This window comes from Nothobranchius furzeri, chromosome 1 (genome assembly GCF_043380555.1).
Source record: "Nothobranchius furzeri strain GRZ-AD chromosome 1, NfurGRZ-RIMD1, whole genome shotgun sequence".
In the NCBI taxonomy this organism is placed as follows: domain Eukaryota; kingdom Metazoa; phylum Chordata; class Actinopteri; order Cyprinodontiformes; family Nothobranchiidae; genus Nothobranchius; species Nothobranchius furzeri.
The window spans coordinates 83,909,123-83,961,773 of NC_091741.1; the positions used below are offsets into that span (position 1 = coordinate 83,909,123).

Genomic DNA, 52,651 nt, shown 5'->3' on the forward strand with positions numbered 1-52,651 from the left:
TTTTAATACTTTTTTTTTCTTTTATCAGCAAACTCCCACACAGTGTGCAACAGGACATGTTCTGACATAATGAAAAGGGGAATGTGTAAAAAAGCAGAGTGAGACGCGGCCTGGCGATGCCACTGCTAGTCCCAAACTCTTCCTCGTGTGCCTCACAGATAGCAGCAAAATCCTCTGGGAATCTCCTGAATCCATGTTCTACAGGGCTATAATTAGGTTAGTTTTTGGAGAGGGGGTTAAACAAACAGGGGCTGTGAGGTCACCGGCAGATGGAAGTGGGATATGCCTGCACTTGCTGAGTGGGCACAGAGCTCCACATGACAGAGGAGAGAGGCCCTCTGGGCACTCAGCAGGGGGGGTGGGGCAAATTCAGATAAGATATTCAAACACAATCAATACATGTGGACGCTGGAGCCTCTCGATGTTTTAATCCTGCAAGCTTCAGAGAAATACTCAGCAATTCATGCAGTGATTGGTTTGAATTGAAATTTCAACATTCTTGCAGAGAAACGAACCCTAAACCTGTGGTTTTTATGACAATGTTCCCTAAAACAAATACTTTTACTGCTGGTTTGTAAATAATGTCCAACTTCAGCTCAACACTTAGAAGCCAGGAAAGAAAAAAGCCGCTTCATTACAAAAAAGGAGCTGAAGAGTGTGATTAGGTGACGGGTGGCTGCTGGCACGCTAGAGTGACTTAAACCCTGTAACTGAATGCAGGGAGGTCTGGATAATCTGTCCCTCCACAAAGGTGCATGGGGCTAATCCAGGGTGCTGCACCCAGCTATGGATCCAGTCCTGCAGGGAGTGTGGGAAGGCCAGCGGGTCCACGCCACTTTGTGTCCGGAGATTAATCATCCTTATTGGACTCTGAAGCAGCAGGACGAGCCATTCTTCCACACACACCTGTGTGTTGTCAGCAAGATTACTGCTAAATTTAAATGTGCAGTGAAACGATAGCAGTTAATTAAAAAACATTTTTTACATTTTTTTTCACGTTTAGTCTTAAAATGTTTACCTTAAAATGGACAATTCACCACACTTGTTCTTTTTGCAAATTTTATACTAAGGTTTCTTATTTTTATGGAACTAGATCATTTAAGTATAAATATTTAAATGATTTTTAATATATTTGTTGTATACAATAAATATATTTTAAAAATTCCTGAAGTGAAGGCAAGATTTTCAGTTTAAACATTTCCGTTCCCAGATAATCAGCGTGTTGTTTTGGTGTAACAAGCAGAAAAATAAAGCTCTTTAATACGTTAGTGGCTTTTGTGTTTATTACAATAACATGGTTTAAAAACACCATCTGAGGTTCTTTTAACCACAAATCTATAGTTGAACCTGAATTGTTGTTAGATTTTTAAATGTATGTGGTTTTAGAACAGAGGAGTCATTTGTTGTCATTACACTCAGAGGCACATTTTGAGTTTTTGTAATTGTGGCGTGTTTAAAAGCTTGTTTATTCATTTAAGTCACAAAAGAAGCGACACAAACAAATTAAAATAGTGAACTTCTACCCTTAAATTTTTTAAAATACATTTAAACTGCCTGAATAGTATGAATATTCAAAAATGCTTTCATATTTTAAATATTTTAACGCTGTTTAAAATTGTTACACTAATTTTTAGAGTATAATAAAAATAATTTGCAGAAAACATTAAAGATATGAATTCACATTTTTCTGCTTAATCTGTTCAAACTTTGTGACATTTTATCAAATTAATTTAAGAGAAATTTACTTAATCAAGGAAACATTATGTGTTTAAATGCTATAAATGTAAACATAAACCTTGTTCCACACTCAAAACACAAGTCACAAATTCTACATTTCATGAAAATTTATTCAGCATTTGAGAGTTGATGATGCTTTAAACTATGTAGAAACGTCAGTTTAAATAAACCTTTTCGTTCGTGGCAATAGTAAAAACATGACACTGGCAAAAAAACAAAATAGAACAGAATCAGAACAATTTACAAAGGCAAACACGCGACTTTTTGAATATTTTTATCAATTTCACGAACTAAAAATAAAACAAATTACTATAAATAAAAGTTGTTTTTGACACCGGCTCAGTCCAAACATCTAAACTTTTATTGTGTGGGTGGGGAGGCAGGAACCAATCCGGACACCGTGGAGAATGACCGCCATCCTACAAATGAAGTGTAAACATTTATGAACAAACTGTCCTTCCAGCTTTTCTGAAATACACCAGCCCCTTCACGAGGCACCATGCCTTCTCAAAGAATGAAAATATGGCATCAATGGACCCGCAGAAGCCCATCTCTACAGCTTCGGTCCATTTAAAAGTTCATTTCAAACAGACAATTTCAGATAAAATAGTCTTGGAGCAAAACTTTTACTCTGTAACAACCAACTAAGTCCAAGAATCCTTTTTTATTTCGTTTTATTTTTTTCAGTTCAAAAGTTTTGTTTTGTTTAGATGTGGGTGAGAGGTAGCGTCGCGTTGACGCCAGTCCCTGAGCTCTGATAGTGTGGGTGGACGCTGTGCAACCGGCTGCTCTGCAGGGAGGAATGCTCCGCGCTGTCCCCTCCGGGGGGCAGGTACATGCTGATCATGTCCCTCAGGTCCCCCAAACACGCCCTCTGAGAGTGGGACGAGATGGCCGGTGGCGGTGAGCTCGGCTCGGTCTTGCACACGGACGCCGCCATGGAGGTCAGTCCCATGGCACTGGAGGTCTGCTGCGTGTACGCCGGGGACATGCTGTAGGTGGACGCCGCGTTCATGTAGGTCTGCGCCGAGGACATCATCGGGTACTGCAGACCCGCCATCTCGTATCGGTGCATCTGCTGGATCTGCGGGCTGTTCATGCTGTGGTGCTGAGGGTAGGCCAGCTGGTCCTGCATCAGGGAGTACGCACTGTTCGTCCAGCCGTTCATGTGCGCGTAACTGTCCATCCGCTGCCCCATCGACACCGAGTTGTTGACGGTGTTGGATCCTGGCGCCAACAGTCCCCCAGGCAAAGAATACTTGTCTTTCTTGAGCAAGGTCTTGGTCTTCCTGCGGGGCCGGTATTTATAATCCGGATGCTCCTTCATGTGCATCGCCCGGAGACGCTTGGCCTCGTCGATGAACGGCCTCTTCTCCGCGTCGGTCAGAAGTTTCCAGTCCGCGCCGAGCCGCTTGCTGATTTCAGAGTTGTGCATTTTGGGGTTTTCTTGCGCCATCTTCCGCCGCTGGCCTCGGGACCACACCATGAATGCATTCATCGGCCGCTTGACCCGCTCCTGGTCGCTGACGCTGCTGTTCTTTGCGCCCGGCGCCGAGCCCGAGTTGGACTGCGGGAGAGGGGTCTTGATCTCGGTTTCCATCATGTTATACATTCGGGCGACTTGAGGTGATCACTCACACGCACATAAAAAAAACTTTAGTAAATAGCACCAAGGTGTCCGAGAGATCACCTACTGACCGGTCTCATGAAGAGATGTGAAAAAAGTTGCGCCTGGAGCGGAAAACTGGTGTGCAGGTGCCGCGCTGGGTTCAGTCCGCTCCAATCCGCTCCGCTCCGCTCAGCTCTCAACCACAAGTCTGTAAACTTGTTCTCCAAGCTCACGTGTTAATAGGCCCAGAGGCCGGGCCATGTGATGTGGGCCGAGAGAACGTCAAGAGACCAATCAGAGCGCGCGTCCATTATTCCAATCAGAGCGCACACCTCTCTGTTTTGGCTCGAGGAGGAGGAAGAAGGTCCTGGTGAAGCTGAGGAGTAGGTATAGGTGATCATGGTGGTGCATGAGAAGGAGGAGGTGAAGTTTAAGCAGCACAGATCTGTGGATGGAGATTAGACAGTAAACAGACTTAAATATTTATGTCATCATAGTGTTTTGGTTTATTCCACCAAAACATTGATGGAGACACAGTTTCGTGTCATTTTCTTCCTGATTCTGATGGAAACATTCAAATAAAACTGAGTAGAACTAAGTTAAAGATCATTCCAGGGCGTATTTCTGGCATCCATAGGGTTGGAAAGAGAATTAAAAAAATGTATAAATATGAATCGTGTTCACAACAGCACGCGTATATATTAGTGTCTAATTAAACAACACATTTCTATGCTGTCAGCTTGTCACGCCTGTATATTTTTAAAGACGACTGAAACTTTCTGAGCAGGTTTGTGTACCTCACGATCACCGGGATGAAACTAAACTTTATTTCAAGTCGAACTTATTTTCCCTTTAATATAATTGTTTAAACATACATTTCTGCTGTTTAATTAGTGAAAATGATCGTTTTGTGGCGTTGAAAGTCGCTTTATGTGAAACTTTAATACATCAACGACCTCTTGTGGAGGCGACAGGCCATCTCTTTGGTCCCTGGGGAAAGTATAGTTTTAGGTCCCCACAAGGTCTCCAAACCCCATCCATCTGCAGTTTGCTGGCTGGTTTTTCTCCTCAGAGGCGTCAATGCTTATTAACATGTGGAGTGCCCTTTTCCATTTGCATGGCCTTACAAATGACTCTGACTGAAACCAAACAGGAATCTCACACCTGCAAATGACCGAACCATCGAAAGCCACCATTAGTTTCTGCACAGAAGAGTCTCTGGGAGCTTCTGGTATCTTCACCTCCTGGAGTTTTACAAGATAAGAGCTCAGCTACCGTAGAAACAAAAAAGATACCGAGCGCGCGCTCCTGAAAACACATCAAATTAGAATTTTAGTTTGAGATTGTAATAAAACCCTAAATAATCATAAAAAAGTTTATAATACATGATAATGTAATATTTGATCGTTTTTAAAATATAGTGATTAGGTTGTTTTCTCAACAAAGTTAGGTAGAAGTTGAGATGTGAGGGTTTTAATCTAATGGGACTTTCTTGGTTAAATAAAGAACAAATAATAAATAAATAAATAAAACAATAAACACAAACGGTAAAACGGAGGAGAAAAAAGCATCATTCAGAGAGGAAAACCTGCCCAGAGCCTTACAGAAAATAGACATCACTGCATTGATTTAATTTTCCCGTTCAATGGGGCGTGACCAACAGCGCGGGAGCAATAAAACTAACCTCCAATTAGTGCTCATCTAATTCTCAGGGACCAGTTATTTGTTTATCTGAGTAAATCTCAATACTGATCCGCTTGTAGCTAATCTGCTTATGGAAATTGACCGGTTTGGGGAAAAGGGGGTGGGCGAGGGGAGTGGGGGGGGGCACCTGGAGTAACCCGGAGTTTGATAATGAGGGCCTCTGTGCAGCTAATTTCCTAATTAAGGAACCGAGGACCACCAGCGCAGTCTGCTCTGATTCAGACTCACCGAGCCTGCAGCCCCGAGGGGCCGATGAATGCTGGGAAATATGTGGAAGCACCTGAAGCGCAGCCGGCTTGGTTCTAACCAGCGCGCGCGCTGCGTAAAAGTTCATTTACCACGATCCACCAGCGCCCTTTAAGGAAACGAGTTGCAATTTTGTTATATTTATGTCGATTTCCCAACTAAATGCCTAAATATTTTAATTTCATTATATATTATGTTTTGTTTACTTTTGATTTAAATGTTTGGTTGAAAAGACATAAATTCGAGTTTTGGATAATGGAAACAAAAGGCCTTTTGGCTTAAAGCACACAATAATAATGTGGATTTATTCACCCAGAGCTGCAGAGAAAATAAAATCTGATTAGATTAAAACGTTTAAAAAGAAAACAGTTTAACGTAAAAAGACAGTTGACATTATTAGTTTAGCTCCAGATTATTTACTGATTAGCTGGCTTTAATTTGTCATTTTTTGTTCATTAAAAGCGACACAATTACTATTTTTTCACGGTGTCGTCCTAATTTGCGCACATTCTTGTGACTGAAAAGTCGCATCAAATATCTAAAAATAAATGTGATTTAATCCGGTTTAAAACAGAATCAGTAACTTTTTTTGTTTCAGCGCAGTGACCGCGCAGCGGCCCTTTCAGCAACAGTAATTAACAAAGAAAAGCTTTTCAGTGACAAACACAATGGAGACAGTCTCATTAAGATTTGCACGATTTTTTTAAACCAGGAATGCAAATGAAGATGCAATTTACGCACGCTCTGCTGTTCCCTTTGTGTGCCATGAATGACTGCGTCCTCCCGGTTCAACACAGGTAAAATAATATTCACGGGTCATTTAGGGGAATAAAAGTGTCGCTTTTATCACCTCTCCGTTGCACGCAGCTTGAGCTATGGTCGTCCTAATAACTGGACTTATCTGAGGAGCTGATAGAAAAACGCATTCTGCTTTTAAAGCATCGGTGTGAGTCGCGGCTGTAGCATTATAACTGGTTTTATGAATCATTGTCACATATTTTGAATGATTTGAGTGGAAAATGCGACAGCAATGATAAAATCATACAACAGGATTTATCTCACACTCTCACTTCTGCAAGGAACAAAACAGCTATTCATTTTTTATTTAGATGTTTTTGTTACCAAAAAAAAGTCAAATAATTTATTATCAGCAATAAAAAATGTTAAATTTAAGGGGAAATCTGAATAAGAATATGACCAAAACAGAATATTTGCTGCATTTATCAAAGCTGGGGTTGGGGACACCCATGGACTGTTTGAAAAACGAAGAAATGTGGCTTGATCTTTTTTTTTTTTTTTTTTTTTTTTTTTTTTTGCATAAATCAAACTGGAATGTAAATTAATGATGAAAACATGCTTTGCAAGATCATTTTGAGCAACGGCAGACACAAACGATGTATTAAATCTGGCATAATTGGCCTAACAGTGACTTAATGGTTCTGTACATTAACCAGTGGTCATCATGTTAAGGCCACTGAGCTAAACTAATATATTTATAGGAATTAAAACAGCTTCACTTACTTTTAAAGTGTTATCAAGTTAAAGTAAGAAGTAGTTCTCAAGAAAATGCCTTCAGTGAAGGACAGAGACAGAAAAACTGTACTTAAGTACAGTAAGTACTTGTACTTTGTTACACTACATCACTGATTTTAGTGGCATCTGTTCAGAGTTTTTATTTATTTATTTATAAACTTATATTTCCATAGGATGAAACCGCTTGAGATGAGTCATCTATTGTTCCAGCAGGTCCTGTTACCTTACAACAAACCAAGATGACAGTCAATAAGCAAAGAGACAAACCTGAAACACTCATCACAAACTGAAATAAAAGAAATTAAACATCCAGCCATACATGTGCAAAAAGTCTAAGCATTAATGAAACACATTAAGTAGCACAGAGACATACAATGACGAAGTGGGGTTTGCTGTACTTGCATGAATTCTTATCCCTGAAGTAAATCAAGAACAGTTGCAGGTGGGTGTCACATTTTCACAAACCAAAGTTCTAAACAAGACCTTAAATGAGCAGGTAACGTGTTTTAGAGCATCCAGGCAGGTCAGCATCACAAATGGACATACTGCAAGGGCTCACCATACCTGTATGAAATCCAGTGCTGACAGATTCTCATCAACTGTTAATATTAGTATTAGTAGTAATACAGTATAAATAGTCTGATCTGTGAAGAGCAGCCAGAATAATCTCACAACTGTGCACACTTCCTTTTCCCCCACATGGCCACAACCCCAAACATCTAGAGCTTAACTCATCTGGTCTGACATACGCTTCTCTCTCCTTCAGTGTGTGCTTTAGTTTAGTCCACCTTAAGTCCTATACAGCTATAACTAAACTCTGTAGATTAATAATTTCCTCAACATAAACTCCCGAGTTCATCTCTGAACGCTACGCGTGTTCCACTGCATGCTGGGAAAAAACAAAACATCAAGACAACAAACAGCAGTAAAATAAATGAGGAGGGAATACTCTGAAGAGTGCATTGTAGGTGGATTAATTTAGCAAATATGTTCAAAAAAGAAAGGATTTTTTTTTTTAAGTTAGACTGACTGAGGCTGGTCTTGTTTCTCTGATTCGGTTAAAACTACTTAAATTTCCAGGGGTTGTTTGTGCTTTCTACTCCGCTACAATTTACCCTCCCAAGACACTTATTTGTATTTTTTTATTCGTTTTTCTAGCTGTTTCAAATTAGTCAACTCATAAATGTAAACAAACAAATAATTAGTTAGTTACAATTATAAATAAATAAAAATGTTGACAAGTTATGAAAAAAAAGAAAAAGAATAAAGGTAAAAATAAAGTCAATATCAGGTGTCTTTAAATAATAAAAAAGATGAAGAGAATGAAAATTTATAACACCGTCCCCCACCCCAACAGCATACTTCTACACACAGCACATAGTAAAATGTTACTTGATTACTTTATTTTTACTTTTAAGTACACGCATCCTATAAGTCAAACATTTCTATACTTCCACATTTACTCAAGTAGTTATTTTTACGCCTTTATCTGTACTTTTACTTAAGTAAAAACAAAAATCAAGTATTTCTTTACAACTTACGAAAGTAAACCTTATAAATCCTACAGGGAAGAGGAAGAACCTCCAACGGACTGAACCTAATCTGGTGGTGGTGTTGTGGGGGGGTCATCTAAAAATACACTCCTGGGCTTGACTTGTTAATTTGAGTAAACTTCAATATGTGCACATCTGAGTAAGTTATTTATTTTGAGCATTTCTGTAATTTTCCCCCATCATGTCAGCGTCGTCAGTGACACTTGTGATGACCAGAACTGGTGCAACATGTGCAAAACTTTAAGTCAAATCCTGTAATCTGACACACAAAAGCTGTTAGCTGCCTCTTTATTTTTCTCCCCAGCAGCCAAGCATGTCCTTGTTCATTATGTTCCCGTGTTGGAGGCCAAGGCTGCTGACACAGACTCGGTGTAATCTCTTTAACCCGCTGCTGTCGTGAGCAGACAAGGCGTGACCACCCAACGCTGCGCTCCATCTCACTTATAACCTAGGGAATGGGTTCTCACCTCATCACCTCTGGCTTGTTGCTGCTCATCACTCAGGGATGCACATTTCCAACATATTTAATCACACACACACACACACTTTGGGTTAATCGCCGCTACAAGCCCACTTTAGATAATCGTGTTCAACAGTGTGAAAACTCATCCTCACTGACTCTTCATTTTGACAAAAGCATAGCTTTTATTGGCTAATGAAGCTAAAAGTAAATGGAATTATGCCATTGGGGGGGGTTGGAAAGACCTTTTAATATGATGAGGGGTCATTTCTTGGTTTCAGGGGAAACACATTACAGCTTTTGGGATATGATGCGTTAAATGAAAAATAAAATAACTCTGAATTAAGCTTGTATCTACTGAAAGCTAATTCTAATTCAGGTGAAATTAAGCACATCATTTCAATAAATGTGCTTTTGCTTCTGGACCCACCAGCTGAGACTGTATTAAGTCATTTTGGTGCACAATGAAGATTTTGTGTTTTGTCTGATTTCCCTCAGCTCACACTCAAGACTCTAATCGGTGCACTTTCCATCCATCCATCCATTTTCTGAAACCGCTTGTCCATGTGGGGTCATGGAGGGGGTGGGGGGGCTGGTGCCTATCTCCAGCGGTCAATGGGCAATCAGGCGGGGTACACCCTGGACAGAGAGCCAGTCCATCGCAGGGCAACACAGAGACACACATGACAAATAACCACACACACACCTAAGGACAGTTAACTAAGGACCAATCAACCTAACAGTCATGTTTGTGGACTATGGGAGGAAGCCGGAGTACCCAGAGAGAACCCACGCATGCACAGGGAGAACATGCAAACTCCATGCAGAAAGATCCCAGGCCGGGAAGTGTACCTAGGACCTCCTCGCTGTAAGGCAACAGCTCTAACCACTGCACCACCCGCACTTTCCATTCATCATGCCATTTTAGATCTGATTTTCAGGAGTCGAAATAAAACCTGCAGCGAAGCGGCGTGCAGCAGAGGAGATGCTGCTCTTCTCTGGTGCTGATTTAAAACTGCCACATGTGAATGGCATTATCAAGCACCTCTGTCTTTGATGATCACTTTAAGCTCTGTTATTACCCCGTCCAGCTAATTACAGCGCTCATTACTTCCCATGTATCAGCTAAATCATTGCCATGTTTGGTTTTCTTCCAAAAACAATGGAAAACTTTCTTCTTCCTCTTTTCTTTTCTTTTTCTTTTTGTTTGGGAGAAAGGGCTGAATCGTCATGTTTTGCTTTGCAGCCCTCTTTTGTCTTAGCCATAATTAAGATCCCACCAATCTAGCCTCCTGGTTTTTTTTAAAGAAAGGAAAAACTCTCTTTGTCATGCCTTCATTAGTTTCAGATAATATTGTGAGAATCCACAATTAATTTGCAGTGTAACTGTAATTAATTAAACATGCCCAATTTTCTAATATGATTAATGTTATCTGTATTCTTCTCCAAAATGAATTTGTAACAGAAACACTGGTGTGAGCTTTAAATGAAAAACTGTTTTAAGGAGAAGAAAAAATCAACAACTAGGTGAGGGTAATTATAAAAGATTATTTATTAAATCCTAAATAAGAAACAAATAATCTCAAATGAATATATAAATCATGTAGAGCATAATGTGCAATCTGGAACAAAATGACTAATCTCTGTTGCACGCCAAAGTCTTGATAAAGCAGATAGTGGTCATAAATTTAGTCTCAGTCAAGGTCTCATTAGAAGAGACTTAATTTAATTAAGAGTTAGCCATCGCCCTCTAAATATATTAATTACCTTGAGCATGACGAGATAAGTGTGGTGATTGCTGCGTATTCCATTAAAGTGAGTCTTCTGGGAGAAAAGCAAACTAAGGCGGGAAGCTGACTGTGTTGACAAGATAATGGATGGGGCTGGTGGGAGATGAATTTGGTCACCTTGCTTTGGGTTAAGCTCAGGGAGGTGAGGCGGAGGACAACACAGCAGCGCAATGAACAGGCAATAAGTGCATTTTCATTTTTAAATCTAAAACTGGGCCCAAGATTTAAAAAAAATTGCTTTAATTAAGAGGAAACTATTTATATTTAAAATGTCATATGAAAAAAATGTATTTTAAGGACTGTTTTTGACTTTAAAAAAATTTTTGTCTTTTTTTCTCTATTTAATGAGTAAGAGCGCCAGGTAGATTAAAAAAAAGAAAATATCACAAATAATTCTAAATTGAGGTACAAATACAAAAATATTCTAAAACAACTGATTTCCTCTAATAACTGCATTTTCTTCATCAACACAGATACATGCTTCCTTTCCGTGTTTCCTACCTGCACACACACGCGCGCTCGCTCGCGCGCGCACACACACACACACAGAGAGAGAGAGAGAGAGAGAGAGAGAGAGAGAGAGAGAGAGAGAGAGAGAGAGAGAGAGAGAGAGAGAGAGAGAGAGAGAGAGAGAGAGAGAGAGAGAGAGAGAGAGAGAGAGAGAGAGAGAGAGAGAGAGAAGCGTACACAAACACAGTCCAGGAGTGTGCCGAGCGGTACAGAAGCAACGGCTCATTGCCCCACAGACTGATATGTCAATGAAACATACAAGACGCTGCTGGTGCATTGGAGAGATTTCCAGCCTCGCTGCTCTCCTGGCTGACAGCAGGACAAAGAGCCTAAGCTACTATTATCTGGAAGCAAGCTCTCATTCCTGCTTTCATCCTTTTCTTCTGGCGTACAAACACAGATACGGTGCTCTGCATATAGTCACTGATGCATCCAGTATGGATATCAGACGGAAACATTCTGAAGAGGTGGAATTTCAGACATTGTTGAAATGTCAGAATAGTTAGAAAAAATGTTAGTAAATAAAAGAAATAAAACTTAATTTTCTAATGTCCACAGATGTTTAGTTACGGCATCTCATCAGGGTGATTTCAGGACAGGTGATGCTCATGTTAAAACTTCACAAACGTGTGACCACAAAGCTTCCTGCACCATCTTCCTGAGTACCCCCACCCCATCCTCCCCCCGCTCTCCCCTCTTCTCGACAAACCTCCTCCCACTCTGACCAGAAATCTAAGCACACTCACCGAGCTCTCACTTGTCCCAGCGCTCCTGCTGCTCCTGTTTTTCAGTCTCCCTGTTGGACCCACCTTCCACAGCTGAGCGTCAGCAGGCCCAAAATATGGCGGGCACATCCGAGGCCCGTCGCCTCAGCCCAGATGACTTTCCCCTCACCCATCCGTGCAGCACTACTTCAACCAGAGCCACTCGGTGCAGCAGAGAGGTATGAACCGAACCGTGAGAGCACTGGGCAGTCTCTGCTACAGCGCGGCACACTGCAGCTGAGCTCTCCCTGCTCTGGGACCCATCTAATTCAGCCAAGATTGCTGCATACAAAAGTTGACAATGCACCAGTGAAAGCCATTGTTGATATTCAACATTTTTAAATAGCTGAGCAGAATAGACAACATGGCAAGCTGCAAAACTTGGCAAGGAAACTGACCTGGAGCTACACGTTTGAAAGGGTTGCCACACTGGGCGAGAGAAGAAGAGAGGGCTATTGTGTTTAAAAATAAAAAAAAGAAGGAAATCCGGTGTGAAAGAGCCTAAAAAACAAAACATCTCCCATCCCTGGAGACTAGAGGATAATACTTCCTGTGCAGCAGGAAGAAGACAATCACTTCACATGGTCACAAGCATTTACACATTACCAAGAAAGAGCGGAACAATGAAATCATTGCATTCACATCCATTTTAAAATGGGATATTATATTTCTGACTCTGGTATATAAAACGGAGGAAGCTCAGGCTTCGATAGAAATGTTAAAAGTACACCTGAGTGTCTGTGTGTTAAACCAAACCTAAGAAACAAATCTAAACGGCTCTTCTCTCAGAGTGCACCCTCTTGGCTTAGATCTAGAGGAACGTAATGCAGAGAGTCGTTTGTTTCTCTAGCGTTGCACATGAGGAGAATGATACAGCCCGACGCTGCTGATGGTGTTCTGTTTCCGTCTTTGTGGCACTGGCAGGTTTACAGATGATACGGACATTTAAGATGCCTTTAGCTGCACATATGTCAAAACGTCACAGCGCTGCTAATGCCCAGGGAGGTGTGTGTGTGTGTGTGTGTGTGTGTGTGTGTGTGTGTGTGTGTGTGTGTGTGTGTGTGCGCGCGCACCCCAGAGCAAATTCCACCCTTATGTTTAGTGTCGAGCTCAACCAATATGGTTTTTCTATCGCAGATTCCATCATGCCGAAGGCTGATATGTGCGGTTGAGTTTTTGGGCAGATTTTCATGGCCAACCTCTAAACGTTTCCTCAGTATTGGCATGCTAAAATGTCAATAATAACACCAGTGGATGCACAACATTTCTGATGCTGAATCTGTTTTTGAACTCTGAATTTAATCAACTAGTAAATCTTAATTTTGTGCCCTGCTCAGAAAAATCAGTAAAATCAGAGATCTAACTCAAATTAATCAAACAAATCAATTAACTCACCAAGTATCCAACATTTGAAACTGGTAAATAAAAATAAATTTTAGTTGAAAACGATGTCTGTCAGTACTCGGGGATGCTAGTAAGTGATTGTGTTCTTGGCAAGTACACCAGAAAGACTGTTCTACAGAGCACGAGAGGACACAAGCGGCATTTGGAACAGAACCATACTCCGTTGCATGATGGTAACAAGCACAAGCGCTGCTTGTTGCTACGTTTATTAAAATGACCTGATGTAAAAATAACAGTCTAGTTTATCCCTTAAAGAACAAAATAACAATAAATACAAATTATTTGTATAATATTTGGTCCACTTTTAATGAAAACTGATAAAATACCAACCTGTCCTGCTGATAAATGAAGAAAAAAAGCTGTTTAAGGCAATGCAGCATTTATTTTGTTAGTGAGTTAGCTATTTAGCATTTTGAGAGATCGCGAAGAGTCTGAAAATAAAAACCAAACACACACAGCACATTTTACAAATAACACACACAATTGTTTACAATAGACTACTTCATATTTCTGATATAAATCTACAGTTATGAGCTCTCTCCTCTGACATTTAAGTATGACGTAATGCATTGAGGGATACTTTGCTGTCCCAAATCCACAGAAGGATGCATTAATGCATCCTCGATGGAACGGGCGGAGCAAGAACACAGCCGGGAACTTTGAGCAGACCTGCCATGACACATACTTAGGATAGGAACAGTACTTGCACCACCGTTGATGACGTTTCACAAGGACACGAGTACACAAGCTCAGATGAGTATGCATACTGAGAAGCGGCCATTACTTTAGAGCATTTATTCTGCAGATGTTACTCTGCAACATAAATGAACGTTTGAAATAAATTCTGCTGCAGCAGCGGGCTGCTCGGGAATGTGCCTGAATTTAATTCAGCATCACTAAGGATGTAAATCTGCTGATGCTGATACATTAAAAAAAGATTAATATATATATATTGGCTGACCGATATGTAGATGTATCCCTAGTTCAGTGTATTTTTATGTTTTTGAGAGGAGCATAATATTTGTGATTAATGTGGATTTTGAATTGGGAAAAGCTGCACAAATTCCCCAAATCTTCTCAAAGATCTTCTCAAAATCTTTAAACAAAGTATAATGTTATCAGTTGCTTTGCATTTTGGGAGAGAAAAAGGCTTCAGAGTTTAGCCACATTGGCATATTTTTATGGGAAAAGCAGGAAAATGGTGTGAAATGTAAATAAAAACAACTAAGTGAAAATAGCACAAAGACAACAGATCAAGTTGTGTCATATTAACACATTGAGAGCCAACAACACAAGAGCATGCTGCTGGCATGGTTGCAGAGCCAGCCTGTTGTAATGTGAAGAGATTTATTACTGAAGAAAGCAAAACCTTCCAAGAAAAAAATGTGGGGATGGTAGCAAAGGCTGAAGAAATAATCATGTAATATTATTAGTGTTAATAGTGCTCTAGGGCACTATTGCACCCATATGTAATCCCAAAGGCTGCATTTGGAAACCTGCAGAAAGAGCAAAACTTGTAAAAGTGATGATTCAGAATGTCTTCTTCCATCGTACATGAGCTCAGAGTGAGTTGGTGGCTGAGTTTAGATCTAATTCATCATTTTTTTTTCTTTTACTTGTTGAGAAATTCAACCTGTTCCCCAAAACATTTTTATTCCAGAGGCCAAGCTGTGATTTCCTCTGCAGAATCAAAGCTTTTTGCAACAAACACATTTCTGCTTCAAGGCTGTCACAAAAATCCTCACCTAATTTTTAGCTTTTTTGTGGAAAACTTTCAATAACTATCCTGAATCATTTGAACCTTTGTGTGTGCTACAGATGATGCCAAATGCCAAAAATGGCATGTGGAATCCTCAGCCTAGTCTTTGGTTTGCATTCCTAAATTTATACAGTCTTTGGGAGGTGCTGGAATTAGGAATTTAGGAAATCCTTCCATTTTTTTTTTGTTTTGTTTTTGCTAAATTTATTTTTTCTGAAATACATTTCTCAGTCTGCATTTTTAAAAGAGCTGCAGAATCAACCTCGAACCTTCTGTTTCGTTTTAAAAAGATGTCCTCTACCAGTATCAATCACATGAATCCATGACCAACCCAAAGTTATGTAATGTTTCCTCAAACAGAAATCGCAAGCAGGTCAAACTTAGAGAACCAGGTGATAAACTTCAAATGTTAAAAAGTATTTTCCCACAGAAACACCTAACAGACCAGACATGAGCTGAAAATCATTTCAGCCCCATTCAATTGTCATAAAAGTGAAATGTCTGCTTCCTTGCCTCCACCTGGCTGTGAAACGAAATGCTGGAGTGTGTTTTTATGTTTAAGTGTATGGTGTAGAGAGAAACGGGACCTCTCGGGCCCTTTGACACAGGCAGGATGTATAATTACACTGATCAGGGTGAAATCGCAGCTCAGAGAGAGGAGGCAAGGCCTGAATAATCTCACAGGTGGGTCAGACCTGGAGAGGCTGAGGTACAGGGAACCCGTGGCATCTGTACTGGAAATCCACGTCAGCACCACCCATCTCACACTATTAGCTGCAATCAAAGCTCTAATTTTACTCTAACATTACACCCCACTCCCTGCAGCCCCCTCCCACCCCTGCTGGTCTGGATGGTGCAGCCTGGTGGGAAAACGACATTCAATCCGCTGTCCGCCCCATTCAGGCCAAATTGGCAAATGACAGCTCTCCGCCTCTCAGATTGCCGAGAGTGAAAGGTACCTCCATCACCGCTCGCCCAGCCTCAGAGGGCTGTTGGGGAGGGCAGGGATTAGAGGAAAGGGTGAGTGGGGAGGAAGAGTGAGAACCGGAGAGGCCCGGGAGTGGACTAAGGGTGGGTTAACAGCTTCCCTTGTCCTCCTCGGCAGTGACAGTGCAGGGCAGAGAACATGGATAAAAGAGAAAGATGAATGCCTACTCAGCAGATCAAAGGAACTTCCCTGAGACCGATGGGAAAAGTTGACCCAAGCCCACTAATCACCCATTTTACCAACGCAGGCCGAGCTGGATGAGAGAGCAGCATTTGGCCTCATGCAGGTCAACAGCTCTGAGGAGGAAGTTCTAAATCTTACAGGAGCAGGGACAGAGGTGTCCTTTGGTGAGGTAGGACTCGACATAATCAGGCAGCAAAAATAAGCCTCTGAGAAAACAAAAAAGGGTCATCTGTGGCCTGTGGAGCTGCAGGAACGTAATGCAAATGTACAGCATGTGGAAGTGAAACTCACATTCACCCAAACAACAAGAGCTTTCATCCATATTTCACTCACAGGGGAAACACAGAATGTTCAGCACTACTGGCTGCCCGGCTGAATGGTGCTCTTACTGCTAATTAAGTGCTAATGGCAGCTCCCCCTGCAGAGAATACTAATTAATGCTCCATTCTTCTGCAGGCTGAGCTGCTCTCCGGCGTGGTCTAATGAGGGGGAGGCAGGTATGTCTTCTCCCAGGCAGGGTTAATAAGCACAACACAGTGGGCTCCAAGTGGAGAGGGGCCATACCAGGAGGGCTGCTTCCTGTCCCCTAATACGAAGAGACCCCCCCCACCCCACCCCACCCCACCCCACCCTGAAACAGTCACAATGAAGCACGGAGGTAATGAAAGGATCGGTTCAACAATTGTAGAAAAGAGGCCAGCTCAAGTCTCTGCACAGATACCACCATCTAAGTTCTGCTATTTGTAGATCTGCAGCTTTGTTGACATGAAAGGAAATCGCTTAGCAGCAGCAGAGAGAGAGAGAGAGAGAGAGAGAGAGAGAGAGAGAGAGAGAGAGAGAGAGAGAGAGAGAGAGAGAGAGAGATTTATATTTAGTAGTAATTAATAATATCAACAATAATGCAAGCCTCAGATCTAGTTTGCTACACTGCGCAAACTTCTTCGTCCCTTGTTTCTTTGTATTTGTCAGGATTCTGGGATGTTCTCTTCCATTTGGTTCAAGGAGGTTCAGCAAAGGGAGATTTTGGTTTCTGAACAACAGAGTTTGTTTTAGTTTCTTTAGAAACATCCGGTGTTCTGCATTTTAGGAACACAACAACAACATTTGTTCACAAATCTCTACCCTGCAGCATCAGAGTCAAATGTAAAATGATAACAAACTTGGAGCAAGTAGACAGTTTTTTTTTTCAAAAGAATCCGTACTGACATTTGCTCTGAGTTTGTTCACTTCCTTAAGGATGAGAGTCAAAATATCAGAGAAGTGATTTAAAAAAGAAAATCTAAGTAAAAAAAAAATTCTTTTGATCTCTTTTTGCAATTTTTGTTTTTTATGAGCCAGTGCTAAAATAATTAATAGAAGGCTTTACTGATCTCACAATGGGGAGTTTCACTTGTTACAGCAACACAAACACTTAGAGAATAATTAGAATAAAAACAACAAAGGTGCATGTATATACAGGCAGTAAGCTAGTATAACCTTTGACCACTAAAAACCACGAATAAAAAGGAAACTTTGGGTTCCAGAACAATCCTGCATAGGGGACATAGACTGATATTGCATGAGTATTGAACACACACTGAGTGTTGCATTGATGTTATTGTGTACCAGGATAATTCCAGTACCAGTTAAACTAAGGAGTTATACACTCTAACGCATGGATGTAATTTGGGGGGGGGGGGGGGGGGGGGACAGGGGGGACATGTCCCCCCACTTTTTCCAAAGTCAAGTTTGGACCCCTGCACTTTTTACCATCCAAAAACAATATTATGCTATATACAACTGACACTGGTTGAATTCTAGGACCAAGCAGAAAACAACCGTTTGTGTTGAAGCCTGTTTACTATTGGAACATACTGTAAAGATTCCCCCCCACCCCCCACCCCCCACCCCTTGCCCCCCGTACTTCTAAAGTGAAATTTACGTCCATGCTCTAATGACCCACAGTAGCGTCCTGTTTTACATCTTGGATGTCTCAGTCTGCCTCTGAAGGAGCTGTCCATGGTCTCCACAGTGGAATTCAGTGAGTGTTTTTTTTTAAGATGGAGGTCATCTTCACCTCCATCCTCCTTTTCCACGTCTCCTCAGCTGAATCCAGTGGGCAGTCCAGAACCGAGCTAGCTTTGTTAACAAATTAGTTAAGACTTTTAGGACTGGTGCTATTGTCTGTGTTTGGATGTGTTCCCTTCTTCACTTTCATCAGCATCACCAGGATGAGGTGGATGCTCTCCTCTTCCTCAGTTTCACTGATGCTGTCACTGGAGAGGATGTCTGCCACCAATTTCTTTCATCCTCCTCTCATTGCCTTCTTGACATCCTTCATCATCATCATCATCATCATCATCATCATCATCATCATCATCATCATCATCATCATCATCATCATCTTTCTCACTGTGACCTATAGTTCTTAGAAGATTCTGAAGCGTCCTCATCACTGACAGTAGACTTGGGCACATCAGATGAAAACTCGTTTTCTGTCTCTGGTTCTCTGTTTAGAAGTAACAGTCTTAGTAAACATCATTCTTAAAAGAGGATGGAATAGATCAGGAATCAGTCCATTAGAAGGACTGCTCACGTTAGATGTTCTGGAGTTAAAGTCAGAGAGGCAAGAATGAGAATGATTGGACATGTCCAGAGGAGAAACAATCATTACATATAGATAGAAGGATGCTGAGGTTGGAGCCTGCAGTAACAGTGCAGAAGGAGCAGCATAAGAAACAGTAATTTAAAGACTGATGAATACATGAAGGTTTCTATTTTGATTTAAAATTTACTAGAGTTGGGGCACATTTGAGGTCATAATGAAGCTGATTCCATCTGTCAGCAGCAAAGTAGCTAAAAGCAGCTTCACCCTGTTTGGTTCTGACCTGAGGTTCTACTAGCTAACTATTTCCTAAGGATCTCAGTGCCCTGTTGGGCGTATATCCCTGAAGGCGATCTGACATGTTTTATGGGCCCAAGCCACTGAAAGGTTTATAAACTAGTAGAAGTACTTTGAAATTGATTCTGCAATTTACTGGTAACCAGTGTAGAAATTTAAGACCAGGAGTGATGTGTTCAGTTCCCTTGGTTCTTGTTAAAGTGGGAGTAAAGGTATGGGCGGAGACGTATTTCATCCACACTTCCTGTTAGGAAGACGCTTCTGAAAGAGGTGTCGCCTGGCGGACCGAGAGAGCGGCACTGAGGCAGTGATAGACCGCACCCCAGCTCCGGACAGAGAATTCTGCTGTTGTGCCCTTGGGCAACCCACCTTGCCTGCTGGTGGTCGGAGGGACCAGTGGCGCCTGTGCTTGGCAGCCTCGCCTCTGTCAGTGCACCCCAGGGCAGCTGTGGCTACATCGTAGCTCATCACCTTCAATGTGTGAATGTGCGTGTGTGTGAACGGATGAATGATCCACTGTAGTGTAAAGCGCTTTGGAGCCCTTACTCTGAGAGGCGCTATACAAGTGCGGGTCATTTACTTTTGACCACCCAAGCTGTCTTTACTTAGCCTGGCAAGCCAGACTAAATAAATGTATTATTTAGTCTGGCCACGCTCCATTGACGGCTCTCGGTTGTGGGGCGGGTTCTACCGTTGTCTTTCAAATGATCTCCGCATTCCACTGGACAATGAATGTGACATACTCTTGTTTCACTCTGTTGCATCATCCCACCCACCAGGCATATAGAGTGCCCTGATTGGCCCACAAAGCGGCTAAAGCTTGGGGCAGCAGTAGCTCAGGTGGTAGAGCGGGTTGCCTCATGATCGGAGGGTCATGGGTTCGATTCCAGCTCCCGCCAGGGGTATCCTGCTGTTGGGTCCTTGGGCAAGACACTTCACCCAACTTGCCTGTGTTAGTGGTGGTCAGAGGGGCCGACGGCGCCAAATGGCAGCCTCGCCTCTGTCAGACCTCCCCAGGGCGGCTGTGGCTACAAGTAGCTTACCATCACTAGCAGTGTGTGAATGTGAGAGCGTGCGAAAGCGTCTTTGGGGGTCTTGAAAAGCGCTATATAAGTTCAATGCTAAAAAAAAAAAAAAGCTCTGTGGTTTGTTCACTAAGCAGATAGAGCACTATGATTGGCCCACCATTATGGATCAATCACAGCTCTTTATGTGTTTGAAACCTCTCTAAAGAGCTGTGATTGGCCAGCCAGAGTCCTGGTAGGAGCTGCGGAGGTTCCAATGGAGCATGCCTAGACCAAACTTTGCAAAGCAAGAATTTGGTCTAGTTCACTAGGCTAGTCTTTACTCACAAACAACAAGAAAATGTTGGTTTGGATTCTTTGTCCCCTTTAATGTGACCAGTGAAGCTCAGGTCTGAATCAGTTATGACACCACGATTTCTAACCTGGCTCTTTGTCTTTTTTCCTCTGGAGTCAAGTTGAGCAATAACTTCCATCTTATCTTACTTATTTTCAAAGACAAGAACTTCAGCCTTGTCTTTGTTTAACTGGAGGAAGTTTGTCTGCATCAGTCATTGATTTGCTCCAAACACTAACAGAGTGGGTCTAGAGGACCACAGTCACTAGGTGATAGAGCTAGGTAGATCTGGGTGTCATCTGCATAACTATGATAGGTAATGTTGTTATAGCGGATGACCTGACGTCGTTTCAAAGTTCATTTTTTAGGACTTTGAACTCATTTGCCATCAGGCGAGAACCGGACCATCTCCTTAGGAATGTTTTTGGCCACTTGAATGAATGACTCTTTGAGTCATTCAGGTTTCAAAAGGTTCAGTTTTCTACATCAGAGACAACTTATCTAACATTTAAACCTGATAACTGAACTAAATTAAGGTTTTGAGGATTTTTCTTCTTCATTTGTACATTAACTTTGTAACATAACTCTTTAATTGGACGTTCATATAATAATACATCTTTGTCATTTACTGTTTTGACTCTACATCCCATCAGTGTGACAAATACTTTGCATTCTTAGATATTTCAGCCTATTTTTGCCCCTTTTAGTCATTTTTGGGGTGATTCTGCCTTTAATTGACTCCTCAGCTGGTTAAACATCTGCAGATTTACAAATAGAGACAGAGTTATCACCTTTTAACCCACGGGGAAACCTCGGTTGTTTTGTTTGAGTTAGCACAAAGCCCATAGATTAATCCTTTTTCCTACCCAGAAATGGGTGATTTTCCTCCAAAGGTGTTTATATTTTTACTTTTTACAGATTTAGATGTGAATAGAAATGCTGACTTTTTGCTCTGAAGTCGAATCCAAATGTTTTCAGCTAAAATAAAAGAGCTGGCCTAGTTGTTGCAGTACTTTTAAAGAGGACTGTGCATACAGCAAAAACTTTTCTGAGCACTGTTTCATATTAGGCGCGCGTTTGTGTGCTCCTGCTATCTGGAAACTGCTGATGTCTATAAGAAAACAACTTGTATTCCACATAGTTCCCAACCTGCTGAGAGTATGTGCGGCAGCAAAATAAACACATTTCCTGTTTGGATGCAAAAAGCCTGGGAATCAGATTCAAAGTGCTGAAGAATGAATGGATGTGCGAGTATGCGGGTGCGTGCATGCGAGAGCGAAAACATAGATTGAGGGTGGTATTGGAATTACCTGAGTGAGATAATGGTGGTGCATTAGATTAACTTTCAGGCCCTAAATGCAACACATTTAGGCAATCTTGTCCCCAAAAAACATGTCAATGTCTGAAAGGCCTCCCTCTCGCTATCAGGAGCCTCTGGTCCCCCACACTGATGCAGCTGGCAAGGCGCTGCCGTCGACTGTCAAAATGCAGCGCCAGATCTAGTTATAAAATAATTGAATTTTCATATCAGAGGGGACCAGAGTCCCAGCAGACAAAAGGACTGCTGAGTCCTCTCTGATATTGGCTCGGGCCCTTTGCCACGCGCATGAAATCAGTATGTTAATGTTCCAGGGTTTTCTTTTTTTAAGGGCACTTGTGCTCTCGCAATGTACTACCGATGCGGTTTAAAAAAAATTGCAACTATTGATAAGTAGGCAGCCAGTAACCCCCCCTCGACCCCTCCCCCCCACCCAACAGGCCCACCACCGCTGCCCCCTGCTTCAGTGAGGCTCTAGACGCTCTCGCACCCCTATCCTCCCCCATTATTAAAATTGTAATTTATTTTTCTAAATCAGAATGACAGCTCGCTTTCTTTTCTCCGCGGCAGGCGGTGAATCACCGAGCTTTAATTACTTTCGTAACTTCGCTGACCCTGTGGGCGCGCTGCTCTGCCGGGGAAAATAGGACCTCCAACAAAGGCCCTCCGAAGCCTCGGCCGCCTTCGCCTCATTCAAAATGCGAAAATTCATCAAACTACAGGATTTCATAAGATTTTTGTTAACATTTCACCTTTGCGTCTTTCTCCCTCAAAACACCGCTACACAGGGGTGGGTGGGGTGGGGGGGGGAGCTCTGCAGTCCCACTTTTGTGACCCACCTCACCAAAAAACTCACTAAATATCCCTAATTCCTGCTCCTCTTCTTCACTCCCCCGCTCTAGTTTTTGAGTGAGCACTTGTGTTGACTCAACAAGGTCAAAACAACCAGAGGTCACGCTAATATCAGCGACCTTTGCACATCCAGGCCGTGGCCTCAGCAGCACGGGTTGCTGCAGAGGCACGCTGGTTGCCAGGGTCATCTGTGACTTGTGAGATGTGAGGGTCAGTGTTTGCTCAGCAGAGGCCAATCAGACGGTTTAATAAACAGACGAAAACCCTGTGATTTTTATGAAGGCTGTAAACACAGCCTCCATTTTGGCCAAAGAGGATCCTGATTTGCTCCTCATCACTCCAGGCCTAACATATTAAAGTAGGTAATATGTTGTAATCCCTGCTATCGCTCTCACCTTCTCGCTGGCACATCTCTGTTTTTTGGGCCGTGCCACGGTGTGAACCGGGCCTGTGCAGACGCCGCTGGTCTTTTGCTGACTGCCTGATAATTGAATGAGCGATTATCCCTCCCATTAATAGACAATGATACAGAAAGCACTGCCATATGTACAGAATATTAATGAGTGGCTGCAGCCGCCTAGATAAGAGGAGTGCCATGCAGTTGCAGTAATAGGGGTTAAAACAATTTGCCCCACCACCCCTTCCTCACCCACACATTCTCTCTCTCTCTCTCTCTCTCTCTCTCTCTCTCTCTCTCTCTCTCTCTCTCTCTCTCTCTCTCTTTCACACACACACACACACACACACACACACACACACACACACACACACACACACACACACACACACACACACACACACACACACACACACACACACACACATCCGGCTGCTTCCTCTAATCCTCCATCCTCTCACTAACTGACACACCAGCACCTTGGGACCCAGGTTTCTGCTTGGTTCTGACCTCTGCTGACTCTGGGTTACAGCAAGTTTAGCATTTTAAAACAAGGATAGATATTTCTCATCACTTTTTTTAAAAAAAGGATAGAGTTCTATGTGACAGTTTCAGATCTATATCAATCTACTTGCCAGCAGATCTTTTTTCTTTTAATGAGTTCAGAAAGATAAAAAGATGGAGCAGCTGAAGACCCAAAAGCCCGCACCTACACCAACTCTCGTGTAGTTTTGCCAGATAGTTCTGGGTCATGGCTTCCCTCTGCCAATCAATATCTATCAGTAATGGAAAGCATGTTTTTGACCCCCCCTCCCTTTGCAATAATCACGTTTAATGCCGTGAAGTACTTTATCATGGGCCTGGAGGCAAAAGAAAGGCCCGTTACCATGGCGACCATGAAAGCCATTGGTCTCCTTTTCAGTGGAATAATGAACTTCTCTCCTCCGCGTGTCACTCTTCCGCCCCATTCTCAGCCTCTTCGATTAAACTCAAGTCCACGCGTCCTTGAAAATCCTCATAATGTGGCAAACAAGAGAAAATCACAGGAAGATAAGAGGAAAAAAGATGTTCGAGGCTCAACAAACACATCACTTCAGCCCGAGGCGCCTTAAAATCAATGTTGTGTATTTTTCTGAACAGGAATACCTCCCTCTTATTAAACAGGAGGACCGTATTTGCTGCTAAATTGCTACAATGATTTGGTCAGATGTGATGGAAAATTATAAAGTTTTGTGTGAAAACTGGCATTCACCCCTGGATTAAAAGCAATAAAACACTGACTTAAAACATCTTATATGCATTAAAAATATTTTGTATTCATTCCTAAGAGCTTCCATCCATCAGAGAGAGAAATATGTCTGCGCTTTGTGAATTTACTGCAGAAAATTGAAAGAAAAGTCAGAACCATAGGACTAACAATCGTTGGTTGGATCTGAATAGAACTTTTAAGGTACAAAGGTTATTTTTTCTGCATTTCAATAATAATAAAAGTACAGTTTTCTTCTCTACGGGCCTTGAATTGGGTCATTGATTTCTCTGCAGCGTCCTTGAGCCCTCAGACTCCATCTGTCCGAGGACATCCAGTGTTTTCTACAGCGGTGTTGGCTGCTTAAGGGTCGATTAAAGGGAAGAAAAGAGACGAGAAACTGGAAGGAAACTTGGAGAGTTGCAATGAATAATCAGGTCAAATAATGAGGAGAAGAGAAAGGGAGACACGGTTAAAGCGGCAAATTTACACATGTAGATGGTAAATTTCTTCAGTGCCAAAAGGTTTTATAGTGTTTTTATCAAGGCACAGAATCGATTTACTATAATAAGAAATTGATCAAAAAAGGGATTTTTAAACAACCTTTATGGGTTGCAATTAGATCTAGTATTATCCAGTATTTACCTAAATTAATCAGTTATTTTTTTAAATATAGCAACTTTTATGTTAAATTAACTATTAGCTTGTGAATCATGACATTTTCTTAGCTCCATGTTTATTGTCAGTGTTTGAAAAGTCATAAATGCGTAATCAAAATAATTTCCAAAATGATCTGAAACAGCTGAATTAATAGTTAACAGTAAAATCAGATCATTTTTAGTTTAAAAGCAACGTTTTGCACAACAGATCACAAGAAAACTTTCACTAAGGTTATAAATGTTGTTCTCACACGTGTCTGTAAACAAATAAAAGCTGTAAATCACATCAATAACAAGATCTTTCAGATTAAAGTACTTTTATAGTCAAAAGGACTGAGACTGAGTATTCTACAGTTTACTACCAAATGAGCTTCAAAAATTATTTATTAGAAGGGAGGAAATTTATAATTTAAGAGAAAATAATTGTTTTGCCTAATTTTTACACATAAGGCACACACAAAAACAAAAGGTTTCTGTTTCCATATGTGGAGTGATGCTGTGGAATTAAACCAATAAACAGCTAAAGCAATGTCCAAACATAAACAGGTTAAAGATAAATTAAGGAGCATGCTTCTTGACAGGAATTTACAAACACAAGACACAAATAAACAATAGGGGTACGTGTTTAAATGGTGTGTGTGTGTGTGTGTATATATATATATATATATATATATATATATATATATATATATATATATATATATATATATATATATGGGTGGGATTTGCTCTGGGGTGCACACACACACACACAAATAACATACATTCACAATAAAGGTCTGAATGAAATCTAATAAAGTTCCTTTATTTATTGTGTCATAATTTACTGATAGTACACAGATTTTTAATGTAAACAGCAAGCGTGAAATAAAGCTGACTATATTAATCAGTGATCAGGTTTCGGGTCATGATTTAATAAACTTTATCCCGACGTGAACATGTTGGATCTAGTTGTGCCTCATCATTTAGTCCTGCATGGATAGAAAAGAGATTAAAGGCTTCTCATTAACAGAATGTTATTAAATTTAATTGAGTCCAAATGAAATAGGGAGACATTTAAGAGAAGTTGTAATGTTCTCTAAATTAAGCATCAAGAGCAAAAACAGGAGAAACACTTTAATCGATGCAGATTACCCAGAGTTTCTCCTGGTGAAGACACAACTCTGAACCTGTCTGGATGAACACTCTCATAAATACGTTAACACAGCTAACAGGGTGCAGGTCCTGCAGGTCCAGGTTATGGTTTGTGTTGATGCTCAGGAATCTGGATCTACAGTCTCTGTGAGCCCAAACTACATTTAACATCAAATAAAAAAATGTTTTAACTTGTTTCTTGAAACACCTTTTAAACAATGATTATCTTGCCTGCTTCCATCTTTTTTAAAATACATCACAGAGAAATAAGTCAGACCACAAGAGGGCGCTGGTGAGCCTTTATTACCTGGTACAACAAGTTACTCAGAGAAAATAAATCAGAATAGACTCATGTCCCTGATCAGCAGTGTGAAACATTCTCTCCGAAGGTTACATCAGTTCATGAAAGTTACTTGTACTGGTTTAACTGGTTACAAAGACAATGGCAAAGTGACCAAAATAAAGATGTGATTCTAAACGATGCTCCTTGGTAGTTGGAAGTCATCCAAAAAAAAAAAGAAATTGACTGTAATCATATTTTTATGTATGCAGTTTCTCATTCTGAGTGAGACATTGTGTCTTGTCTGACCTCCTCTGACTATTTCCAGCTGCCTTTATTTGTGTGGCAGCTCTAACGTGTGTGTAGCAGTGTTTCACACAGAATAATTGTACGACACACCACTACATCATCCAATAATCAGAATAATCAAGATTTTTAATTACTGTCTGGCAAAATATAATCAATCTTGTTGATTTTGTTCTACGCAGTGTCACAGGGGAACAAGGTTCACCGTGTAACCTGAAGGTTGCTGGTTTAAACGCAGGCTCTGTCCGCGTCATTCATGTGCTTTGACAAGACACTCCACCCTCCTTGCCTGCTGATGATGGTCAGAGGGACCAGTGGTGCCTCTGTCAGTGAGCTCCAAGACTGCTGTGGCTACAGTGTTGCTCATCACCATCAGTGTGTGAATGAGTGAGTGAATGGGTGAATAATTGTTGTGTAAAGCACTTTGAAGTCCTCTAAGAGCAACATAAAATACAAGACTGCTGACAGTAAGTCTGGTTTTCCTTATTGACTCACATCCATCCTAGCATTTAAAACCTTCCAACAAATACAAAATATGTTTTTTTAGTAACTCTTTCATTGTTGAATCATAAACTCCAAAAGTCACATGTCATGTTTTTCAAATGTTCCTTTTGGTTCTTTTATTCTTGAATTTCTTTACAACAACGTGTGCTCCATTTTTAAGCCTACTGCATGTTGTCAGACAAGTTCTATTGAAGTGATTTCTTTATTCCATGCTGTAGTTCTTTTTTAAAACACAGAGCAGTTTTGTTTACCTGTTTTCCCGCTACGTTTCGTTTGCTGCTGCAAACATCCTCAGGCTGACGCTGATGGTGGCGCGTCACTTCCTTCTCTGTTTATCCGCGGGCAGCAGAGGACGTTGTCGCCCTCTGCTGCCCGCTCTCCTCTCTCCGATGATGCAGTCCCATGCGCGGTCTAACGTGTACACTCCATCCTCCCTGTTCATGGTCCCACATCCACGTCTCCTTATCTCGATTGCTTCTTTTATCCATCTTTTGTATTTCTGTTGTTCGGTGTTTATGATCCTTGTGTTGTCCCAGTCCATTATATGGTTTTCTCGTATGCAGTGATCTGTTACGGCTGACTTCTTTATTGTACTTTCTGCTTCTTGTTTTGCTGCTCTTGTGTGTTTTCGACTTGCCTCTTTCTCGCACTCCTTTCTTTGTTCTATTGTTCGTGTGTTGAGTTGGCGTCCAGTTTCTCCTATGTATGTTTTATTGCAGAGTTTGCATGGGATTTCGTAAATGACCCCACATGTGGAAGGGTGTCGTCCAGCTGATATTTTGTCTTTTGAGTGTACTAGTCTGTTTCTAACTGTTGTGTATGGTTTTGTTGGTGTGTTTATGTTGTGTTTTTTCATTGTTGCTCTTATTTTTTCTGTTATGCCTTTGATGTATGGTAGGGTTATCACTGGTTTTGGTTCTTGTCTTTCTGGGTTTCTGGTTCTTTGCTTTGGTTGTTCTTTTCTTTCTGTTGTTGTTTGTTGTTTTCCTTTGTTTATTGCCCATGTCGGGTACAACGTCCTCTGCTGCCCGCGGATAAACGGAGAAGGAAGCGACGCCACCATCAGCGTCAGCCTGAGGAAGTTTGCAGCCGCAAACGAAACGTAGCGGTAAAACAGGTAAACAAAACTGCTCTGTGTTTTAAAAAAGAACTACAGCATGGAATTAGAGATACGACACAGCAAGAACACACCGAAGATTATTCCTTTATTGTTCGGGTCACATTGAAAGCAGGCATGGGATGTAGCTTGTTCAACTGAACTCAGCTTTCCAAAGTAATGTGGTCTATCACGGTTAGTTCATTTTTTCACAACAGTGGTCGATGACATTTTCAGACAGGTTGGTTCTGATAGCTTTGTCACCTTTATACATTAAAGTGCCATTTACTGAATTTTGTATTTATTCAGATTATCATTGTCTGGTAGTTGATTTTTTCTTTTTCTTTTTTTTTTTTTTTTTTTTTTTGCTAATCTGTTGCAAATCTAAATTTTACATAAAAGCAAAAACAAAGGAACTTTAAATTTGAAGCAGATACTTTTTTACACATTTTAGGAGCAAAATAGAGAAGATATTCTTCTAGTTCTAATCCTCAACAAATACATGAAATAATTTAGAATCTTATTTCCATTTACAGTTCGTTATACTCAGACAGAAACCAAGGGAGTCTCAGTGTAGAGAGAATGAACACACTAGCATGTAAAGCTCTCGATATTCAGGCTCCATAATACATCAGTGATCTCATTGTTCCGTATGTTCCTAACAGAGCACTTTGCTCCCAGACTGCAGGTTTACTGGTGGTTGCTAGAATATTTAAAATTAGAATGGGAGGCAGATCTTTTAGCCATCAGGCTCCTCTCCCATGGAACCAGCTCCTAGCTTTAGTCTGTGAGGCAGACACTTTGTCTACTTTTAAAACTAGTTTTAAAACTTTATTTGATAGAGCCTATGGTTAAATTTTGATGTTAGCCCAGACAAGTGGGGGAGTAGAGGGAGGTGGAGTGTACAGTCGGTAAAGACGACTCTCCCTTGCCCTGCCTTCAATATGCCTCCATCTAAAAGGCTAGGTTATCCAGAGTTATCTCTGTAGTTATGCTGCTATAGGCTTAGACTGCTGGAGGACACACTGACCACTTTCCACACTCGACTATTTTCTTCTACAATCTGCTCTTTAACTGTATTTATTTCCTGCTGTTTCAGCTGCTAACTTAATTTTTTTCTCTAGGTGTTTTTCTCTTCAGAAGCTACATTGGTGTTTTTTCTGGTCTTCTGGAGGGGGCCATCAGCTTGCACACTGCTGACAACCACTAGAATTTTTCTCCCTCCAGATATTAACATTTTACTTTCTTTAACATAAAATGTGCTACTACTAGTTCAACTGTTTGTTTTTTTATCTGCTCTGACTACTCAAACCCCTGGTCGGTCTTAGCAGATAGCTGCTCATACTGAGCCAGATTATGTTGGAGGTTTCTTCCTGTTAAAGGGCAGTTTTCCTCTCAACTGTCGCTACATGCTTACTTAGTATGAGGGACTGCAGTAAACACAAGACAGTGACTCAATGCAATTAGCTGGATTTCTTCAGATAGAAGACTTTTAACTAACTGGCATAATGAACTGACATCAGTGCACTAGGTTCAGTTGTAATGTTTTCTTTTTGTAGTGCATTGAGATGACTCTTGTCATTGTGTGTTATAAAAAATGAATTGAAGTTACCTACCTCAAGTGGAGGAGTTTAAGTATCTCGGGGTCTTGTTCACGAGTGAGGGTAGGAGGGATCGAGAGATCGACAGGCAGATTGGTTCAGCATCTGCAGTGATGCGGACGCTGAGCCGATCTGTCGTGGTGAAGAGGGAGCTGAGCCAGAAAGCCAGGCTCTCGATTTACCGGTCGATCTACGTCCCAATCCTCACCTATGGTCATGAGCTTTGGGTAATGACCGAAAGAACGAGATCGCGGATACAAGCGGCCGAAATGAGTTTCCTCCGTAGGGTGGCCGGGCTCAGCCTTAGAGATAGGGTGAGGAGCTTGGACATTCAGGAGGGACTCGGAGTAGAACCGCTGCTCCTCCGGATTGAAAGGAGCCAGTTGAGGTGGTTTGGGCATCTGGTCAGGATGCCTCCTGGACGCCTCCCCAGGGAGGTGTTTCGGGCATGTCCTGCCGGCAGGAGGCCCCCGGGTCGACCCAGGACACGTTGGAGAGGCTACATCTCCAATTTAGTCCGGGAACGCCTTGGGGACCTGCCGGGGGAGCTGGTGGAGAAGGCTGGGGAGAGGACGGTCTGGAGCTCCCTAGTTGGGATGCTGCCCCCGCGACCCGGACCTGGATAAGCGGAGGAAGATGACGACGACGAATTGAAGTTAACCTGGACATCTGTACTTTACTCCAACTAGGTTCATTCAGAAGTGGCTTCTACCAAGAGCAGGTTAAATCTTCTTTCAGCAGAATAAATATCTTAACCAGTAACATGAATTTTATGAGAGCAAACCAAAAACTCTCCTGAGTTTAATGATCTGCAGTAAAAAACTTAACCAGCCTATAAAAAATCTCAGCCTTATTTTTTCTCAGTTATCTTTAAACTGTTACTAGCGATGCTTTCACTTCATCTCTTCAGCAGTGGTGAATTTCCAATGAAAAACTGCATCATCATTGTTGTGTTCACACAATCTGCTTTCTTGTCCCAAACATAACCTGTGTAGTCTTTTTGCGCCACAGGAAGCGTTTCAGTTTCTGCTATGTAAAAACTCATTGTTAGACCTGGGTTTGACCCCAGGGAGGCTTTAGATGACAACACAATGAGAATCTCCTGCATGATCAGTTGGAAAATACATTTATTTAGTTTGTGACACCAATGCTATCATGTGGTGAAATTTTATGAATCGTATAAAACTGTAACTATAAAAACATCTTCAGTGATACCACAAGAATACCACGTGACAGTACTTTGTACATCCACATAAAAAGAAGGGTGGAGGACTCCATCATTCAGTAACTTTGCAGCTCTGGTGTCAGCTTTTGTAAAGCTATCAAAATGTCTAAAAGACAATAATAGAAAAAAAAAACTATGTGCATTATTATTCATGTAAAGAGCAGAATAAAAAATCCATTCTCTCCCAGTGGGTGTGTGGGGGATTTTGAAAGCAGAGTCCAAAGTTGTCTCCATATTTGTGTCTGCTGAAGGACAAAAACAGCTGGTCTGGGATCAGGAGCTGCACTGGTTGCAGCTGTTGTTTCTGAGTAATGCACCAAAACACTGCTGATAGAACAGGAGGAGTTGCTTCATCTGAGTCTCATCTCCTGAGACAACAACCAGACTTTCTGACATATTTTGATCTCAACATCCGATCCATTCAAACCACGAGTTTGATCAAATGGAAATTCACAGATTTACCAGTTCACAGGCTGAATAATTTATGCATTAATGACCATCAGTGGTAAAACAAACACAAAAATAAGCACAATTTTCTGAGCAGAACAATATTTCTACACATCACTGAAAATATTATCTATTCATATAGATATGTGCAACTATACAACTATGGTTGGATGCTGCACACACAAAATAAGATACACATCCTTTTGCACATAAAATACTACAAGAATTGAGATTTTAAGCATGTAAATCACACCTCACAGTAACATTTATTATAAAAATATCCAAATGAGTCAGACTGAATGTTTATTTCTAAACACTAAAGTCTACCTTATGTTTCAACCTCTTCATTGGGTTTAGGTGAGTCCTTAAAGATGAGTCCTAGGCAATCACTTAATGTTGGGCTGAATTTCAACCAGTTCCGGTTTTGACTCGCTCGTTGTTGCTCTTTGTTTCCTGGTCAGAACAAACATGAGTTTGGAGCGGTAGTGATCGCCTGCCAGGAAATACAGAATGGGGTCGATGCAGCTGTTGACGCTCGCCAGCGGCCTTGTGATCTTGTAGGTGAAGTTTACGACGTTGAGGAATTCACAGTGGAGATTCAGCACGCGCGAGGTGTAGTAGAGCGTCCGCGTGATGTGGAACGGGACGAAGCTGACCGCGAACACCACCAGCACCACGATGATGAGCTTGATGGACTTCTGGCGGGAGTTGTTGCCCTGGGGGCTGGCTGATAATCCCTGCCTGGGTCGGCACAACGCCCGCGCCATTTGACAGTAACACACCAAAATGATCATGAACGGGATGCAAAACAGCAGCACCATGACGACGGAGCTATAGTCCACATACTGCTCGAAGGCCCCCTGGCTCGTCGTGTCATGACACAGAGTGTCATTGTCCCTCCTGGAGGTGGTGACGAAGACGATGTTGGGTATGAGACACACCGTCACGACAGCCCACATCAGGCCACACACCAGGTGGGCGTGTCGAGACTTCACCAGGTTCCGAGCCTTGATGGGGTGGCAGATACCGATATAACGATGTACGCTGATGCAGGTGAGGAAGAGGATGCTGCAGTACAGGTTGGCGTAGAAGAGGAAGCGCACAGTTTTGCAAGCAGCCACACCGAATGGCCAGTGGTTGCGGTTGGCATAGTAGTAGATGAGCGTAGGCAGGGAGAGCACGTACAGGAAGTCCGACAGAGCGAGGTGGAACATGAACACCATGCTCGGGTTCCACGGACGCATCTTGAAGAACACCCATAAGGCCATAGCGTTGAGCACGAAGCCGAGCACAAACACCAGACTGTAGGACACAGGGAGCAGGATGTATTTAAACTCCTCATTGAAGCGACAGCTGGAGTTGAAGACTGACGTGAAAACCTCTGTCTGGTTGAGAGCACTGAAGTTTCTGAGGGCCGGTTCCATGTGGGCCGTCTGAAACGGGCTGTACAGCCAGAAGATGATAAGTCCTGTGGAAGAAAATTAAAGATAAGTGACAGGCCCAGGTTGTTGGAGGTGTAACCACAGATGTTACACCACTTTAGTTATTCTTTCAAAAAGCAACTTTTAATTATATAAATGTTTTTTGTGATTTGTTGATTTTCAAACCAGTCTCTTACTTGACTGTTTCTATGTGTGTGTTGTTTTATTTGAACCTCTTATTGTAAGGGTTTTATCTTATGAAAGATTCTACATCAACATATTTTACTTATATTGAATATGAATATTCATCCCAGTAAGACCCGTGGTTTACAACGCTATCAACAATTAATATCTTAGCTGTAGTAAATAGATTTTTTAACAAATGTGTGGAGCGATAAGCTACCGTCTCATCCAAACGGTGGGTTTCAAGGTGGATTTTTGTTAGTTAAAATCACAAATAGCTCACTTCAAAAATAAACTTTCACACCTTTACACAGAATACTTCTCATAAAACAATACTTTACATGTTTGTCTGCCACAGTAGCTGAGCTAGCTAGCTGCAGCATATCAAATTGGAATTTTGTAGCCTTTCTGCTTGAATGTTTGTGAAATGCAAAGCTGGCGGCAATTTAAATGCCTAAAGGATCCTATTTGCAGGAATTGCTATGATTTTCTTAACTAGAGCCATTTTAAAACAGCAGCAAGCCATTTGGTTTTGACCTTACTGTGACTAGCCTTTAGCTTGTCAATCCAATCAGAAGCAGGTAAGATAAAGACTTTCCTCACATAACATTTCTCTCTAAACCAGTTTTGAGTCAGAGAGATGGGGGGGGGGGGGGGGTGAACTCTACTCTACTCTACCACAAGTTAACTCTAAGGAAACCAGTATTTTTTTCCTATGATTTCATGCTCTCACTCCGTTCTTCTCTTATTTCAGGCATAGAGTGGGTGTTTTGTAGAATTACATGTAGAGTATTATAGCTGACAGAATGCCAGCTCGCCAAAATTATTTTCCGCTCAGAGATTAGAGCACCCGGACTCTTTTTTTGTCCAACTTCCCAAAAATCTGCAGTGAGGTCAGCAGTAGATGTTTAGTATTGGGCGTAGCTTTTCATGCAAAAGCACTTTTCAAAAAATAGGATAAAATTATCGCTCACTGGAATTTCAGAAGCAAACTTTCAGCAACATGTCGACATTTTCAAGTTGAGCTTAGTTGTCTGGTTAGATTTAGCCATTTAGCCTTTGTTGTATACAAAATAGTTTTAACACAAAAGAATGCACACATTAAGATTGTGAACTACCCTAAAGCACCAAACGGGATTTCAGCTTGAACTTAAAAATGTTTTAAACATCTAGAATGTTTCCATTAATTTTTCCACCCTCCAAAGGGAAAGCGATATCAGCAACATGTCAGAAAAGCACATGAGGAATGTGGCCCAAACAAAAATATTCAGCTACAGAGGCCGCATGCCTCAGACACATCTAAAACAATCTCGTAAAAAGATCAGTTGGCAAAAATAGAGGAAAACATGAAGTTTTCACAGAATAAGAGTGCACTAGAACAAACTTTTAGTGTTTTTGACCAATTGGTTTTCCTTTTTATGTTTAGAAGTCTGCCGTCTAGAGAAAGTGTGAAGCTCACTCTTATAAAATGAATGTTTCTTAGGTGTTTTCCTCTCAAAATATTTTTAAAAGGCCCTTTTGTATCGCATTTATTTAATTAATGCACCAAATTATTGTAGTAAATTACAGGTTTGAGCAGCAGCCTAACCAGTTCAGCTGCTGGATTCATTACATCTGTGTAAAACGTGCAGAATGTGATTTACTGCTGGTGAACCGAGCCGGGCCTTCAGTGGAAATGAGTCATGTGACCAGCTGTAAACAGAGCTCTGAAACATCTGTATGTCGTTTAGCTTTAACAGTACCTTCAACTTACCATATGCACACACACGTCTGAGTTATGCTATGTGTTCTATGAACGGTCAACGAGATCCAAACAGAAAATCTTTTTTGATTCTTATTAGAAGATTCTCTGAATTTGTATTTAAAGGCCAACTTGATTTAACAGCACCTCGTTCAGTTAGACGTCCTAATCAGCAGGTAACATAAAAATAAATTATTTTCTATTAATGCTCAGGTGTTTTTCTGGGAGTTTTGATTTTAAAGATGGAGGTTTAATAATCAACATTTGTATTTGTTGCATCAGCTGTTTTGTACAAATACTACCCTGATGAGCATCACTATCTTGTTTTTAGCATCTGTTTACATCAATGTTTTGGATTTATATTTATATATTTTTTGCCTTATTAGTTTTGACAGTAGAAATGTAAGAAAATATCAATACACTGAAATATTGCGACATTTCATGTTATGGCACTGAATCGATGTTTAAAAGCAGTGTATCAAATTCATGAACGCAAACATTTACTGTATTTTATTTTTGTTGGTGGTGCAATTCAAACTCCGACTGCTAGGTGGCAGCAGTTTTTACTACCTTTACTCTGACAGAACTATGAGATCTGACTGTAACACTGAGTCTGGTCTGAATTTTCCAATCAAATTTAGTCAAAAAAAATTGCAAAATACTGTCTAGCATTTTTTTCATTTATCTGCCCTTTTTTCAGGAAGCACGTGAATAGGAAACATGTTAATATAAAGAATATATTTAAAGTGGCCTCGTCACTCATATTTCTAATTACTTCCTCAATAAGCAGCTGGGTCGAGTAGAATGGACTCTGCAACTGTACGCCGATGGGCCCAATATGGCTGCAGACCAGAGACCGATGTTGCTTTTAGCTTTGGTAAGATAAGCAGAAATTAGCATCCAGGCTAATTTTGTCATCGAAAACTCATGCACGTCTATCTCGTCCTGTTTTAGACACAAGAGCTACTTTTTAGCTGATCAGCCCCTTATTGTTGTTGTGAGAAAAGGGAGCATCAATGAAATCATTTAGTGATTGATGAAGAAAACAACTCTGCTGTAGATATATTCCTTAGTTTCTGCAGTGTTGTCCTCTCCATTGCTTGCTGGTGTTTTCAGTCTTTTACTTTTAAGTAATTTGTTGATTCAGTTCCTTTGAGTCCTGTCTGCATCTTGAGCTCATTCTCCACTTCCACCCATCCACTCTGTTGCAGACTGTGAGAACTTTCTGTCTTTCTTTGTGGACAAAGTCAGTAAGGTTAGATCTAGCATTTCTCCTTCAGCCTTATTGCTGCCTCTCCCGACTCCAACCAGGCACAGCCTGTTAACCAAACTAGTTAACTCTATGAAGACCTCTGCATGCCCCCTCGACATCTTACCCTCATCTTTGTTTAAAAGTGCTTTTCAGTCCATCGGTCCCAGCGTGCTCTCTATACAGTAATTAATGCTTCTCTGGTTTCTGGTCAGGTCCCTGCTTACTTTAAGAACGCTGTAATCCACCCGCTTCTTAAAAAACCGAGTCTCGACCCCTCTCTCCATAGCAGCTTCAGACCCATCTCTAAACTTCTGTTCATCTCCAAGATCTTGGAAAAGGTTGTGGCTAAACAACTCACAGCTGCTCTTGATGAACATAACATCTATGATAGCTTCCAGTCAGGTTTTCGTAGAGCTCATTCTACTGAAACAGCTCTTCTTAGGGTCTCTAATGACCTTCTGACTCACAGTGATGCAGGGGACTGTTCTGTTCTGGTCCTGCTGGACCTGACTGCAGCTTTTGACACTGTTGACCATCACCTGCTACTGGAGAGGCTGAGAGACTGAGTAGGCCTATCAGGATCTGCTCTGGAGTGGTTCTCCTCTTATCTCTCTGAGCGCTCCTTTTCTGTGGCCGTCTCCAAGTTTAGGTCCTCCACCACCTCTCTTACCCATGGTGTCCCACAAGGTTCTGTGCTGGGGCCTCTGCTCTTCCTCCTATATCTGCTTCCTCTTCAGCACATCCTGAGCTCCTTCAAAGGAATCTCCTACCATCTTTATGCAGATGACATCCAACTGTACATCTCCTTCAAGCCCCATGAGATGTCTAAGCTGCAGCTGTTACACACCTGCTTAGACTCTCTCAAAACCTGGATGGCTGGGAGCTTTCTACAGCTGAATGAAGATAAGACTGAGATCCTCATCTGTGCCCCAGACAAGCTGGTTCCCAAAGTCTGAGACTCTCTTGGTCAGCTTGCTTCTCACACCAAACCTTCCGTCAGGAATCTTGGCGTGACCTTTGAACCAGCTCTCACCCTGGATTCTCATGTCAGTTCTCTTGTTCGCTCTTCCTTCTTCCATCTCAGGAACATTGCTAAGCTGAGTCCCATTGTGTCCCGCTCTGAACTTGAGACAGTTCTCCACACCTTCATCTCCTCACGCTTAGACTACTGTAACTCTCTTTTCACGTGTCTGAGCAGAGCCTCCCTGAACCGTCTACAGGTGGTTCAGAATGCCTGTGCTCGGCTTCTGACCAAGTCCTCCAAACACACCCACATCACCCCGCTTCTCCTCCAGCTTTACTGGCTGCCAGTCAACTTCAGGGTTCATTTCAAGATCCCGGTTCTGGTCTACAGGGCCTTACATGGACAAGCACCATCATACATTGGTGATCTTCTTCCCTACACCCCCAGCAGGTCCCTGAGGTCCAGTGATCAAAGCCTACTGGTTGTGCAGCGCATCAGGCTAAAGACCAAAGGTGACAGATCATTTGCTGCTGTGGTCCCCAGACTCTGGACCTCTCTCCCCCTGAGCCTGAGATCAGTGGACTCACCCCGGGTTTCCACGGGAGCCGTCAGCAGCACGTTACTGCAGCAGCACGTCTTGCTCGCGTAAGCTGCTGCTTGGCCCTTCCCACGAGACGCGAAGCAGCAGGGGAGCAGCTGTCACCGACAGAGCACGAAGTCACACGAGTGACTTAGTCAGTAAACACAACAACAAGCAGGAGAAAACTACAACATGGTTTGTGTTTTATGTTCTGTCCGTTTTATAATCACCAATACAGACCTGAAAAACAAAGGAGACCGCTAGCTAGGTGATAACTTCTCACGAGGACGGACAGTTAGTAACATTTTTTAAAAGTAAAGCAACCGGAAGGCAGCACGTTCTTTATTCTGAAAATCTCGGTAGCTTCTCTCCATTTCCGCGTCCGATTTCCTGTCTTTCCTTCCCCAAAAATGTCGAACTTGACCCGTTTCAGAGGCGTCGCGCGTAGAAAATAGAACCGGCGCGTAAAGGCCGCGACATGCTGCTCCTGAGACGCGGCCGACTCGCGCTGCTGACGGCTGCCGACGGCTCCAGTGGAAAAGGTTCTGTTGACCACAGCGGTTCCTATCAGCAGCTATGACGTGCTGCTGCAGTAACGTGCTGCTGACGGCTCCCGTGGAAAGCCGGGGTCAGTGGTCTCCTTTAAAAAGCAGCTGAAGACTCACCTGTTCAAGCTGGCTTTTGTATGACCTTCTTCACCACTCTCTCTTTATTCTGCTCTCCCCACGTATTCCACCTTCCTCAGGATCCACTGATTTCCCTCTTTCCTATTCATTTTCTCTCTTTCTTAACATTTTTTAATCACAATTGTTTATTTTTTGCTCATTTTAAATATATTGTTAACCATTTTCTAAATTATTTTTTATATCTTTACATTTTTTGTTTTTGTGAAGCGCCTCATGATTTTTATCTTGAGAGGTGCTATAGAAATGATATTTTCTTCTTCATCTTATGACCTGTAGACCCATCTACTACACAAGAAACGTCCATTCACGGTCTGACTTTATCGTTTAATGCACAATTTGGACTTTATCTCAGCTTGAACTTACTATTCCCTGTTTGTCAGTAAACGTGAACTTGACTGATTCAGACGCGTATGTTGTAACTCGTCCAACAGTGGATGCATTCATGAGTTTAGGCGCTTATATAAACTTTTCTCTGCGACACAATGAGCCCAGTTCGGTTAAAACAACACTACTGCTGTTACTCACCCAAAGCCGCTGTTTGATCCACAAGACCCGCCTTCTCCGTATTCCTCTTAGTTTCACCTCCCAGAGATCTAAAGACAACTCGTTTAACCCCCTTCTCTGTTTTTCCACCCTAATCGTCCCGTTTTGGGATTATTTGGTGGTAGAAAGTCGTGCAGGAGTCCATCGCAGCGCAGCACACCGCAGAGGAAGGTGTGAAAGGGAAAAGGGAAGTGGCACGAGCCAGTGCGTAAAGTGCCGCCCAAAAAGTGCATTGGTCGGAGTAAAACTTTCCCTATTAGTCCAGAACTAAGTTGCTCCTCCACTCTATATTCACAGGATCTAGAGGCGGGTCTTCTGGGACAATTACGGTAAATGGATAAAGGCATTACTCTAAATAATTTAGTAATTTACCATTTCCTGTTTAAACTCGTTCCTATTAACAGGGTTCGACCTACACACAGGCTAGAGGGAGCTCCATGAGAGCCTTTAGAGACAACTGCTTCATTCACTCCACTCTACTGAAAATCAGCTGGTAAAGTCAAGTTGTGTATCTTTGGGTGGACAAGAAGAATCCGAAGTTCAATGTTTAGCAAACCAACTTCAATTTAGTGAATTCATTCTCAATAATAGATACGAAATTTTAAATACGTCAACAAAACACTAATTGTTCTTTATCATTTACATGTTTTTCCACCTTAAACCAAACATACATTTTTGTCAATCCATCCATCCATGGACATCATTTTTGTGTGGGTAGGGGGGGACATGTCCACACACACACACACACAAACCTCCTCCTTTTGAAATGAAAATTGCTCCATTGCATCCATCTGTTATCTTTCCCTTATCTGGTGTCAGGTCACAGGCAGTAGCCGGGAGCCCCAGACTTCCCTCTCCTCAGCTATTGGGACCAATACTTTTAAAGTTAAAGTCCCATTCGTCGTCACACACTGGTGAAATTCGTCTCCACATTTGACCCATCCCTGTGGGGAGCGATGAGCTGCAGTTGTGGCCGCATTCAGAAACCATTTGGTGGTTTAACCCACCAATCCAACCCCTTGAAAGCTGAGTGTCAAGCAGGGAGGCATTGAGTCCCATTTTTAAAGTCTTTGGTAGGACCCGACCAGGATTTGAACCCAGATCTCCCAGTGCCAGGGTGGACACTCTACCACCAGGCCACTGAGAATGTAAAACTTTTGGGGGAATCCCAAGGTGTTCCCTGGCTAGCTGAGAAACATAGTCCCTCCAGCGTGTCCTGGGTCTTCCCTTAGGTCATCTCCCGGTTAGACGTGCCTGGAAAACCTCACCAGGGAGGCATCCAGAACGCATCCTAACTAGATGCCCGAGCCAACTCAACTGGCTCCTCTCAACGTGGAGGAGCAGCAGGTCTACTCTGAGCCCCTCGCGGATGACCGAGCTTCTAACCCTAACTCTAAGGGAGAGCCCAGCCTCCCTGTAGAGAAAACTCGTTTCGGCCGCTTATATCCATGATCTTGTTCTTTCGGTCACTACCCAAAGCTCGTGACCATAGGTGAAATAGACTGAAATAGGCAAACTGTTAGATCAATATATCAACTTCTAACCTCTTTTTCACCAAGAAAATTATTTAAGAAATAAAACTTTCTCATTATATTAAACAAGCTCCCATTGACTTTCATGTTTAAAATGCCAATTTCACAGCAGAAATAAACGTGTTTACAGCCTGGTTAAAAAAAACATTTTCGGTTTAATTGGTTTATTTTACTATCATGACCACTCTGAGGGGGTGGGTTTTTGTAACTTACTCATTTAGATGTAATTAAAGCTTGAAATTAATTGATTACTGGTGTGTCCTTTTGAGCGGTGTGTGATTGGTGCTAGTTGCTAGCCACCTGCTTTCTCCAGGGAAGGCCTCAGCCTCTGCCTCATGTTAAAAGTGTTACAGCCAAAAAGTCACGGGGTAGCAGAGTCCCTCAGCTGTGGTTGTCTGGCTGTACCCGCCAACCTCCGTTAGCTCCAGTTCACGCAGATCATTCAGCTCAGAGTTTGATGGGTGCCAGTCATCTGCACCCACCTTCACAGCCCCGCTCTTAGCTCCTTTTTTGTGTTCTCTGGGAGTGACGAAACATGTGACGCGGCCAAGATGGTGGAAGTGGGAACTGCCCATTGGGCTTCAATTCAGCTCTTCAGAAACCTACAGGTGATGGTGTGGAGGGTTTGTCCATCATACAGTCAATGGGTGGTTCCCAGAAAGAAAGAGATAAAGAAAAAAACCATAACAGAACAGAATGAGGTCTAGCACATCCCAAGGTTTCCCCCCAGCACTTTTTAAGCCTGGTGGGCCACCAGGCCTTGCTTGGCCCCCGCCAGGCCAAGGGACCACTGCCCACCCGTCTTCCCCACAGTCACAGATGACGCACAAGAGTGAAACGAACCGCCCTCACTTTCACTGTCCGCCGGGCTTAGCGAGTTTTGTGGGGGAACCTTGCATCCACTGTGTCTTCCCACAGAAACTAGGATGAGCAAAGGCAGGTTTTATTATTCAATGTCGACTGTGTGGATGGGCTAGGCTGGTAGTTCAGGCTGGGGTTTGAGATGATGGATGATGCTGAGGCCCATTCATCTTTACTGGTCCATCTGACAATGAAAAAAACAAAGGTAAAATAACTGAATACATGTTTTACAATCTCTTTTCTTCAAAATAGTCACCCTTTGCTCTGATTACTGCTTTATAATGCATTGAACTTATATAGCGCTTTTTAGGACACTCAAAGACGCTTTCACACACTCTCACATTCACACACTGCCAGTGATGGTAAGCTACTTTGTAGCCACAGCTGCCCTGGGGCGGTCTGACAGAGGCGAGGCTGCCATTTGGCGACGTCGGCCCCTCTAACCACCACCAACACAGGCAAGTTGGGTGAAGTGTCTTGCCCAAGGACACAACAGCAGAATACTCCTGGCAGGAGCTGGAATCAAACCCATGAGGCAACCCGCTCTACCTCCTGAGCTACTGCTGCCCCACTCTTGGCACACTTTGCACACTCTTGGCATTCTCTTGATGAGCTTCAAGAGGTAGTCACGTGAAATGGCTCTCCAACAGTCTTGAAGGAGTTCCCATAGGTGTTAGCACTTGTTGGCCCCTTTGTAAGTGGTCATGGTCATGAAAATAAAGAAACACATTGAATGAGAAGGTGTGTCCATAACTTTGGCCTCAAATGTATTTATTCGAGTCTTCTAAAATAATTATTTATTTCCTTTCTAATCCCTTCCTTCATCAATGTATCATCAGTTTCATTATTATACATAACACATTTGTAGGGCATCTACTGACTGGTGCAAACTGTTAATACACCTGGATCGTTATTTTTATTGAATATCTGAATATCTTTTAGATACACCTCTACTGCCCTTTTCCTTATTTCATTTTCTTTTACAATTCAAATATAATATTGACTGATTTATGTCACGGTGCTTCAATAAATTTTAAATCAGACATAAAAAATCTTCTTAACTGAAATGATGAGGCCCTATATTTAAGTGGTGGTATCTAACCTTGGTTTGAGATTGATGTTCCTTCAAAAAACCCTTATTCCCATCAATAAACACGATAGATACTGAACAGGTGAGTCAGTCTTTGTATCAGGTCTTGTTGCATGGCTTTGTTCCTGTTTCTTAAAAACATAACTTTCAGATACATTTTAGTCTTCCATTTATTTACTTTCCTCATATGTTATCGAGTTTAAGAACATGACTTAAGAACTGTTAAAAAAACTACCAGAAAATGTGACAAAGCACCAGTTAAGACCATTTAAACCCTCCAGCAATCCTAATGGGGTCCAATGGACCCCACCATTTTTTCCGTCATTCTTTGAGCAGCAAGCACCACCTCACCCACGCCATGTGGACCCCAAGGCATAAACTAGCCACCCTGGTCAACCTGCCCCATCCTGGAGGGGTCACAGCGGGAGGGTTATATGACGTTCGTATTGGTTCCAGGTGTTCATCTTCAAATTCAAGAATTAATATTAAAATAATTTCAAGACATCAGGAGTGGGTTAGGTTTTGTACTGGGTTTGTACTCGTTTTAGTAGTCACTATACATTATTCCACATGCACTAAACAGAACAGCACATTGATGTTTCAATAGAATAAAATATAACATAATATAATATAATATGGTCATTGCTCTGTATTAGATATACTAGCACCCTCTAGAGTGCTAGAACCCCCCAAGGCGCTTTACAACACAGTAATTTAACCCTGAGTGCACACACCCTGGTGGGGATGAGCTATAATGTAGCCACAGCTGCCCTGGGGCGCACTGACAGAGGTGAGGCTGCCGAGCGTTGACGCAACCAGTCCCTCCGACCACCACCAGCAGGTAAGGTCTTGCCCAAGGATACAACAGCAGCATTCTCTGCAGGGAGCCAGGATCGATCCTCCTGGACAACTGGACAACCCGATCTACCTCCTGAGCTACTGCGGCCCTGAATAGAGTAGAATAATCCTTGACTGTCATCATAATATACTCTTAGCTATAATGAAATTCAAGGTGCGCCTTGTATCCCAAACAGAGTAAAACGTGATTCACATCTAAAGGTGCAAAAACACAGCAATATCAATAAGTTGAAAAACTTGTACACTCACTTGTGTGAGTGTGTGCTTGGTTGTTTGTCTTGTGTGTCTCTGTGTTGCCCTGCGATGGACTGGAAACCTGTCCAGGGTGTACCCCGCCTGTTTGCCCAGAGATAGGCATCAGCGACCCTGCGAGGATAAGCGGGTAAAGACAATGGGTGGATGGATGAAACTTGTACAAAAATTTTATATAGTGTAAAAAAGTAATAAAACCACATTTTAAAAAAGTACAAATAAAACCATTGCAGTGTAACGAGGTAGATGAGGTAATATGTGGATGCAAGAACAGATAAAGACAGGAAACAACACATTAGGAACAAATAAAATACAAGTAAACAAGGTGAAAATTGAATGAGTGGAGGTGCATGAAAATGTGCACCATTCACTTGTGTGTGTGTGTGTGTGTGTGTGTGTGTGTGTGTGTGTGTGAAAATGATGAATAATGAAGAGATTAGTAAAATATATATCATAATATGAATATTAAAATTGACTTATTGAAGAAAAAACTTCCTAAGACACATTTTCTCTTTTTTCAAAGTCGTCTAACAAGTCTGAGTGGTTAACAGTCACCATAGCTGTCTCTCACTAGTTCTGACATGTAACATCTTGTTTAGCACTATTAAGTTGTATGTGACTCTTACTGGAATAACAAACAAGTGTAAACCTCCCCAGGCAGGCCAGTTCATTAGAGGAAAGATGTTTGTAACCAATAATTACCAAAATCCTCATAGGCTGCACAAAAGTGAAGATAAACCCACTTCTGTCTTCATTTTTATAAATTCCAAAGAACAGCACAGATCCTGTCCTTTTAGTCGTTTTCAACAGGGATCACTGTCTCTTAGGACTTTAATATGATTGCAAATTTTAATAATAAAAGCTGAAACTTATTTTTAAACACTAATAAAAACACTTTCAAAGAACAAGCCAATGCCAACGTGTTAATAAAGTATTTGCACAGATGATTTTGGCCTGTATTACAGGTATGTATATAAATATTTGCTTTCTGGAGACACTCATTTGCCTGGCAGAGATCGCCTCAGTGCTTTCTTAGAGATTCAGATGACGAGGCGTGGAACGATAAGGTCTACTCATAAAGACATAAAATGAAATGCAGCAGGCAGGAGGTGCAGCGCCGGTGGCAACGGACTATAAACTAAGACGAGTTTTACTTAATAAGTTACTAAAGACTAAAGTTTGAGTCACCCATACTAGTTTAATGTCAACCAAATACTTTGAACAAGCTTGAATCTCCATCAAACCGGAGAAGGGGTTAATACTCAGTCAGCTTTAGTTAAGGTTAGTTTTTGTTGCATTGTGACTTTATTTTAAAGCTGAAGCTTATAACAGTCATAAGAAAGTATCCAGACCACTGTAGCACCCATGCATGAGCAAAGGAGGCCCAATAAGGGGGGTAAAATTAAAATCTGACAGCTGCAGAGAAGCTTACAACTCATGGATTCATCAGCAAGACAACAGCCGTGTAAAAATCAGAGTAACACGTTTTAAAACCATCACAGAAGCTTTAAGAGTGATTTCAAAGGCAAAAGGTGGCATTATATAAAATGATAAACTGAGAGTTTACCTCTGCTGAACCCTGACAATCCCAACAGAATTCCCCCATGTCCTGTAACCTAGTTACAGATCTGGCTTTGAGACATTTGATCTGTGACAAAACACTCGCCCCACAAAATCCACATAAAGTCAAATGAATCCTTGCTCTGTATGTTTCTATAGTTTACCCAGTGATGGTAGACAAGCTGATACATGATGGTGTTTCCGATCTTCCAAGGAACACAGAACAAAAGAGAAATGACTGCTCCTTCACACAAACTTGACATCAGACACCTTTCTCAGAAACGAATTGACACATTTTTCTTGCACATTAATTATACACACTTCCACTTTATTAGGTATGCCTTACAAGTCCTGGGTTGTCCTCCATTTATGCTTCCAGAACAATCTTAATTGGTTATGTCCTAGATCCAACAAGATGTTGAAAATGTCCTGCAGAGGTTCTGTTTTTTTTTCCACACAGTTCCATCCAAGATGGGAACCTCCCGTTTCCCCACATCCCACAGGTTCTGGACTGGACACAGATCTGGTGATAGTTGAGGTTGTTGCAGTCCAGTGAACTCAATCTCATGGTCTAGAAACCAGTTAGAGATTATCTGAGTGTTGTGACATGTTGCATCATCCTGCTGGAAGTAGCCTTCAGATGATGGTCAATGTGGTCATAAAGGGATGGACATGGTCAGCAGCAATGCTATGGTAGGCTGTGGTGTTTAGACCAGGCTCAGGTGGTACTGAAGAGTCCAAAGTTGGACCAGAACATCTCCCACCAGCAGCCTGAAGCATTGACACAAGGCAGGATGGATTCATGCTTTCATGTTGGTGACACTAAGTTCTGACCCGACCATCTGAATGTTGCAGATGACATCCAGACTCACCAGATCAGGAAACAATTTCCAGTCTCTTCTGGTCCAGTTCTGTGTAAACTGTAGCCTCAGTTCTGTGTTCTTAGCTGACAGGAGAGACATCTTTTTTTTTTATGATCTGTTTTTATCGGTTTGAGGTATTTGCCCTGATTTTACTCATGTTGTACAGCGCTTTGTGATTCATATCTGCGAAAGGCGCTTTATAAATAAACTTTTACTTACTTACTTACACCTGGTGTGGTCTTCCGCTGCTTTTGCTTCTGCAGGACGATGGTTGGCTGTGGGCCTCAGGTTGTGACGAGTGGTTATTCCAGCTACCGTTACTGTTGTCGGGTCTGCCCCTTCTCCTCTGGCACCAAGGAACTTTCATCTATTCATTTGCTAACTGGATATTTTCTGTTTTAGGTCTCTGTGTAAACTCTGGAGGTAATGGGTAAAGGTTGCAGTAAAACAGCAGTCTCTGAAATACAGTGGAAACTAAGTCCCTTAGACCTTCTCTTTGCCTCCATCTGATGCTTGGTTTGGACTTAAGCAGCATGCCTTTGCCAGAAACCTGAATGTGTTCTCTCACTGTGCTGTTTATGTTCACAAGCAATGGAACAGGTGTACTTAATAAAGTGGCCCAAAAATGTGAGGAAAAAAAGATCTGAATCATGCAGCAGTTAGTGTCCTATATGTATATGGCACATCCTACAAAATCATTTTAATACAATGTGCATGTGAAACCACCAAAGTGCCCATGTCACTACTATGTTTGAGAGTGAGGTAGACTAAGTTATCAGCTAACCTTGCTCTAGTAGTCTGTGTTTTAAAGAAAACTTTAAACTTTATGACATTTTTGAGGTAACTGGACCTCAATAAGCACGGGCAGATCGGACTGTGGCCAGTCAAGGGAGTGGGCAGCGTCTGCAACACTAAAATATGAGCACGTAAACGGTTTGTGCCACTTTTAGCTGATGAATGCGAAAGCAACAATTTAAGTTTGAACACCTGCATAAACAACATCAGCCAGAGCAGATAAATTCCAACATTTGGCTGCAGGAATGTGAGAAAACCCCTGTTACATCCCCGACAGGAGCTGTTAAAATGTGAAGGAGGGGGTAACATAAGAATTGTGACAGTGGATTTAAAATGGGTTTAATTGTGATAAAAGGTTGTAAAAACAAATGCAAACAGATGGCGAGCATTATTAAAATAATGCAAAACAAAACTGTCACTATAAGGTTTAACAGTTAAAAGACAAATTATCAACTATATAAAACACCTGGTTAAAACTTTATTAAAAGTTTTACCTACACTGAAGGGGTTTTAAAAACACAACGAAGTTGATAAAAGTCTAAAAACTAAATCCGAGTTAACCTTAAAACACAGTCAACACTAGGTGACATGCACAAAAGATCCATGTGGATCACTCAGAGTTAAAACTAACAGAGTCAAAACTCTTCAACTCGAAGGGTTTGAAAGCAAAACGAGGCCATGAGGACAGCAGATCCCCTGCACTGCTGCCTCCCAGACTGCTGAAGGCACAGCCTTTTTATCCCAGGTGTGGGTCATCAGCAGGATTCAGATCAGCTGTGCTCCTCAGCAGCCTGGAAGAGAGGAGGAGGAGGGGCAGTGTCCGGCTGATCACTAGACCTGGGTGATCCTGGCTCCTGCTTTTCACTCCCCAGGCTGGTGACAACCCCTTTATAAAGGAGCTTGAGAAACTGATGAAACTGAGAAACTGATTTCATCCATTTCTCAAGGTTTTTGTGTGCTCGTGGATCTGCTTTTGTGTGAATTGGTTGACTTGATCTCTGCAGCATGAGTGGACAATGCATGCACTACATCAGAAACCCTTTGAATGCAGAGGCGGCCCCAGATAATTTTCGTAGGGGTGGTCAGATAGGGCCAGAGAAAATTTTGGGGGTGGCACACCAGATTGGTCTGTATGTTAACTGGAAGAGTTTAGCCTGTGGTGATGCTCTGCATGCTCCTTTATTCTTTTTCATTAAAAAATATATATATAAATCCACTACACTTACCTCACATTTGAAGAACACAATTTTTTTCAAAAAGGCATTTCAAACTGTTATTTGGAATGCTATTGTAAAAATTATTGTAGAATTTTAGAACACTTCATTTAATTCACCTGTTGCTGTCTTCACAAAACTGTAGATCTAAACTTTAGTTTTAAAAATGATGAGCAGGAGAAACATATATTAATTATCTGATTATTTATTTACTCTTTAGTGTATATTTTAATTCTGTCTTACAATTATTTCTGAATAAATATTATGAATTTATAGATTGAGTGAACATTAATATGATTCATTAAATGACATTGGTCTCCTCTGGTGTGGCCAGTGGGGTGACCAGCATTTTCTAGAGGAAGCCCTGGCCACCCCTTGCAGGTGCACTTATTATTTTGCACTTTTACAGCAACTTTTAACCTTCAACAGCTTTGCAAAGCACCTTACAGTGTTTCTTACTCACCCCCCCCCCCCCCCCACACACACACACACACACACACAGACACACACACTTCTGGTCTGTCTTCCCAAGCCACTTCAGTTAAATATCTAACCAAGGACACTTGTCTTTTGGGGGAAGCTTGAATCAGACAGCCAAACGTGCAGGTTGTGGCTCCAGCCACGAGGTCATGGGGTCAGAGGGATTTTCATTAGTATTGATTTGTTCACTTTATTGATTTGTCACTTTCAAGGCTACGTTCAGTGTCCACCTCACACTCACACATTTGATGTTTTTCAAAACTGCAAATACAGTAAGTGGAAGTTAGTCAGGGGAGTGGGAGGCTGAAAACATCCGGATCTGGAGTCTAACTCCGGTTTCACACTGAAAGGATCGGCGGTGGTTGTTAAAGTCACCAGCCTGGCCTCTTCAGATGCAGGGGCCAGGATCACCCAGCCCCAGTGATCAGCCAGACACCGCCCCTCCTCCTCCTCTCCTCCAGGCAGCTGAGGAGCACAGCTGACTTGAATCCTTCTGAGGACCCACACCTGGGCTAAAAATACCATTTTATCTGCCTAGGGAACTGACTGTTGATGATAACAGCAGTTTATATACCACCGGATGCCAATGTCAGTCTAGCCCTTGATCTTTTATATTATAAAATCAGTGAACAGCAGCAAACATATCCTGAAGGAGTACACATTATAGCAGGGGATTTCAACAAAGCGTGCTTGAGAACTGTGCTGCCTAAATTTGTCCAACATGTGAAATGCCCCACGAGAGGAAACAACATCTTGGATCATGTTTACACAAATATTAAACAGGCTTATAAATCCGTCTCTCTCCCCCCACTTGGAAAGTCAGACCATCTCTCTCTGCTCCTCCATCCTGCATACATACCACTGAAAAAAAGAACAAGGCCAATTATTAAAACCATTAATACTTTTAGAGATGAAGCCATGGCTCAACTGCAGGACTGTTTTGCTCATACAGAATGGAGCATTTTTGAAAATGAGGATCTCCAAATTTACACAGATGCTGTGCTCTGTTATATCAAACATTGCATGGACACTGTTAACATTCACAAGCAGGTTCGGATCTACCCTAACTGTAAACCCTGGATGACGAGAAAGGTGAGGGTACTATTAAAGGCACGTAATGCTGCATACGCGTCGGGAGACCAGGCCAAGTACTGGCGGGCAAGGACTGATCTTAAAAAGGGAATCAAGGAGGCTAAAGTGAGCTACACCAAAACGCTGTCGCAACATCTGTCTGCCAGCAACCCAAGGAGGGTCTGGGAAGGACTGAGACATATACAAAATACAAGGACAGCAGATCTAGCACTGAAATAGGAGCTTCATTAGCCGAAGAACTCAACTATTTCTTTGCTCGTTTTGAGAATACCAGCTTCCCCACAACTAACATCACTCCTATAACATCACCTGCTGAGTTTGGTTCAGATACACAAATACTCACACTTCAAGAAAAACAGGTTCGCACCGTGTTCAGGGCTGTTCATCAGAGGAAAGTGGCTGGTCCAGATGGTGTTCCTGGCAAGGTGCTGAAGAACTGCGCAGAACAGCTGTCCATGGTATTTACCAAATTGTTCCATCGCTCCTTGTCTGAAGCTACAGTTCCATATTGTTTGAAATCAACAACAATAGTCCCACTCCCCAAGTCTATGACAATCAACAGTCTCAATGATTACAGACCCATAGCACTCACACCGGTGGTGACCAAGTGCTTTGAGAAGCTGGTGCAAAAACATATCAAGGACTTCCTCCCACCCAGCATGGATCCCTGCCAGTTTGCATATAAAGCAAACAGGTCTACTGAGGATGCCATATCTAATGCTCTCCACTCCTCTTTGCAACATCTGGAGAACCCCGGCACCTCCGTTAGAATGCTTTTTATTGATTTTAGCTCTGCTTTTAATACCATAATCCCGAACATCCTTGTAGCCAAGTTGATTAATCTGAACCTCCCCCCTACCACCTGTGGCTGGATCAAAGATTTCCTCACCAATCGCCCACAGGCTGTCAGGTTTGGTGACAAGCGGTCATCCACTCTGATGCTCAGCACTGGTTCCCCTCAGGGCTGAGTGCTAAGCCCCCTGCTGTTCACCATCTACACCCATGACTGCATTCCTATTCATCGCTCTAATAAGATCATTAAGTTTGCAGATGACACCACTCTTGTAGGTCTTATCCATAACAACGATGACGCAGCATACAGAGATGAGGTTTGCCATTCATCAGAATGATGTGATGATCACAACCGCTCTCTTAACATCAAGAAGACCAAGGATATGGTTATTGACTTCCGAAGGAGTAAGGATGCCCCCCGCCCTCTCTGCATTCAAGGAGCTGAGGTGGAGAGAGTTCCCTCCTTTAAGTTTCTCGGGATTTACATCTCTGAGGATCTGTCATGGACAATCAATACCACTGCCTTGGTCAAAAAAGCACAACAGCGGCTGCACTTCCTGAGGGTCCTGAAGTGGAACAGGCTGCAGACCAACCTCTTGGTGTCTTTTTATCGAGCAGTCATTGAGAGCGTGATGACTTACGCTATCCCTGTGTGGTACGCGGGGTGCAAAGTAGCTGATAAAAACAGATACCAGAGGGTCATCAGAGCGGCGGAAAAGATGATTGGATGCACCCTTCCCTCCTTGGACACTATCGCCCTGCAGAGGTGTCTCACTAGAGCAAGGACCATCTCCAGGGACATTTACCACCCAAACCACTACCTTTTTGCCATGCTGCCCTCTGGGAAAAGGTTCAGATCCCTCAGCTGCAGGACCGACAGACTGAGGAAGAGTTTCTTTCCCTGGGCTGTTAGAACCCTGAATGGACAGAAAAATCAACTCTATTGATATTATTTATTGTATTTTGTAATGTTTTTGTTTTTATTGCATGGTGCATATTGTACTTGTTTTAGCTATTTTCTTAGTATTTTTAGCGGATGCCTAATGTGAAGCTCTAGGAAATTTCGTTGAATGGACAATCATTTAATGACAATAAAGGATATCTATCTATCTATCTATCTATCTATCTATCTATCTATCTATCTATCTATCTATCTATCTATCTATCTATCTATCTATCTATCTATCTATCTATCTATCTATCTATCTATCTATCTATCTATCATCATCTATCTAACTTTTTCAGAGCGTTACAGCAGGCTGGGGTTTGGGCTGACTTTGAGGGTTTTTCGGGTGGTTGGCCGGCGGCCTGTACAGGCCCGGTAAGACAGCGGCTCGGCTTTGCTTCAGAGCAGCCTCGGTTGTTGTGGACAATGGGGAAGAAAGGGGTGAGTAGGGCTGGAGCGCTGGTTCAGTCGGTGGGGGGTGGCAAAGAGGGACCGTGGGAGCGGCAGTGACGCATCGGATTGTGACGGATGTGCAGCTAAAGCAACAGAGGCTGGAGGAAGGTGGCTTTGTGATGCGAATCAGGGCAATGGGAGATGCTCGTTTTGCTACCTCTAACCCGATGGCGGTGTCCAGGGAGCTGAGTGCCGTCGTAGGGGATGTGCTATACGTTACAATGATGTTCAGTGGGCTGTTGGTGGTGGTGTGCCGGAATAAGTCCCAGTGCCACAAAGCGCTGCGAGTTGAGAAGTTTCTGGGGGTGGACGTGGTGGTTTCTGAGTCGAGGTCTGGTCATATGACTAAGGGTGTGGTGTAGGGCATTTCCAACGAGGTCACTGAGTCAGAGGTGTTTAGTTCCATGATCGGGGTGACGGTGGTGGCTGTTCGGTGTTTGGGGTTTAACGCACGTGGGTCCACTCCGCTGCTGATTACTTTCGATGCGGTGGAGCTCCCTGCTCATGTCCAGTGGGGCTTCCTAAGTTTTGCGGTGAGGGCGTACAAGGAACCTCCTCTGAGGTCTTTTAGGTGTCAGGGATATGGTCATGTGGCCAGTGCCTGTGTGGTGGGGGTACGTTGTCGGAGGTGCGGTCCGGTGTTGTAACTGTGGTGGGAACCATCAAGCGCCTTATAGGGGCTGTGTGGTGTATAGGGCGGCGATGGAGGTGGGAAAGGTTCAGGCTGAGCATAAGGTGTTGTATGCTGAGGCGGTGCGTTGTCTGGGGGTGCGGAATAGTGGTGCGTCCGGTCCTTGTAATGTGTCTTTGTCAACTGGTGGTGGGGATGTGGGGGCGGGCGTGGTGGTTGTGAGGAATAAAAGGAAGTTTTGGCGTTTCTAGTTGGGGCCTTGTGGAGGGTGCAGATTGGAGCGTCCAACAAGTCCGATGTAGCTCATGAGGTGACAG

The 52,651-nt window shown here is 42.3% G+C and overlaps 2 protein-coding genes across 2 annotated transcripts; both read right to left on the reverse strand.

Moving 5' to 3' along the window:
- Positions 1-1,826: 1,826 nt before the first annotated feature.
- On the reverse strand, positions 1,827-12,060 carry sox3 (SRY-box transcription factor 3). The gene is made up of 2 exons (XM_015949008.3): positions 11,889-12,060; positions 1,827-3,791 (listed from the first exon to the last, which is right to left on the reverse strand). The coding sequence occupies exon 2, from the start codon at positions 3,347-3,349 to the stop codon at positions 2,444-2,446; it is 906 nt and encodes a 301-aa protein (XP_015804494.1). The 5' UTR covers positions 3,350-3,791; positions 11,889-12,060; the 3' UTR covers positions 1,827-2,443.
- Positions 12,061-31,707: 19,647 nt separating this feature from the next.
- Positions 31,708-39,070, reverse strand: LOC107378664 (P2Y purinoceptor 4). The gene is made up of 2 exons (XM_015948994.3): positions 38,898-39,070; positions 31,708-33,013 (listed from the first exon to the last, which is right to left on the reverse strand). The coding sequence occupies exon 2, from the start codon at positions 32,967-32,969 to the stop codon at positions 31,932-31,934; it is 1,038 nt and encodes a 345-aa protein (XP_015804480.1). The 5' UTR covers positions 32,970-33,013; positions 38,898-39,070; the 3' UTR covers positions 31,708-31,931.
- Positions 39,071-52,651: the final 13,581 nt, after the last annotated feature.

Bases quoted from the DNA above. Each gene is read 5' to 3' on its own strand.
- LOC107378664 (XM_015948994.3), bottom strand. From the start codon at position 32,969: ATGGAACCGGCCCTCAGAAACTTCAGTGCTCTCAACCAGACAGAGGTT.
- sox3 (XM_015949008.3), bottom strand. From the start codon at position 3,349: ATGTATAACATGATGGAAACCGAGATCAAGACCCCTCTCCCGCAGTCC.